This window comes from Barbus barbus (genome assembly GCF_936440315.1).
Source record: "Barbus barbus genome assembly, chromosome: 38".
Taxonomy (NCBI): Eukaryota; Metazoa; Chordata; class Actinopteri; order Cypriniformes; family Cyprinidae; genus Barbus; species Barbus barbus.
Window position 1 is genome coordinate 19,203,484 of NC_136716.1, and position 72,089 is coordinate 19,275,572.

The following is a 72,089-nucleotide window of genomic DNA, read 5'->3' on the forward strand; positions in this document are numbered from 1 at the left end:
AAGCCGCATCATCGCAGCATCATGGATGATCGTATTCACTTTTGCTTTGATCAGGGACTCAATCAAACTGAAATAATAAAAATAAAAATATGGTATAAGTACCATCCCAAATATTGAAGGTGTTGTGTGTGTGACCGACTACATTGATCCATGATAGAATACTTTTCATGCATATTCATACTCGGCCATTTTAGCTCTGTGTCTGTCAGTGATTGACGACTTACACATAAGTGTTCGACACTTGAGAAGGAGGCTGTCGGGTCTGCAACTTTATCGTCGAAGACAATATAGCGACCCTGATTTTCTCACGATAGCTACAATTACGTCGTGAGAAAACATTTTTTATGTTGAGATTAACAACTTTCGTTATGTCCAGATAACCACAAAACAACTTTCGTTATGTCGAGATCACGAGAAAATTAAGTCGTGATAACGACAAAACAACTTTCGTTATGTCGAGATCACGAGAAAATTAAGTCGTGATAACGACAAAACAACTTTCGTTATGTCGAGATCACGAGAAAATTAAGTCGTGATAACGAGAAAACAACTTGTTATGTCCTGATCACGAGAAAATTAAGTCGTGATAATGAGAAAACAACTCGTTATGTCGTGATCACGAGAAAATTAAGTCGTGATAACGACAAAACAACTTTCGTTATGTCGAGATCACGAGAAAATTAAGTCGTGATAACGACAAAACAACTTTCGTTATGTCGAGATCACGAGAAAATTAAGTCGTGATAACGAGAAAACAACTCGTTATGTCGAGATCACGAGAAAATTAAGTCGTGATAATGACAAAACAACTTTCGTTATGTCGAGATCACGAGAAAATTAAGTCGTGATAACGACAAAACAACTTTCGTTATGTCGAGATCACGAGAAAATTAAGTCGTGATAACGACAAAACAACTTTCGTTATGTCCTGATCACGAGAAAATTAAGTCGTGATAACGACAAAACAACTTTCGTTATGTCGAGATCACGAGAAAATTAAGTCGTGATAACGACAAAACAACTTTCGTTATGTCGAGATCACGAGAAAATTAAGTCGTGATAACGAGAAAACAACTCGTTATGTCGAGATCACGAGAAAATTAAGTCGTGATCACGAGAAAACAAGACAGAAAAATTATAATAATGCATGGCCGCTTAGAACTTCCGTATGAAACAGCCCCTACATCACCACATGTTGTTTGGGAGGGTTTCAAGAAAAATTCTCCTAGCTAAGCAGCCATGCATTATTAGAATTTTTCTGTCTTGTTTTCTCGTGATCACGACATAACGAGTTGTTTTGTCGTTATCACGACTTAATTTTCTCGTGATCTCGACATAACGAAAGTTGTTTTATGGTTATCTCGACATAACGAAAGTTGTTGATCTCAACGTAAAAAACGTTTTCTCACGACGTAATTGTAGCTATCGTGAGAAAATCAGGGTCGCTATATTGTCTTCGACTATAAAGTTGCAGACCCGACAGCCTCCTTCTCAAGTGTCGAACACTTATGTGTAAGTCGTCAATCACTGAGAGACACAGAGCTATTTCAGTTTGAGTAAGTCCCTGATCAAAGTAAAAGCGAATCCGATCATCTATGATGCTGCGATGATGCTGCTTCTATAGCATTTTCTCATGCCGAATACACAGAGAAAATTAAGTCGTGATAACGACAAAACAACTATCGTTATGTCGAGATCACGAGAAAATGAAGTCGTGATAACGACAAAACAACTTTCGTTATGTCGAGATCACGAGAAAATTAAGTCGTGATCACGAGAAAACAAGACAGAAAAATTATAATAATGCATGGCCGCTTAGAACTTCCGTACAAAACAATCTCCAGCATATTCAGTTATCAGACACGACCGGAACTTAAAATGGGACTGGCTTCTATGGTCAGATGAAACAAAAAAAATGAGCTTTTTAGCAGCAAACACTCAAGATGGGTTTGGTGAACACAGGGATAAAAAGTATCTCATGTGTACAATGAAATATACTGCTGTATTTTTAATGTTGTGGACCTATATTTCTGCTGGAGGTCCTGGACATCTTGTTTAGACACATAGCATCATGGATTCTATCAAATACCAACAGATAAAAAATCAGTAAGTGACTGACTCTGTTAGAAATCTTATAATGGGCCATGTTTGGATCTTCAAACCGGACAATAAGTGAAGTGACATTCAGCCAAGTATGGTGATCCATACTCGGAATTCGTGCTCTGCATTTAACCCATCCAAAGTGCACACACACAGCAGTGAACACACACACACCGTGAACACACCCGGAGCAGTGGGCAGCCATTTTATGCTGCAGCGCCCGGGGAGCAGTTGGGGATTCGGTGCCTTGCTCAAGGGCACCTCAGTCGTGGTATTGAGGGTGGAGAGAGCGCTGGACATTCACTCCCCCCACCTACAATTCCTGCCGGCCGGAGACTCGAACCCGCAACCTTCGGATTACAAGTCCGACTCTCTAACCATTAGGCCACGACTTCCCACAATAATCCAAACACAAACCTCAAAAACAGCACAAAAATGGGTCACTGAGCACAAAACTAAGCTTCTGCTATGGCCATTCCAGTCCTCTGACCTGAACCCTGTAGAAAATGAGTGAGGTGAACTGAAGAGAAGAAGCACCAATATGGAGCAATGAATCTAAAGGATCTGGAGAGATTCTGGATGAAGGAATGGTCTCTGATCTCTTGTCAGGTGTTCTCTAACCTCATCAGGCATTATAGGAGAAACTTTAGAGCTGTTAAATGGGCAAATGGAGGTTTCAAAAAGTATTGAATAAAAGGGTGCCGTTAATTGTGGCCAATGTGTATTAGAGAAAAACATTTATTTCATAATGATATTTCCCCCCATTTTCAATTCTTATTATCCAATGAAAGGTTAGATTTTTGTGAATGTTTAATAAAAGATCAAAAGGATTAACAATGCAGATTAATTTTCACAGCCTTCTTTGATCATATTTACCAAGGGTGCCAATAATTCTGATCACGACTGTATATATATATATATATAAATTAATATATATCAACAAATTTATCTTTTGTTTTGTTTAAGTTAAGACGTTCCCTGTATAATTTACAGGGAATTTTTTAAAGAAAGCCTTTTTTAATGTAACTGAAATATACCAAAATGAATCAAATTATTACATCAAAATCCAACTGAATTGAGAGCTTGTGAATCAAATTTGACCAGAAAATCTGTATCGTTACCCATTCTCAACTTTGCATACTGTCTCAAAAATGAAATGCTTAAATGAAAGATAAAATGCTTAAAAAACAACACAAGTTATGCTTGGTCTACACCACATGATTTTCAAAGTTGTCGAATCACTGTTCCTTTCACACTGCATGACTATTTTGGGTATCATGATGTTTTCTCTAGGAAGTATCCCAGAATCCCAGCAATTTCCAAAAACATTCACGAGAAGTGATGTAAGACTCCTCCCGTTGAAATTTCCCTTGCTTTTTATCTTGCTCTCTCATTGGGTGTAGGTCACCGCCGATATGATTTCCAGTCAAAACGCATTTCAAACTGCAAGACTCCGAGTAGCAGATACATTAGCATTTCTTTTTTTTTGCATCTTTCATAATCATCACTTGCATAAAAATGAGCACCGATTTGTGTCAAAAAGTAAGTAATCTCCAGAAATTGTCGGCGAGTAAAAAAAGATGAACACCCAGCATTAAAGACACCTGAATGCATCTCTAATGTGTGTGAGAGGGGTCTCTATAGTGTCCTTGCAACATGTTTATACTACAACATACAACTCACCATATACAATTTAATGCATTAGTGACCTTTCTGAAAGCTGACCCTATTTATGCTTCTTACTAAGAGGCAGGACAGAACTGAAGGCCAACTGACCAGTCCAGAGGGAACTTCTGGTTGTTCATGCAGAAACAAAAGCCCCTCATAACTCCTGTCTGACAGGTCCACTAATCCAATGTGTCACTATATAAGAACATATGCATGTGCACATGCCTGTTCTCGACCTTCTATTAGCTGTACGGGTCAGCCATTTGTCTTACAGTGACAGGGTCATTCACCATGTGCCTTGAAGGAAGGCATGTCCTTATCAGAAATATGTTATATGACCAATACATGTGCAGGTCAGACAGTGTCACCATAGATAACATATCCATCTCCCATGATACTTCATCTCATATCATATGACAACATTTTTACAAATGGATAAGAAAAATGGGAGAATATTACACTTTATCTATGTGAAGATGGCCAAAACGTATCTCAAATAGGGAACACTGAATGTAAGTAAACAGAAGGCAAAATTGGAACTGGATAGACGTCTACATTTTTATGAAATAGCTGAATATTGCTGAGGTGCCAACAGCAGGTTGCACACAGGATCCAAAGCGGTTCTTATTTTGTTCTAAACGCATAAATGTGTGAAGTATGCCCTCTGCAGGTTGTTTAATGTTTACGGATTTTACGGGTGCTGTTGAACCTTTTTTATAGAAATAAGAATTTTCTTTTCTTTTTTTTTTTTTCTTTTTTTCACATAAGTTTCTTTTCTGATTTAATAGTAAATGCTCAGTTGCATTCTTTGGAAATTAAGTCATAATCTGAACCACAGATTAAATTTGAAATGCTCTTTCCTAAATACTAAATTAACATAATCTTAAACCAAGTTAATTCTGTACCATTAAAAAATACGTTGCATTGAAGAAAAAAAAAAAAACTGAATTAAAAATGTTTAAAATTATGTACTCACATGACAATAATTTACCTGGAACATTTAAATGTTTATATTTATGAGGTGATTTATTTATTTCTACTAACTTTTAAAATGAATGTAGCCTAATCTTTTTCTATTTTTTAATCTAATGTCAGCAGACTTAACATAAACTAAAATATTAAGTGCACCTTTAAAGTTGTACTTCCAGATCAAACCCAGGGCCCAGTTTGAAAGAAATCAGATTGGATAAAATCTTAAAAATGGGTTGTTCAAAAGAAAAGGTTTCTGAAATCAGATCATATCTGGATCAAACCTTCAGTTCAGTATGTGTATCCAAAAATATAGCTGCATTTATATTTTGTAATTGATTTGTTTAACAGTTACAGTGATATATGTAAAAATAATATATTCAATTTAAATGTAATTTATTAATTGCAATGACACTATCATCAGAGACCAATCAGTCAAAATTAGTTCCTAAACCCTAACAATTGTATATATCTTGCTGCATATTTATTTTTGTTTATTTGTGGGTCAGATGAGAAGTCTGGAAGTTTAAAAGAATTTCAAAACGGCAGCTGCAAGAGTTTACAGTATCTTCATAAACACTGACAAACTTCATCCTGGAAGGGGCTAGGGGAGAGCGGGCACAAAGTAACACTTTCTCAAATTGTGTAAATCCACATGGGGTTCAGAGTATAATTTTTTACCCACAGTAATTTCAGACTTGTCTAGTACAAATATGCCACTTTCTTTCATAATTACAGTGTTTACGTTTTTCTTTATTTACCGTCAAAAATTGGAAGTGAAATGTGACAACATGCCCCATAGGTGAGGTAGGTTGTAACATGACCATATGACAGCTTTAAATGTTATCTGATCTCATGAAAAATATATATATATATATATATATATATGACAAACTAAAATATTTTGTCAATAAAATAATTATTTCAGATAAAATAATGGCGATTTTTAAGAATGAAAAAAAAATATATATATATATATATATATATATAAGACAAACTAAAATATTTTGTCAATAAAATAATTATTTCAGATAAAATAATGGCGATTTTTAAGAATGAAAAATAATCAGATTTTTGAGTTTGACAAGAAACACATTGCAACCATGCTTGGGATGGCCCACATAAACGAGCCAAAATGCTTTACATATCTTGAAATAATAATTTCTGAATATTAAACATTGACTGTCAGTCATTATTCACCTGTTTTCCGTCGTTTCTCAAATTTATTAAAGTAAATAGTGTGAATTACATTGCTAATGTTATAGAATAGCACGGCAACTTACCCCATCTGCACAACTTTAATTTAAAACCGGTTAGTGTCTCCTGCTAATTATTATATAATGTTGATATGGTAACTAGTAAATACTGTAAATTTGATTTTGCTAGCATGTGTGGAAATATTTAAACCACGTGTGTTACAACAACTAACCCCGTTACTTTACTTTACCCAATACTGTACTAAGTTTTCTACAACTCTAAGGTATTAGTACAATACACTACAGTTTACTCAAGTATACTGCAGTATTTAATACAGTTTATCAGTTCACTAGGCCTATACAGTCAATACTTTGCGGTAGAATTCATTAACAAAACATAGGCCTACAGTACAATACACTTTTCTATAGAATGGCTCAAAACCATATAGTAGTTACTAAATTACTAGAGTAAATTTTCATGTGGGAATGTTTTGATAGCCTAGGTAATATTTTAGGAGGAAAAACGTTTTTCAACTACTGACCTAAAACTTTTTTAACATATTAATTAACATGAGATAAGTGTTATAAAATGTTTTGCTAACCTTGTCTGTGGAAAGTTATATCCAATGTAAATATAGTCCCACACTAAAATTAATATTTAGACAACTGTCGCTCAAATACCACACGTTTTTATGGAAGAACTGACATTAAAACACTTAAACAATAAATAAATACTTCTCATTATTACTACGTTAGTAGTTTGAAACATTCTGGTAACCTTGCCCCGTTTTGCTGAAGGACTGGTCAAAATTATTTTGTGTTAATCGACAGTAATGTCACAGACATTATTTATTTAAATTGTAGCCTCAGTAATTCAAGGCTTCCTTTATTTTGGAATAATAATTTATTTTCTGTTTCTTTTCTTCTTTTTTTAAAACCAATCCCTCCTTTCCAAAGACCATCAACACGAACACACGCTCTCTAGTGGACATATTGTTAATAAAAGACAACATTACTGATTTGATCACTGATCTTTATTTAAAACCTGATATGATAGCATGTTAGAAATTTCTCTTTGCTTGCAGTGTAAATCTGAAATATTAGCGTTGTTTTCAATGTGACAAATGAAGCCACATTTTAATCTTCCACGTCTTTGGTGTGTTTCCCATATAAACGTATTGTTCAATAACAATATTGGTCACAGATCAAGTGTATCACAATAATTAAGAATTCTAACAATGTAGTATCAAACAAAACAAATTATATACACAATACAAAGAGCTGCGTGTCTCAACCTTGACTCTCTTAGCCCCTGAAAAGCGTCTGAATAAAAGTATTAAAGGAAATTAAGCTGGTATTACTTATCAGTAAGGTCCACTGTGAAAGTGATAATAAAACAGGAAAGCTGTTTGTTTCTCGTGCTGGCTTGGTCCAAGTTCAGTAGCAAAAAGAGTCCTCCACAGGAAAATGCAGTACCATCAATACATTTACAAGACAGTAGAACTTGTACATATATTTAAACAATGCAGAGCATTATAAAGGCTTGGCAACACTTAGAAACAGATCCTCTCTTGTACATCTGTCCTGCGATCACAATTGGATATGGCCAGGAGAATGTGTTTTAAACAAACCAACACGGTGAACAAGTTTGGTCAAACACTTAATATATCAAAAACCTCACAGGCCACAACTCTCTAACTTGTACTTATTGTAAGACTGGTGGTTTTGAACACTAGCTCCTTGTTTAAATTGCATTGTGAGTGTGTATTGTAAGTACAGCAACTGCATTGATCTATGAAATCTTGCAGCTCGTCCGTGCGCAGTTCTGGGATGGGCTCAGTGGTGGGTAGATGATTTTGGGTTTTTTGGTTCCGTTCCTTTTTTTAGCGCTGCTGGCTATGACCGAGTATGAACGGCCGTGCATCATCCTGGCGTTGAGGCCGTTGGCCATGGAGAAGGACTTCAGATGGCTCTTTAAGGCAACAGGAAGGGGAAGTTTGTCCACAAGATGCACTGGAGTGCAGGAAACAATAGAACGACAGCACAGGTCCTGCAGACTCAACACTGGGCAAAAGAAAAGAACAGGTTCAGGTTAAATGCAACATATTATGGACCATAAAAACATCCTCAGTTCACAGGCATGACATTTTTTTTGTCTTCATAAAATACTGCACAAATGTAGATATGCAAGCTATCTGTCTTTATATGGTTTATACACATTCAGAATTTATCAGCAATGTTTGTCTTTAAAGGATGAAGTCATTCAATGGAAACTGAATCTGATTTATCACATTGCTTGGCCTTTAATAATCTCCAGTCAAAATAAACACATGATGCTTTTATTCAAATGCCTTAATCTAAGCTAAGTAAATGTTTTTATATTGCTTGAACTTGTTCCTACAGGCATTTTTCTAGCATAAACCAAAGCTATGATTATTAAGAGCTGAAATGTGCTGTGTGGGCGGGTGGCAGTTACATTGATATTTGAACACTGGGTGTCTCCACTGTGAGAAGTATAAAGTCTCAAAGCTTTGCATACTTCAGGTTTCTAAAGCGTTCCTTTGGCCTATACATAATTGCAGCATTGGTCTGAGGAAAAAAAACTTGTATTGCTGTTGCTTATGTGGTCATTCTCAGAAAAGGCTCCACTAAAAGGTCTGCTTTATTCTATGACAGCATTCCTTAATGTATCATTTCATGTCAGAAACGTTTATGGTGAAGCTTGTTTAATTCCCGGAGAGAATATTTCCAACCTCAGCTACATAATGAGTCATAGGGAGATGTTGATGGAACTGTAGTGAAAGAAGACAACGATGGTATTGTTGTGAACTACTGACGATTGTAGAGGTTTAGCTGTCTTTTCTCTCTGTAATTGTTTTATATGATTTACGTTCATGTAACTGTGAATATAAGTGATTTTTTACTTTAATGAAATAAAATTCTTGAAATAAAAATATTAAATATAAAATCAAATCAAATATATATATTTACAGAATGATACTGTTTGGCATTAAAAGTATACAATTTTATAATGGAATAAAATATAATATATGTCCTGTATCAGACATCAATTCATTTACAAATTTCTTAACATTATTAATTTTTTTTTAAAATTTGTGTAAGTACATATGCATTTGAATTTGTATTTCACACTTAGTTTCTAATTTATTTTATATTGTTTTTTTTATAATTATAATAGGATATTTTGATAGGGTATGATTTGTTGAAAGTATTTTTATATTCAGATTATAAATTATGCACAAACATGGGCAAAATATGGTGTTCCCAATCTTACACTGAACATAGTGTTTAATTTGTGATATTAACATGTTTTGAGGCAACTTGTAATGTGAAAAAAAAATGTTTTTTATGCTTCTATGTTTATTTTTAAAATATCATACAGCTACAAAAGTGAAGTTCTGAGTCCCAATTAGATAATGTCCATATCGTATATGAAGAGGCTTGTCACCTTTATTGGGTCTCCAAAGTCGCTCCATACCATGCCTCATGAGCACAATTCGTGCCAGCTCAGTGAAGGACTCAGTAATGTTGAAGTTACAGAGAGGGCTGACCTCGAAGAATGTGACCCCCAGTCGCTCTGCAAAAGCCTGGGCGTGCTCGGTGGTCACCTGACGCTTATAGGCCAGGTGAAGCCTGTTTCCCACCAGGATCTTGGGAACACCTGGTGCATGCTGGGTAAAAAATGAATAAATAAATAAACAGTGCTGCGCATCATCAGCCCCCTGCTCTCTACACAAATTAGTTACAGAGCCTCTGTATCATGTATCATTGCAATGATTAGAATCATAACTGCTGTTACTGAGTTGCATAACGAGCACATTTCCTGAAACACAGAGATACACATCTATTTTAGCACTTTCTCAAGATGATTAGCTTATGCTGTATTTAATCTGATTTCAAAGCCACTAGTATGAACTCATGTCTGTTCATACTCATAATCATACTGCACATTTAACATACTGAATACTGTAACTACTGCAGTTTTGATATGATTGACCTGATTTTACCTCATCGATCTCTTTAATCCATCTGTCGATGCCATCAAAAGACCACCGGTTTGTGATGTCATATACAAGGATAACACCCTGTGAGAAACAAAATATCAGTATGCAGTATATTAAACATAAATGCACTTTCAATTCAAAATGAAAGAAAAAAATTAAACCATAAGCTATCATCTGGGGTTTCAAAAACTCAGCGCGGTACTGGAAGTGGTATTATTTAACATCTCATGCAGTATGTGACTAAAATTGTTGGCAGAGATGTTTACGATGTAATGTCAATAAAGACTGTGGCTTTGCTCCAAGAGTTTCTGTTATTAGGATATCTGTGTTTGCCAGAACAAGGAAATGTCATATCAACAATACCAGTCCACTCCGATTTATAGCATACCACACTTTCAACAGGAACTGCTGATCATTGGGTGGGGTGTTTAACAACTGTCTGGGAACACTGGGATTTCAGAGATATTTAAAAGCTCATTTCCTAAAGTCTCTTTGTCCATTATATACAATGAGCTTACACACAACACAAATGGTGTCTGATGAAAATCATACAAAATATAACAATTTAAAAATAATATAAATTATAATTACAAAGAAAATAATACAAAAATATTAGTTTAATTTAAATGAATAATTATAAATAAAATATTTTTTTTACATTTCATTGAAATTATTTACATCTATTACAGGCATTCACAAACTCACAAGTAGTGACTGATAAATCATTTTAAATTTATTATATTTACATTTATGAATAAAATAATTAAAAATAACAACTTTTTATTTAAATTAATTCAAATAATTATAAATATTATTATACAAAATATATGAATTATAATTGTGTTTTTATAATTTATTGCCATTATACCTGTGCTCCTCTGGAATATGAGCGGAATATGGTGCAGAATCTGCCTTGTCCTGAGGTGTCCCTGCAAAAAATAACACAACACAGAGGGTCCGCATGACAAAGGACACAGTCTTCTTACTTCTCTTCTTCAAAACGTCTATAGCTATTGTCTTTCCCTCTGCCTGGTGACATGAGGATCTCTCTGTGGTTGGTGCCAGGGCAGCAGACTTTGAGTAGGAGCAGTGAAATGAATCATTCACCATCCAGGGCTGAGCGCAGCACCAAGATGTGCCAGTCATGTTGCAGCGGGTAGGACTGGAGTATCACAAACACTCTGCTCTAAAATGCTTCGTCTGTCAAGGCCAGATTATCAATAATTTATTCCAGACTCTTGGAAAAAGCTCAGTTCTCTTAAAATGTGCCAGGATTTATAAACAAGTTCTAGCCATGGCTAGTAGGATTGATTTGGCTGAATTTTTCATTGGAAGAGTTTGTTGAGGAGCGCTGTAATTAACATAGCCAGACGTTTGGCATGTTGACTTCATATTTTGGAAACCGACGAGACCTTATTGAGCATACACAGGCATGATGGAATGGAGGGGGTCATCTTTAATCTCTCTTCTTGCTCGGTTTGAGTTCAAGAGATAACAGGAGGAAATCAAGCTGAAACTTTAAAATTCAACATGTATTTCTAGGATATGTCAGGTGCTGCAGTCATGGGTGTCCAGTTTCCACAAGGAGAAGTAACTGTGATTTAAAGCTACTCACCAAAGCTGGAGCTTGACTCTGCGTCCATCAAGCAGTATGGTAGTTGTCTTGTAGTCAATTCCTACAAGTGAAGAAGAAATAACAAAATTACTTAAAAGGTAAAATATCTCATTTTTGCAGCACTAGCGTCACCAAGTGTAACTGCAAAAGTAATGACTGTTTTCAAACAGGCTTCCTGGTTGCCATTGGTCGAAAAACAGATAGCCCCTCTCAAATCTCACATTATTGGTTAACCTAATCAGGCTAAATAAAGCCACTATAGGAGGAAGCAGAACATAAAAAATAAAATAAAATCAAGTTTTGGGTCAGTAAGATTTTTAATTTAACCTGTTAAACTTCGCCCCCCATTTTGGGCCTCACAGGTGAAAATAACCTACCTAAATTAAAAAACGGTAACAGTTCCTGACAAAGTGTGCTACACAAACAAATTAGGTATCTTTGGAAAGAAGACACTCTAGGCTTTACTATCCATCATCCAGAGTTGATAATGCTCAAAAAGATAAAAAGTTATAGACACTGACGTGCCTTGAAAAATATTTTTTTATTTCATATACAAATACATGAAATAAGTCCTGGAGCAATCCAGAAAAGTAATGGATTGAAAGCCACATGTCTCCTGAGTTTATATTTCAAATTTGAAGAAGATACCATGAAAAATGAGATTCCTGCAATATTTTTTCTGAAACTATTTATAGTCCTCCCACCCCCCTGTTTGAGGAAAAATAACCACCAAATGTATTGCAGAATTATACAAACTATTTTAGTCATAATACATATTCCTGCATAGTTTTTCAATTATAAAATAATAGACAGAATTTTAGACATCATATAAGTGATTTATTTGAGCACTAAAAAATACAAAAATAATTATTTGAGTAATAAAAAAGGAAAATAGAAAAAAAATGCTTTGTATATAGTATGTATGTATATATTCTGATTGCCAGACATAAACTGATATTGGCAGACATGGTCATACAGTCAGTAATCGCACGCTGATGTGCGTCCATACAGATGATAATCATACAGATGGGCCATATAATCAATAATAGCTGATCAATGAATCACAATAATAGCCGTCATAGAGTCGGTAATAAACACGCTGATGTGCGTCCATACATATGATAATCATGCAGATACGGCCACATTCCCCACACAATACACACACACACATATAAAAAAAAGTAGAAGGAAAAAAAAAAGTTGAAGGAAAAAAAAAGTAGATCGCCAAGTTACGGCCCCCTCAGATGACAGCTGCGTCACAGCGTGCGTCACTCAGGAGAGAGCGCCAAATTCAAATAAACTATATTCCGCTTTTCTGAGACTTTTTTTTCCGTGGACGATCTCATTCTGTTTGTAAAACTGTATGCTACAGCACCGTGTTGTTTTTTTTTCCACCAAGACGCTGTTTTTGAGCGTAATTTATTCCATAACGGACGCGAACAATAACTCTCTGAAGAAATTAAATGTAAACAAAGGAATATTCATCCTTATTACAACGTTATTGTTTCGCTGGACTAAAAGTGCTCGCTGGGAGGTTGTTCTGTGGACCCTTACCTGTCTAACTAAACTGGGATTTCAGCAGTGGACGCGTTTGTGACTCGTTATTACAATGATGATGGTACGTACCGCTTTTTTATTCTGCATGTTTTGATGTGTACTGTTTACACAAATGTAGCAAATACATTCCTTATAAGCTTTCAATCGAAAAACCGCGATCTGTCGTCGATGCTTGAGGCTTAGACCTTCAGAATGATATATAGTTTGTCAAGATTAACTTTGTCCCGTTTCATTTATTCTATTAGAAAACAATCAGCAAATCAGAATGGTTTCTGAAGGACCATGTGACACTGAAGATTGGAGTAATGATGCTGAGAATTCTGCTTTGCCATCACAGGAATAAATTATATTCTAAAATACATTCAAATAGAAAACAGGTATTTTAAATTATAATAATATTTCACAGTATTACTGTTTTTACTGTATTTTTGGTTACATAAATACAGCCACAGTAAGCATAAGAGACTTTTATCAAAAACATGTGGGATTGTTGCCAGAGTGTTGCTATGCAATTACTAATGTCTTCTAATTGGTTTTTAGCATATTGTCATTTTGTGTTTTAGCTAGAGGGTTCTAAGCAGTTGCTTAGTGGTCCAGGCCAAAAGATCCCACTTCCAACTCTGTATGATATTCTGGCCCTACATATGGTTATGTAATTGTCTTCTAGACAAATTTCAAAGCCCAAAAGTTTAGTAAAATAAAAACACCATTCTTAAACAAGCTGCACAATTTGAGTTTAATAATTATCGTTAGGAGTTTGCTCAAATTCCTAGTATGAGTAATAGTAATAATCTAATAACTGCAAATGGGAAAGGCGAGTGGTGAGAAACGCTTAAGAATTTTTGCAGAGAAAGTTTGCATTTTATGTTCAAATAAAGACTGCATTCCTTTACTCTTAGCCAATATTTTATTTACAAAGTCCCTCTTTTGATCAAGCTTTTGGATGACAGTAATTTATGATTAAGTGGCATCTGCTGGTATGATCATGACACTTGAGGAGGATGCCTAAACTGAGATTGGAAAGCTTTAGTGTCACCTCCGTGGGGGCTCCAGGTTCCACACACATACACTCTGGCATTCTGAACACTCTCTATCCCAGGGAATTTCAGCGCCCATCACACATTCCACTGCGATGAGAATGAAACCCAACACTGTGAAAATATACATGGAACAACTGGAAGATTCCATTTAAGTGACAGACAGAGGATTCGAAAACACCATCGCTATCACTAAAGAATGGAACCAAATGAACCAATCACAATCCCATGTCACCCTGTGAACTGTGAGGTCACTTAGTGAATTACAGCGTATCCAAAGGTATGCACTAATGGTGAGGTTTAATGTTCTGTACATTAAACATCAAGTATCAGGTATCAAGCCCTCCATGAAAAATTATGCATTAGTTCTGTTTGGGTCTCAGAGACTACAATGGTGTGAAAAAGTGTTGGCCCCCTTCCTGATTTTTTTTTTTTTGCATGTTTGTCACACTTTAATGTTTCAGATCATCAAACAAATTTAAATATTAATCAAAGATAACACAAGTAAACACAACATGCAGCTTTTAAATGAAGGTTTTTTTTTATGAAGGGAAAACAAAATCCAAACCCACATGGCCCAGTGTGAAATGTGAGGATCCTGTTTGTGGACTTCAGCTCCGCTTTTAACACCATCACCACGGAAACCCTTCAGAATAAACTAACCCAGCTCTCCGTCCCCACCTCCGTCGGCCAGTGGATCAACAGCTTCCTGACAGACAGACAGCAGTTAGTAAAGCTTGGTACATTCACATCCAGCACTCGAACCATCAGCACTGGAGCTCCTCAGGGCTGCGTACTCTCCCCACTGCTCTTCTCCCTCTACACCAACGACTGTACATCTAAAGACCCCTCTGTCAAGCTCCTGAAGTTTGCAGACGGCACCACACTGATCGGCCTCATCCAGGACGGTGACGAGTCTGCTTACAGACAGGAGGTTAAGGAGCTGGCTGTCTGGTGCAGTCTTAACAACCTGGAGCTTAACACGCTCAAAACTCAAACAAAATCAAACCTCTACAAATGATTCAGAATGTAGCGGCACGACTGATCTTCAACGAGCCCAAAAGAGCGCATGTTACACCTCTCTTCATCTCCTTGCACTGGCTACCAGTGGCAGCTCGCATCCAGTTCAAGACACTGATGCTTGCGTACAGAACTACCACAGGCTCAGCACCCTCCTACTTCCACTCACTATTACGAACCTACATCCCCTCCAGAAGTTTGAGATCTGCTAGTGAGCGACACCTTGTGGTACCATCACAGAGAGGCTCAAAATCACTCTCCAGAACATTCTCGTTCACCATTCCTGGCTGGTGGAATAATCTTCCCACCCCTATCCGGAACGCCAGATCCCTGGCAATCTTCAAGCAACAACTGAAAACTCATCTCTTTCGGCAGTACTTGACTTCATCCTAAACTCAAAAAAAAAAAATAATAAATTCCCTCTATCTTTCTCTCCACTTACTAGCTTGTACATATTTGAACAATGACTGAGACTTGGTGTTACGAGCACTTCCTCTGTCTGATTGCCTCTTCAAGATTAATCGCTTTTTGTATTCCCCAATTGTAAGTCGCTTTGGATAAAAGCGTCTGCCAAATGACTAAATGTAATGTAATGTAATGTAACTGTGGAGATGATAGTGGACTTCAGGAGAAACCCCCCTGCTCTCCCCCCACTCACCATCATGAACAGCACTGTGACTGCAGTGGAGTCATTCAGATTCCTGGGCACCACCATCTCTCAGGACCTGAAGTGGGAGATTCACATAGACTCCATTGTCAGGAAGGCCCAGCAGAGGTTGTACTTTCTTCGCCAGCTGAGGAAGTTCAACCTGCCACAGGAGCTGCTGAAACAGTTCTACTCATTGAATCCTGTCATCATTGAATCCGTCCTCTGCACTTCAATAACTGTCTGGTTCAGCTCAGCTACCAAGTCTGACCTCAGAAGACTACAGAGAGTAGTCAGGACTGCTGAGCGAATCATTGGTACAACCCTCCCCACTCTCCAAGAACTGTGCTTATCCAGAGTGAGCAAAAGGGCTGGTAAAATCACTCTGGACCCCTCACACCCAGCACACTCTCTCTTTGAAGTGTTACCGTCTGGTTGACGGTACAGAGCTCTGTGCACCAGAACGACCAGACACAGGAACAGTTTTGGTTCCCTCAGGCTATCCATCTCATGAACACTCAACAATAAATGTGGAACACACAACTATAATACACTATCCATTCACCACACTCACTAATTTAATCTTTATTTTCTCATTTCTAATTTGCACATACTTGACCTGTACATACATAGTTGTTTATATTATATATTGTGTTTTGCTGCTTTGTATATTGCCTTTTGGTTAATTGTTGTTATTCTTTTATTATCTGTGTCCTGTCCTGTTGCTGTCTTTCTGTTGCACTGTGGAGCTTCTGTCACTACAACAAATTCCTTGCATGTGTAAACATACTTGGCCAATAAAGCTCATTCTGATTCTGATTCTGATATACACACAGTGTACACACACACAGTGTAATAATGTTTGATGTTTCATTGCAGAAAAGAAAAAACTATTATTTAAAAAATGGTTTGGTTGAACAATAAATGCTTAATTAGATGACTCTAACCTCAACTACAGAACAAAAACATATTTTATCAAATAAACATGCCCAGGGCTTACATCATATTTTCCACCACAAAATAAATCTTTTATCAAGCTTTTGATAAAAGGCTTATTGTGAATTATTTAATTCAATGTGATGCATCACTTTTAGACAAATATTGTATAACACCAGCTCTCTAGTGTTTTTTTTCTTTATAAAAATGTCTGCCTGTAGGATGCAGTCTTCCTGTTTGTGTGGGCAAGCTCTGATTCATCCTGACAGATTTTTTCACACTAACCCTTTCTGTCTCCCCGCGCAATTACCCTGCTCTGCACCTCTCCTCACCTCCCTCACAGCAACCAGCAGAGAGCCATAGACCTTTTCTGACGGGATGACACATATGTCGGATCAACGGGAGTAAGTGGATGAGGATGAAGCCTCCGTGGATAATGGTGTTCAAAATCTAGAGCTGAGGGAGAAACAGTTATGCTAACACTTACTGATCCATCCCTGTGCAACTTCAAGTCACACAATTTAAAAAAAACTAAAATACTGCAAGCTGCTTTGTGGCCTGTGGAGACGTTGTGGTTGACCTCAAAAAACATCAAAAAAGATCAGCTAGAATTTAAAGCACCGTAATTAAACTCAAACAGACCTCAGCCAAGGTAGATGCCATAGTTAAAGGTGCACTCACACTAATTTCTCCCTGATTAAAAAAATAAATAAAAAGTACATTTAATTTTACATTTAATTAACATGGGGTAAAAACTGGAGTCATATTAGTATCAAAACTGGCTAATGTTGAAATTCTACACTAATTTTTAGAAAGGGACAGTCCTCCCAAAAATGAAAATTCTGTCATCTGTCATCACCTGTATGCAGTTCTATCTTTTTCTGAACACAAAGGTATATATTTTGAACAGTGTTGATAATCAAACATTTTCGGTTCCCATTGATTTCCATTGTATTTTTTGTCAATACAATGGAAGTCAATGGGAACCAAAACCATTTAGTAACTTGGGTGGACTATCCATTTAAAAGTAAAATACTAAACTAAAATCAGTCACTTTAAATGCTATAGGTGAATTTAGGCATAATAACATGATAAAATACAGTATGAAAAATCAATATTCCTTTTAAGATTTTCTTTTAGATTCTCAAGATTATATTTTACAGTGTGAAATGTACAGTGTTTATAAGCATTAACTTGAGAGTGTGTTAGCTGACAGCAAAGATGATCTAAATGAAAAAAATTAAAATTCATTACAAAAATACTGACTGATACCAAAAAACTCTTAATACTGGCTAATGGCCGATATGGTACCAATAAATAGGACATTCCTAAACATTAAATATTTGATTTTCCATGATGCTGCATCCACACTGCAAGGTGTCAGACAGTATACATCCAATATAAGGTAATGCAACATAAACCAAAAATATTTGATGCATGTTGTTTCATCTTAGATGTGATCTAAGACAATACAACACACAGAACAAACTGTACTCCTACCATTCACAGCCTTGTTTTAATTTGTGCAAACTTTAATATGCCGTCTACCCTGATTAAGCTCCACAGGCATTACATAACATAAAACACATTGAGAAACACATCAGCCTGTACGTTATTTATAAGACAGTGGGATAAATGTTTCAGTGGCACAGAACTGATTTCTCTCTGGGTGAAGAACAGCTGCAAGGCTTCAACTGGCACTGTTCCTTTAAAATCGAGAGTCAACGCACCCTTTTCATCATTCAAACAAACAAGTTGCTTGAGAGGTTCATGCAAGTGTTTAGATCAGAACGTCAGAACGTTCCACTCCTTTATCACCAGCAAAGCCTGGCATTCCCCTCAGCCGCATTTTGCTCAGCAGTCGGAGAGCACAGTTACGTAAGAGTTTTGGCCAGTAGTAATAATCTCTATAAACAGAAATTCCAACAGAGACTTCTGCTGGCAAGGTGGTTAAGCAAGATCTCTCCCTTTCTAATCATAATGGAGCTTATCGACCGTGTACATACAGTATACACTTATAAGTAATTTTGAGAGTTGCTCCCAAGGTTACAATACAAAATAAATACACAAGTTATAAAATATAACAGAACAGGATGTAGAAAATGTTCTGAATCTAGTAAGCAACCTAAACAGCAAAAGGCTCCAGCCATTCCTTCGTCTATTAATTGCTTGCATACCCAATGTCTTAGAATTTGTTTTCTAAGTATTAGCATCCTGGCAGAGCTGTTTACTGGCCCTACGGGGGCAATATTTTTTCTAGAGAGTTTGTAAATGAATGTAGTATGAAGTCACTTTCACAAGACTGCATTGGGATATTACATTTTCATTGCTGTTGCGCTGAAAAGAGCAACTAGTTTAAAGTTAACATGAACTAAATTTCCCCTATTTTTTTATTTACTATTTACTATGCACATCCCTGATCTTACTGTAAATTATTAATCAATGCACCTTTTTTTTCTCCAAAAAGATTGTTTTCATAATAATTATTCAAAATGCTGTAATATTCTCTTACTCTAAAACAAATTTCCTTCTTTGGTAACATCAGGCTATTCATTCTGGTTGGAAACCCCACTTTTCACAATCCACTAAAGTCCCGTCTTGCTCAGAAATTTGTCATATTACTGAAGTGGGTTGTGAATGGCAATTAATGTTGACTTTAAAGGAATAGTTCACCCAAAAATGAAGATTTGCTAAACAATGTTAAACACACACCTCAAGCCATCCAAGATGTAGATGAGACTGTTTCTTCATCACAACAGATTTGGAGAAAATTAGCATTACATTTGCTCACCCCCTTCAATGAATGGGTGCTGTCAGAATGAGAGTTCAGACAGCTAATAAAAACATCACAATAATCCACAAGTAATCCATACATCTCCAGACAATAAATGAACATATTTTGAAGTGAAAAGCTGCATGTTTGTAAAAAAAAGAAAAGAAAGAAAAAAATAAACTTTTTCACTAAAAGGAGAAAAGACTTAACAACACTTTAACATCACATTTTTTGCATCACAAGACACTAATTGAGTTACTGAAGTTGTGGATTATTGTGAAGCTTTTATCAGATGTTTGGAGTTGGACTCTCATTTTGACGGCACCCATTCACTGCAGAGAATCCACTGGTGAGCAAGTGATGTAATGCTAAATTTCTCCAAATCTGTTCCGATAAAGAAAGAAACTCATCTACATCTCGGATGGCCTGAGGCTGAGTAAATTTTAGTTTTATTTATTTTTTGTGAACTAATCCTTTAAGAATATACAGTATTACGCCTGTCCAAGCAAGACAAATACTATTTAAAGGCTTTTGGTCTAAAGAAGATTTTGTTCCTATAACCTGTTGCCCCTCTTCTAAAAGTGGCTTGTACTCCTTCCTCAGCTGCTTGAAGCAACAAGCAAGCAACCCAGATCTCAGTCAGCCTCTGACCCTAAATGAACAGGTTGGCTGTCAATTTACTTGCTAAACCACTTCAGTCTAATCTAAGCTGTTACAATGAGACTCAAAATGTTCATCACCACTTAGAATCTGCCCAAATGCTGTGACAATGAAAAACGGCACTGAAAATGAAAAACGTGTTGTTCTTCCTGTTAAAGCATGCAGAAAGTCAATAAAACAGAAAGCTGGAGAAAATATGTAAACTATTAAGAATTAAGAGACCTATAGTACTGTCACATCGAGAGCTGATTGCTAACGAGTTAATAAGTGATATGCAAGTCAAGAAGTAAAGATGTTGTGATTATGTGATACCAGCCACATGTTTGCATCACATGATGAATGTTGTTGGTCTTGCAGGCAAGACACATGAAAAATATGTTGTTTAGTTGTGAAAGTCCAAAGGGGGGTTCACTACAGTTGATTTTGTCCCCTGGGAAGAGTTCATTTTTCCAAAACATGGAGTAACTAATAACTACAACTACTACTGAGCTGTGAATAAGAGCGGGACAAACTGGGGTTAGAGGAGCGATGCGATCTTAATGTTTTTATATATGTGGTATATTTACTGTTATAATAAATAAAAGATTTAAAATAAACAGAACAGATGCAGATCCCTTGTTTTTGTGTACAACGGGTTTTTGTTTATATTGTCGACTGACAACATTTCTGAAACTGTTCACAATAAATGATGTAGATGTAGATGCTTGCTAGTTGATAATCAAGTGTATGATACAAAGGTTGCATAATCTACAATCCATAATAATAGATTCATCCAGAAATGCACAGACCAACAAACATTAGTCTTATTTGTACACAGAGATCAAAACTTACCCATATTGTATCCATAGGGTGACTCACTGGACCCATCCTGTAGACTGGCCAGTATTTCCCCTTTCCCAACATCACTGTCTCCAACCAGCAGGAATTTCAGGAGGAAATCATAAGCTTTTGCTGGGCTGCTCCTGTGGTTCATCTTCACATCAGCCCGATGACCCATTCTGGTACATCATGTAACTGTCCTTTGATGGACTTGTGTTAAATATCTCAAGACCACCAGTGCAACTGAACAATATAGCTGTTTTAAAAACAAACCTACGTAGTATTCTGTGTTTAAAATCTCATGTCCAGTACAACACTAAAGCTGTCCTATTGTTCAAAGATTCTGGTTGTGGATCCACTGATGCTGTTGCATCACATTAGTAGCTAAATAAAGACCCTCGTATGTTTACAGTACAGTAACATAAACCAAGTAACTTCTTAAAATCGGTTGTTTATACTTATAAAATAAATGTTAATCTTTATAAAACACTCCTAATGTTTTTTCATCTTTACATTTCGAGCAAACCTGGTCCATTGAGCTCTCAGCCACGATCCCTCTCTTCTATCAGCCTCCCTAAACAGAAAAATGTAATGAGTTCATCCTTAGATTTTCCTTGATTGGCTCCTGTGTGGAGTTGCTAAGGCAGCTCTGCTATTTCATTGGACATTAATCCCGTCAATCAAATCCAGAAAACGCCCATTTTGTGTTGGAGAGGGTGTGGCTAATCCGCTGTTTTGATCCCATAAACGCTGGTACCAGATCAGAGCCCGTATGTTCATCCATTTAGGTTTTGTCTCGCGGACGGATGCTTCAAGCGCGTGCTCGGGTTTGTTGTTTTCCGGGGCACGAAGAATGACGTAGTGTTTAAATGACGTAATATGATTATTGTAGTTTCTAAACAGGTTATTGTAGTTTGTTTTGTCTTTTTAAAACCGCTGCAGTACTTTAAAACTATATTTTAGTCTGAGAATAAAAAAAGCTATCAAAATCATTAAAGTGGGTTAATTATTTTATTTTGCAACACTACTGTCCCCTGTATCTTTGATCTGTTGGGCTTTCGACCTTTACAAAGCCAGACTTTAACACTATTATAACTTCTATAAAGAACATTCACTAGCAAAACTACATTATATAATGCTTTACAGATCAATATTTAGAAAAGTAGAAATCAGTTAATTAGAAATAACATGAAAATATGTTTCTTATGCATCACATATCAATTGTGATACATGTTAAAGCTTCTTCTGGTATTAAAGAACATTTAAACATTTTGGTGAATGCAGCAAACTGGTTTGGAATGTTTGATTATTGCATTATTGTTTAGGTCTCTAAGAAACATATTACAAAGATTGTTTTTGAAAATTGTATTAATATTTTATGATCAAACCACAATTATGCAATTATACAACATATGCAGAATCCCTCTACATTAATATGAATAAAACTACATATCTTCAGGATCTCATTCATTGTGATTAATAACTACTCAAATATCATTTTTATATATTTACTGTTGTGCCTTGTCTGTTTGATTAAGCATAATCCAAACTGAAGAAACATGTTTGAGCCTAGTGTTATTGCACAATATTGTTCACTTGAGTACCACTGAGAGCATCTGAGCATGTGTTATTATGAAGCATGTATCTGCTATAGATGTAGGATATCCAAATATGCAAGCACAGACTAACGTTCTAGTATGCAGCAACATTACCGGTCATGCTATATAAATTATTACACAATAATCAACAAGTCGTATGCTTTTTCACGCCAATGCAATTGCTAAGTTTTAAGATCATGTTTTACATCAAAGGACAATAATAAAAATGCACAAATGCTGCCCTCTAGTGTTCTAAAGTAAGCCACACAAGCAGCTCATTTCTGACTATCCTCACAAATGTTGACACATTTTCACAAATTTTGCATACACAGCTCAGTTGTTTGATATCAAAATAATTTTTATCTTATGGTGTATAAAAAACAGTGACTTATTATCTTTAACAAAATTCACAGGCAGATGATCAGTCTTCATTACTGTTCAGTTTTTTTTAATTGTTTGATTGAATCTATACAGATATTTAAGTGAAACACGTCAACTTATACAGCAATCCTTACAAAATGATTACTGAACGCACTCTCCTAAAGATAAATCTGATGAAAATTCTCTGAATATTAAATAATTAGCTATACCCAGGGATGGGTAACTGCTGTCCCTCCTTGGCTTCAAAAAAGGTGTATGAGAGTATAATAGTATCAACTCTTGCCATCCTGGGGTCATCATCAAACTCTGGATCAATGTAGAAGAAAACAGGCATGTCAACTTCCTCATGTGGATTTAACCTCTGTTCCTCAAAACAGAAACACTAATGGGGGGAAAAAGGAGCAATGTATTAGCACAATAATTCAGCATGTCTATTTTGAATTTAGCATGCTTTTTAGTGAGCTAGGTAACAAATGGATAGACAAATAATAGTAATGTCAGCATGGGTTTATTTACATGTATATTTACCTGTATCTTATTAAAATATTGCCCAGCCTCAAAAGGTACAACATTGTAGGTAGAAATGCCTATCACTGGTTTGTCTGTGGGATTCCGTGCCTTATAAAAAGCCAGAGCAGTTTCTCCTGGTACGAGCTGGGAAACATTCAAACATAGAATAATCAATTTGGATAGTGTTCATCTTTACATTAATAAAACTGTGTTACTGTTGACATTAAATGAAAAATATGCTGTGTATGGAATGCCATATGAACATTCATTCTTAAAATCAATGTTTTAAATGACAATTCAGGCTACAATCCTTGGAGAGATTTAGTATTGGCAGAAAATCAGACTTATAATCAATAAATATTATCTTTACAATCCTCTTTTATGATTATTGGAATTTATTTAATATATACACATCAGAGACGTTATCCCTGCTGGTCTGGAGAGCCTTCAGTTTGCCTACAGGAAGAACCGCTCTATGGAGGATTCTGTCTCGTTAGCACTCCACACAGCCATGACACACCTGCAGCATCCCAAAACTTATGTTAGGATGCTATTCGTGGACTTCAGCTCAGCTTTCAATACTGTTCTCCCAGACAAGCTGGCACTGAAGCTCCACAACCTGGGATTATCAGCTTCACTGTGTTCCTGGATCAGGGACTTTCTCATCAACCGACCACAGGCGGTGAGGATAGGGAACTTTACATCTTCCACCCTGATCCTGAACACTGGAACACCGCAGGGCTGTGTGCTCAGCCCGGCCCTCTTCAGCCTTTTCTCTCACGACTGTTCTGCTATCCACTCCACAAATATGCTCGTGAAGTTTGCGGACGACACCACCGTGGTGGGTCACATATCCGACAATGATGAGACTCACTACAGAGAGGAGATCCAGCACCTGATATACTGGTGTTCAACTAACAATCTCATTTTGAACACCAGCAAGACCAAGGAGGTCATAGTGGACTTCAGGAGGTCCAGGAAGACGAAGCACGCTCCTCTTTGCATACATGGGGAGGTGGTGGAGTGTGTGGACAGTACTAAGTTCCTGGGCATCCACATTTCATCTGACCTGTCCTGGTCTGTCAACACCTCACACCTGGTGAAGAGGGCGCAACAACGGCTTTTCTTCCTCAGGAAGTTAAAACGTACTGGACTCTCCTCTCAGCTGCTCAAGAACTTCTAGACCGCTACAATAGAAAGCATACTCTGTCTTAGTGCAACGGTGTGGTACGGCAGCTGCACTGCAAAGGATAGAAAGGACTTGGCCCGGGTGGTGACTGAGAACTGCTCAGGGGATCGTGGGCTGCCGTCTACCAGATCTGGACACAATATATGCTGTCCTGGTCAAGAAAAAGGCCAGCCGCATCGCGGCGGATCCCACCCACCCGGGAAATGGACTGTTTGTACCGCTTCCTTCAGGAAAGCGGTACAGAAACATTAAGACCACCACAACCAGACTCAAAAACAGCTTCTTCCCCAGAGCTGTGAAAGCCATCACCCCCCCCACTCCCCCGCAGTCATACACACATGCAACCTTCCCCCAAAGCCACATACTCACTCACTGACACACACACACACCTCCCTGATTCTCACAAACAGACATCAGTTCTTTGCAAAAGGTCATTGAATCCACACACTCTGACTGTCTTGCACTGCCGCACTTTATTTACACTCTAGTTTATATATTTTTAAGGTGAGAGTCTCATATACAAAATTTTGTTATGTGTGAGCATAAATGACAATAAAGACTCTTGAATCTTGAATATACACACATTCATGTAAATGTTTGGAATAATTAAGATGTTTTAATTACATTAATTTGATAAAAATAGGGTAAAAACTGTAATATTGTGAAATATTAATACAACCTAAAATAAGTGTTTTCTACTTTAATATATTTTAAAATATATTTATTCCTGTGATGAAAGGCTGAATTGTCTGCATCCATTACTCCAGTCTTCAGTCACACACTTCAGGAATCATTTTAATATGCTGATTTGCAGCTCAAGAAACATTTATTATTATTGTTCAAAATAATTGTGGTGCTTAATATCTTAAAACTGAACAAAAAGTTGATCACAAAAATGATAATCTTACATAAATCTCTGACTGCTGCGGACGGAAGTTCCACTGCATGCTGGCGTGCGTGTCTGCATTGAAGGTCACTTTAATAATACGGTCCCTGACCGGCTTCATTGTCTCCACTTGATCTGTGTTATGTCCTGCTACTGCTGTGCCTCCCAGCCCTGTTGCCTGATGAAAGAAAAGGAACATGTTATTGTAATTCTATGAATCCACCAAAAAAAACTTTTATTGAGATTATCAGTGTAATACTGACTTGACAGTACAGTCTGTAGAGCGGAACAGCAGCATATGACAGGCCAATCATTCCCACTCCGGCAGCCGCGATGTATGTGAGGACGGTCTTGTTTCTTTTCTTCCAGTCATCTTCCTGGTTCTGACGTTTCCTTTTGTGAATTTTAGCTCCTCTTGACTGGTTGAGGAATCGTTGCGGGGTCCTCCTGAGGAAGAGCTGGCCACTGGATGTGGCTAGTTGTCTGATGTTGCAACAATTAATGCATGGTCGAGTGCTAAAAATCGCTTGCTGTACGTAGTGCTTTGCAGTGCACCCACGGAGAAGGAATGGCAATAGCATAATCCTAGAGTTATATGTGAAATGCCCCACAAGACAGGTTTGTTTCACCTAAAACCAAAAACAAGGACAGACATGATCACTAAAATAATATAAGTGAGTGATGGATTATATTACACAAACTATGTGATCAGTCCAGACTGAAGAAATGGTTTACTGATGAAAATTATAAGACATAGGCCTAGGCCAGGAGTGGCCACAGCCCGGAAGAGTTTTGCTTCGAACACACCTGGACAAGCTAATCAAGGTCTGAAGGGTTACTAGGAAGCTACTGGCAGGTGAGTTTTAATTAGGGTTGGAACTGAACTCTGCAGGGCTGTGGCTCTCCAGGACTGGAGTTCGCCACCCCTGGCCTAGGCTATCAAATTTAGGCTTTTTATTACATGTCCATTTATCTTTCAAAAGTTTAGGATCAATAACGACTTTATATTCTATGCTATATAAATGCAGTTTTTAAACTTTCTATTTATCAAAGAATCCAGAAAAAATGTATTCCAGTTAAGCATGCTAATTAAGCAGCATTGATAATAATGTTGAGCACCAAATCAGCATATTGCAGTGATTTCTGAAGGATCATTCAGCTTTGCCATCACAGGAAAACATTACTTTTTAAAATATATTCAAATAGAAAACAGTTCTTTTTCTAACCCCCAGTTTCACAGACAAGACTTAAACCTAGTCCCAGACTAAAGTGTTTTAACTGAAAGAAACTTGCACTAAAACTTGCATCTTAAACTATATCAGTGCCTTTTGCACACCAGTAATGTTTTCTTCTAAGGCATGTTAATAAAAATTACTTAAATTTCCTAATTGAACAATGGCCTAATCCTGGTTTAGTCTAAGCCCTGTCTCTGAACATATTCCACAATATTATTTTTACTGTCTCTTTGATCAAATAAATGCGGTCTTGGAACGAAACCGACTTTTGAACGCTAATGTATATGAAAACATCAAACAAACTGTGAAACTAACTTACACAGCCTTACTTTATGTGCTACCACAATAATTGATAAGCATAAAGTTGTATAGTCAATCTAAACAATTAAGTATTTTTCTTAAATGATAAAACAACTGCCAACCAATAACACAGAGATAGAAAGTCCGATTACTGACAACTTACTGTAAATCATGCAAGCTATACACCGGCTATCCAGCTGTTTACATTGTTGTGAACGTATATGTTGATTAAATATTTAATTAATATGACTTTAAACAACCACAAACATTTCATATAGAAGATGCTGAAGCATTAACTTACCTGGCTCAAATGATGCGGGTATGTGCACTTACACCCTTCAACAACATGTTACAAAACATCAACGCGCATCTATTGGTGCAACAGATTCTAGTTCCCCGGGTAACAAACCACTACTGCTACAGTTCCGGCTGTTGCTGCGGAAACTGACCTACCTCGAGGTACAGTGCTTGTTGATGTTATTACCACATAAACGATTTTACACGTTACAATAATTGTGCTTATGTTACCGCTTGAATCAAGTAAAGTGTCGTAAAAGTTAAAAAAGTGACATCTCTTACTAAAAAGTGTCTTGTTCAGGTTTTTCAACAACACGGATATTTAAAAGTTATGTGAAAACGTCACAGGGATCAAATCATATGCATATAAATATATTTTTTTAAATACACGTATGTATATGTAATCATTTGACAGCACTACTTCAAAGTTTGTTTTATTTGTTGTTATTGGTTAATTTGCTAAAATATTGCACACAATCTGTGAATGTGGATTTTAACGTTCTAATTTCATTATATCTGTTTTATTGAGGTTATACATTTAAATGACAAAGGTCAAAACGTTTGGCTTAGTAGTTTATGGAAAAATAAAATAGCAAAAACACATAATGTTAAAATTATCCCTGTTCTAGTTGTAATTATAGTAATCATCATGCTGCCTTCATTACTGTACTTTAATATTCCAGCAGGGCTTCAAAACGCCTCCTCATGGTCACTAGCTGAATTACAGCATTTAACCTTATTTCACCTTTGGTGGCATTCAAGGATTAAGGGTCTTGAAGGGTTAAAAGATTATAATATTTAAAAACTGTGGTTTATTTATAGGCTATATGTCATGGTTGCTGTTTTTTTGTTTTCATGGAGTACACAAACTGACCTTACATTAAAATAGGAATTTGTGAGTGGTAAAACAAGTTTTATTTTCTTCTTCATTCTTGTTTTTAGACACTTTTAATGAATTTCTATTTGATTTCATTTCTATTTTTATATACATAAACTGTAGTTGTTGTTGTTTTTGTTTTTTTATGTGGACAAAGCTAACTTATGTTTCTTCATTGTCTTTTCAGTTCTAAATAGCCTGGACTGTGGATTCAGTTTCCCTGCATCAGAAATCATGCAGTTAGGCTCCCGTCCCCTCGTTCCACATCACTGGCCGGTTTCAAGTTTGGAGGTTCCTGCCTTCGGAGAGGCAGAATCATCATCAGCTGTGACAGCGCAGAGAGAGGTGAGGCGAACCATGTGACTGCGGGGTATCAGGAGAGATTAGTGGATAGGTAGGAGTGTGTCTGTTACTGTCTGGGTAGATTGCTGTCTCTCGGTCATCGAGACTGACCTGATTTGAACCGCCATTTCCCCCAACCTTGTGATAACGTAGACTTTACAATACATCATCAGTTGCTTGTGGACCTGCAATGGCACTGCTTCCACAAATGGAGGCAGAACACTTTGATGGGCTATCACTCCTCTACTGGTAGGAAATGCCGTCATCTTGCTTTAGATTAAGCAAATGCGAATGCTTTTAAAGCTTATTTGATGCCTTATTTCGTTTGTGTCGTATCCTTTGTTTCTGCTTGTTTGAATGTGTTGAATGTTACAATTGTATTGGAATATTTCAGCATATTTCTTCTTAATAATTTGTGATGCTCTAATGTGATGCAGATAAACTAGCTTTCATTCACAACAGAGATATAGTATAATTTAGAGTTCATTATCATTGTCTTGGTGATGAACTGGCAGGAAGTGGAAAGTTAGAGCAAGACAGACAGGATGCACCCTAGGGGATGTCTGCGTAGTCTTACTATATAGTCACTTGAGTGCATATCCTTACATGGCTTGAGCAAGGTAAAACAGATTAGGTAGAATTAAGTGATCAGTTTAATGCTGGATCTTTTGTAACACAATCTCACGCACTACATCTTAGCTCACTTTGTCCTTGTCATCCTGTTTAGTTGTTTTCTTTTCATTTCTTTCTGTATTTGCCATTATCTTCTGTTATAATGGACAGATCCATTATATGCAACTCTCTCAATATGCAATATTTTGGGGAAAATATTGGGAATGATTATGTTCTTTCGTTTAGGATTTAATCACTCATGCCTCTGAGGGTCAACCGCATTATTACCATCCATTCAATAATCTGTATTTTTAAAAACAGTCTGGAATATTTCTCTGAAAATCTTGTTTTTATAATAATATCTCTTGTACTAATATTTAAAGGAATCTCTCCTTTTTTTTCAGGACAATAATGGGGCCCCACGGCATCAACCGTGTTGTGGAGAGACTAGAGTTTACAGACTGTAAAAAAGGACTTGGTGAGAACCAAAGCACAATTTCTTACAGTTTATAATAATATTCCTAGAAAACTGGTTTACTTTACTGCTTTATTTTTCAAGGCATTTGCTGCGCAATTTGATTTACATTGTTTTGTCACCCCCATATAATTAATTAATCCCAAAAATCTTGTTCTCAATTTGACAGGCGTGAAGATTATTGGGGGCTACAGGGAACAGAGCGGTGAAGAGTTCGGTATTTTCATTAAACGAATTTTGCCAGGTGGCGTGGCGGCACAGGACGGTATGTTCTCTTTCCCAAAACCTCCACTGAATGTTTCTACCTAGAATCTGGGAATGATGGATGATATACTTTTTTTCTTTCAGGGCGTCTTAGAGCAGGGGACCTCATTTTAGATGTCAACAACATGAATTTAGAAGGTGTTACAAATGAAAAGTAATGTATTCTGGATTGGTTATGGATCTGTATTAAAACAGAAGATGCCTAAAGTGTAATAAAAGAGCTAATCTAAGAAATCTGTTTGATATTAGGGCAGTGGAAGTTCTTCGCATGGCGTCAGCTACAAATCACATGTCTTTACTGATAGTACGTGACGACGCTTCCAGGTAATATGACTTTTATGAATAGTGTGAAATTTAAAATTTTTAAAGGGAATAGATAATTTTTTTTTTTTTTATTCTATTTATTTGATTTGTTTTGTGTTCAAAGATTTTAATTATATGGGGACAGGAAATATTGCTTGCCAAGTACAGAATGCGTACTGTTGGACATTATATACTTAATCCTATAAATGGATGAGTACAGATGAGCGTCTTGATTTTTTCAATCTAAAAATACACTCTTAATACACTTAAGTACATTAAAGTCTTTGGCACTTTATTGAGAATTTTGGCCTTTTAGTTTGATGCCATTTTTCCAGCACTAATTTCTTGTCTTTTTTGTTGTTGTTATTATTCAGTTATTTTTTAAAATATGAACTCCAAACATGAGTATAGCTGTTTATAAATATTCTTAGGAGACGTGATCTATAGAGTAAGTCCATACTGAAAACATGAAGCCGCTACTCCATGCTAAATCATTTTTGGAGGATGCATGTAGAGTAGAGACTTTTTGTTTTTGTTTTGGCATTGTCTGCTTAGCCAGAGGTCTCGGTTTTGGGCAGTTGTCAAGTTCTTCCTGTCTGTCTTTGTTTAAATCGAACTGGCATTTTGCTGGTCTCAGTGACTTCCTGATGAGCACTTTTGTTCTCCCGACTGAACAGCCGTTGACGTATTTGGGCCGCAAGTCTGTCATATGTGTCCTGAGTTGAACCAGCTAAGGCCAGGTTTTAATCTGTAACATTGTAAAAGGATTACCTTCATAATTAATGGACAATCAGTCACCTCAAACAAACTGATTCAGTACAGTACACAGATTTTGAGAACATAATACAAATTTAAAGATTACTGCCTAGATCGCATTTCTGGCTTTGGCCATTAACTTTGATACCAATTTATCTGTGATGACTTCCGTAATCTAATTAAGTGCGTCTAAGCTTCTTTTAGGACTAATGAGTAAGTTGCATTTAATGGGAGATGTCAAATTTAATAACTTTAGACTGCCTTTTAAAATGTAGTTTGGGGGTTTAATTGGTGTGTGTGTATGTGTGTGTTTATTTTTTGTGTGTATTTTAAAAACTAAGAATGATAATATTCTCCAGCACTTCCTTAGAACACGTTTGTTCATACTTATGTAATGCTGGATTGAACAGAATGGAAAACCCACATAATGTTTATGCTTTGAACACAACACAGACAGAAACTGCTAAGAAAGTATTAGTCTGTACTAAAGCCATCTTATTATGAAGCACTGGAAAATTATGTCTCTAGAAATGGTGAATTTATATATGACTGATTTTGCATGTGTCTTTATATGTTTATAATTAGGAGGGAATTTGTTGAGTTAATGGAAAAATATGGCTCTAGCAGTAGTACCAGTTCTGGATCAGACACCTCTGTTTCCACAGGTATTTTCCACTACGTCTATCATTTTACTGAATTTCAGGAGTGAATGACTAATGTCTGATTTTGAGAACTTGCAGCAGCTGACAAAAATAGCCTACAATGTTTCAGCTTAGAAAAAGATTTGGTTTGGGTCCTCCATAACATCATTGTTTTCTACACGAAGAGCCATTTCTAAATCAAGCATGCATCAGAACAGACTTGAAACAATGTATGTGTGTACACTACCTTTTAAAATGTTAGGGGACAGTAAATTTTGTTAAAAGAAAGTATTACTTTTATTCAGCAGTAATGCATTAAATTCACAAGTGACAGTAAAAACATTTATGATGTTGCAAAAGATTTCTATTTCACTTAAATGCTGTTTTTTGAACTTTCTAATCATCAAAGAATAAAATCATCACAAATAAATGTTAATACAACACATAAATATTAATCAGCACAACCATTTCAAATGTGTTAATAAGAAATGTTACTTTGGCACCAAATCAGACTGGAGTAATGGCTGCTGAAATTTCAGTTTTGACATTATAGGAATAAATTACATCCATATCAAAAATAGAAAACACTTATATTAAATTGTGATAAAATTTTGTAATATAAATGTTTTATTTTTTTATTTTTTTTATCAAAAAATGCATCTTTGGTAAGCATAACACCATTCAAATCCTAAATACCCCAAACCTTTGAACAGTAGTGTTTACACAACAAAATATTCTAAGTGTATTCTTATTCTAAGTGAAAAAGTTGCAGTGATTGAAAGTATTAAACAGCAAATCTCTTGTCTTTAGGAAAGATCACCGATACTGCCTCCTCCTCTTCATCTTCCAGATCAACTAGTCCTCTGCTTCTGAGCCCTAAAGACCCAAACCCAGTATACACCACTGCCTTCATTACCTCCCCACCTCCACAAGTCTGCACGTGAGAACAAAATGATTGTAGATCTAATTCAGATTTTATATTTTGCTTTTGTGTGATCCTTTTGTATATACTTCAAATAATTCTACTACCAAAACAAATTACAGAACCTTGCAGCTTTCTCACACTGTTGCTGCTAATAGTTTCCTGATTGGAGAGTCTGAGCCTGAAAACATCTGACCTAGCCTGAGTAAAAGAGAGATCCCACAAAAGATTAATTTATTGTTATTGGAAAAAAGCTAATCACCTCAGGAGCCATTGTTTCTGATGTTGATCCAAGCCATTATGTTTACCTCTCTTTCCCCAGAGACTGTATGATTCAGTTGATATGTGTTGCCAAAGGGACAGGTTTAGGCTTGGTCATCAGGGGCGGAGCTAACCGTGCAGAGGGGCCAATGGTGTACGTTCAGGAAATAATACAAGGAGGTGATTGCCAAAAGGTATTTTTATTATCTAATTTTGTAAAATTGTTGAATAGAATTTAGAATCTTGTTTCTGAGTTTAGAAAGAAAAACAGGTTATTAACAAAAAAAAAGAAAGACAATATTTGTACATACACATTTTGTGTTGATTCTTCGTTAGCGAAACCCTAGTAGTTTGTGAATTAAGTTAGTGAGTCAAAGTAAAGTAGATTATGTTGAGGTGAAGTGAGTTAAATGAGGTGAAATTAAGGGATGTAAACTAAAGTGAGGCGAAGTACAGTAAATTACACTAACATATACAAGTTTAAGGTCAGTACATTTTTATTTATTATTTTAAAGAAATTAATTCAGCAAGGATGCATTAACTTCATCAAAAGTGACAGTAAAGACATTGGTGATATTACAAAAGATTTCGGTTTTAAATAAATGCTGTTCTTTTGAACTTTACGTTCTTCTGTGAATCTTGAAAAAAATCATGGTTTCCATAAAAATATTAAGCTGTTCAACTTTTTTTAACACTGATAATAATAATAAGTATTTCTTGACTACCATGCCAGCATATTAGAATGATTTCTGATGTTACGCTGAGAGCGGGAGTAATGGCTGCTGCAAATTTAAATTTGCCATCTTAGCAATAAATTCCATTTTAAATATATCAAAATAGGAAATAGTTATTTTAAATTGTAATATTATTTCACAATATTACTGTATTTTTAAACATTTTGTTGAAGTAAATTAAAGTGAAATTACATGAAGTCCATTAAGGTGAAGTGATGTGTTTTTCTTTTGACTCTAGGATGGGAGACTAAAGGCTGGGGACCTGCTCATATCCATCAATAAGGAGTCACTCATTGGAGTAACACATGAAGAAGCCAAAACCATACTCACTCGAACAAAACTCAGGTTAGTTCTCAAATATACAGTATCTCACAGAAGTGAGTACACCCCTCACATTTTTGTAAATATGTTATTATATCTTTTCATGTGACAACACTGAAGAAATGACACTTTGCTACAATGTAAAGTAGTGAGTGTACAGCTTGTATAACAGTGTAAATTTGCTGTCCCCTCAAAATAACTCAACACACAGCCATTAATGTCTAAACCGCTGGCCACAAAAGTGAGTACACCCCTATGTGAAAAAGTCCAAATTGGGCACAAAGTTTTAATATTTTGTGTTTTATATACAAAATAATTTCAGTATTTTCCAGCACTGCCTTAACCCTCTTGGGCATGGAGTTCACCAGAGCTTCACAGGTTGCCACTGGAGTCCTCTTCCACTCCTCCATGATGACATCACGGAGCTGGTGGATGTTAGAGACCTTGCGCTCCTCCACCTTTCATTTGAGGATGCCCCACAGATGCTCAATAGGGTTTAAGTCCGGAGACATGCTTGGCCAGTCCATCACCTTTACCCTCAGCTTCTTTAGCAAGGCAGTGGTCGTCTTGGAGGTGTGTTTGGGATCGTTATCATGTTATCATACTGCCCTGGGGCCCAGTCTCTTCTTCAGTATGTCACAGTACATGTTGGCATTCATGGTTCCCTCAATGAACTGTAGCTCCCCAGTGCCGGCAGCACTCATGCAGCCCCAGACCATGACACTCCCACCACCATGCTTGACTGTAGAAAAGACACACTTGTCTTTGTACTCCTCACCTGGTTGCCGCCACACACGCTTGACACCATCTGAACCAAATAAGTTTATCTTGGTCTCATCAGACCACAGGACATGGTTCCAGTAATCCATGTCCTTAGTCTGCTTGTCTTCAGCAAACTGTTTGCAGGCTTTCTTGTGCATCATCTTTAGAAGAGGCTTCCTTCTTGGAAGACAACCGTGCAGACCAATTTGATGCAGTGTGCGGCGTATGGTCTGAGCACTGACAGGCTGACCCCCCACCCCTTCAACCTCTGCAGCAATGCTGGCAGCACTCATACGACTATTTCCCAAACACAACCTCTGGATATGACACTTAGCACGTGCACTCAACTTCGTTGGTTGACCATGGCGAGGCCTGTTCTGAGTGGAACCTGTCCTGTTAAACCGCTGTATGGTCTTGGCCACCGTGCTGCAGCTCAGTTTCAGGGTCTTGGCAATCTTCTTATAGCCTACGTCATCTTTATGTAGAGCAACAAGCTTTATGTAGAGCTTTTTTTCAGATCCTCAGAGAGTTCTTTGCCATGAGGTGCCATGTTGAACTTCCAGTGACCAGTATGAGAGAGTGAGAGCGATAACACCAAATTTAACACATCTGCTCCCCATTCACACCTGAGACCTTGTAACACTAACGAGTCACATGACACTGGGGAGAGAAAATGGCTAATTGGGGCCAATTTGGACATTTTCACTTAGGGGTGTACTCACTTTTGTGGCCAGCGGTTTAGACATTAATGGCTGTGTGTTGAGTTATTTTGAGGGGACAGCAAATTTACACTGTTATACAAGCTGTACACTCACTACTTTACATTGTAGCAAAGTGTAATTTCTTCAATGTTGTCACATGAAAAGATATAATAAAATATTTACAACAATGTGAGGGGTGTACTCTCTTCTGTGAGATATTGTATATATCTATATGAACAAACAGTCAAGACAACCTTTCCAGAATGATAACATAATGTAAATATGCTTAGTGTTTTATGAGACTTTGATTCCATCCAAGACAAATGCAGATGGATGGAACAGAGTGTAAAATCAGATATTTACAAACGTCTCTGTTTTGCCCTACAGACCAGACCCTACAGTAGAAATAGCATTTATCAGACGAAGGTCTTCATCAGGCTCCAGCAGTGGACCCCACAGCCCCATCTCCCTTCAGCCTCCCTGCAGTACAGCCCCGCAACTTAGGCCCGCAGGACTGGGGGGAGCAACTCTGCCTGGAGGTCTCGTTCCAAAAATAGCCAACAGCCCCAACTCTGGAAGTGAGACGTTGCCTTCTGTAGAACTTACTAAGGTGAGACATAAGACTGTGGCCAGAGACTCATCAATGCAGTAACTCTTCTCGTGTGTCTTCTAGAGTGTGGTTTAAGTTTTCTTAAAGGCTTCAATTTGTGTCTTTTCGACAGGTACGACCAGCAACAGCAAAGCCTTATCTCACCCCCGTGTCCTCACCTGAGAGTGCCTGCATCACAGTGGCCAACTCTGGTACTGCAAGACTGTATTCCCTTTATAGGAATCCCATAGGAGTTCAACTATTCAGAGCGTATGTTGATTAGCACAGAAAATTATCCAAAGGAACAAAAATAATAGTTACAGTAAAGGATTTGAAATACATGAGGGGAAATTAAAACATTAAAATACATTGGTTTTGAAAAAAGGTATGCATTTATTTAATATTATAGCTATATACACATCTCATTGCTGCATAAATTGGCTTTGGTGAGAAGGCTTCATTTGTTGCATTCAATACATGTGCAGCTGTTTTATATGCATTACAGTTGGACTCACAAATACAAGTCACATTTCACTCCAAAATCAAAAGAAAAAACAAATGGTATACCATACTACAATGATGTTTAAATACTTCACACTTAAAATACTTATATTTTTCATATTCCAATAACATTAGTCGTAATTATACAAAAAAGTCATCATGCAAACAATCTTAATGGCCTTAAAAATGGGCTAAAAAGATTTTTTTCAAGCAAAATGTAAATTTATTTATTTTTGATTTTGGGGTCAACTAATCATATTCTTTGTGAGAATTACTTGCTAAATTGTAGTAGTGGAAACACTACTACAAAAAAAGTTTCAAAAAGAGATGTGAACAACACCATTTTTAATATTTATCCAACTGTAAAAACAATATTTATATTACTGTATATTTTACATAATGCATGTAATATAACTTTTTACTTAGTTCTATGGAACTGTAATCCCAACATTAAAATGACTATAAAGAAAACTTTATACCTCAATTTCTTTTTTTTCTTTTTTTTACTATTTTTTGGAAATAATACTTTACCACAAATACAAGATTGCATGTCCCTGTTCATCCAATGTAAGTGCTTTACTGTAACTGATTTTTGCTTCTAAAAAGTCCAAATTAATTTTACATTTTCAAGATGATTTGAAAAAAAATTCTATCTTAGTTTATATTGAACCAAGAATATTCCTTTAAACCAACCATTTTATACATGCTCCTATTTTTATTCACTGATTGAATAGCACAGTCTATGCAGCTTTTAACATTCTAATGCATTGCGCATTACATTTTGCCTTTGAACAATCTGAAACTCATAGATAAGAACCATTTTAGCATAACCTGGATTAAGCTACCTGTTCGGCAGATGTGTGCTGATGATGAGATGCTGTGTTTGTAACTCAAGATAATCCTGCTGGCATGGTTTTGAAAATGGATATTACCATCAACATGACACATAGCTCCAGGTGAAATCGAGGATACTGAACCCTGTTCAGGACAGGGTTTCATTTAATTGACGAGCACCTTTAATAAAGCTCTTCTGAGCTGCGATTTACAACAGATTTAAACACCAGCTGTACTGAACGAGGACCATGAAATATGAAATGAAGAAAAATAATTTATTACTTAAGTGTAATTTCTGGGGCCACTTTGCATTAACAATTTAAAATATCATTCAAATATTGCACCATTATATTTGATCTCGTATAATGGCTTGGGTAAATGCTATGTGTAAAAGCAATAATTAATATTGTTTGCACAGGCTGTTTTATATTTTCTATAAACCCCACCCAGACCAGATCTGCTTTGTTCAAAATAGTGCCAACTCTGTATACAATATTGTATTGGAAATACCCTATGAGGGAACCACTTTTAAGAACAGCATGTACATTTTCACCAGAGCCCAGGTAATGAGAATGAATCATTTCATAAAAGCCCTCATTGAGACCCTTGTAATACCCTGTTATGTTGTGAGGGGGACGGTCTGATATTACTCTAAAATGGCTTTGAATTTCCAAGAAATTACTGTCGGGAAATAAATCCCCACAAAAAGATAAACAAATATGCAGATAACGAATGAGTGAACAATAAATGATGAGATGGTGAGCTCATGATCAGAGCACATACCTGTAAGCTCAGTTACACTCACAGTTATTCATCGGATTTGTCAGGGTTGGCACTATTTTGAGCAAAGCATTGCATTCTCTCCTGTTTACAGATCTGGTCGGGTGGGGTTTATGGAGAAAAAAACAGCCTATGCAAACAATATTAATTCCTGCTTGTACACAAAGCATTTATCCAAGCCATCATGAGGGATCAAATATAATGGTGTAATATTTGAATGAGAGTTAAAATTGTTGACCTGAAGTGGCCCCAAAAATTATTTGGACGTTTTTGGACACTTAATAACACTTACGCTATAAATGTTGGTAAGATTTAATGTTTTTGAAAGAAGTCTCTAACGCTCACCAAGGCTGCATTTATTTGATACATTAATATTGTGAAATATTATTGCAATTTAAAATTTTAATACATTTTAAAATTTACATTTATTTCCATGATGGCAAAGCTGAATTTTCAGCAGCCATTACTCTAGCCTTTAGTGTCACGTGATCCTTCAAAAATCATTTTAATATGGTTGTTTGCTGCTGAAGAAACATTTCAAATTATTAGGAATGTTGAAAACAATCGTGCTGCTTAATAGTTTTGAGGAAACGGAAATGCTTGTCTTTCAAAGTTCAAAGAAAAATCATTTATTTGAAATAGAAACTGTTTAAAACATTGAATGACATGAATGCCATTTTGATCAATTTAATGCATACTTGCTGAAAAAAAAATCTTTTACTTTTCCAAACTTTTGGACAGAGTATATAATTGTTTTTGCATTAGATACAAAATATGAAAGCAAGTGCCATCTGCAAACAATTTTTTTATTATGAACATGTTGCATTAATGTCTGAAACATTTTGCTTGAAAAGTGTCGTATATTTCTGTCAAATAAATGCTACTTTGTTCGATATCTTGTTATATAACACAGATACACTCTAGAATTTGTAAGTGTGGCTTAAATGCCCAAATACTTCTTTGAACCACTTCTGTGAGGCATCTACTTAAATAAATTATACTCTCTTAGAGTTATGTAAGAGTCTTACAAAAAATGTGATGTGCACTACCATAATCACAAACAGCTGTTTTGCAAAAGAGATTTTTTTTTTTCATTTGGTCTCTCTCTCTCTCTTTGCCCAGATGCAACCTCTGCCTGTAATCCCAGCAATACCTGCAGACCCTCGAAGCCTCTATCCTTGACTCCCAGCTTCGAACTCAAGCCCGAGAAAATAGAGCAGGTCTCCATAATCATATCCTTTCAATTAGAGACTATTTCTGTCACAATACAAAATAATAGCAACATCTCATGTTTACAGCAAGGTCAAACACTGGGTGTCCCCCCCAGCGGGCTTTAACGATTAGTTACCCATCAGTCTCAGTACTGTATTGATCTTTTACGGTTTTACTATCATGTGTGGAGGGAGTTAATCCCACTGTTGAACAATATGTGCAGTTAGCGTGCTATCCCGTATCCACACCTCCTGTGGTATTATGGGAAAATCAATAGCTTCATTGTGTTTAATCACACTGGACTACAGCACAGTCTGTAGATCTGTTGTTATGGAAAAGAGTGTAGAGGATGAACAATTTTTAGAAATATTTTAACTCCAGAAGCTCATTTTACAGTAGTATTTATTTATATTAAATATTTATATAATTTTGAGAAAATACATATTTATAATTTTATTTGTAATGTTTTTTTAGTGGATACATTTATTTAAATTAAATTCAAAATACATTTAAATGACACTAAGTGCATTAAATATATTATTATTAATTGTGTTATATTTTATACATAGACATTCAATCGTGTGTGTGTGTGTGTGTGAGAGAGAGAGAGCAAAGCAGTGACCATGTTATATTGGTAACGTAATGTTCTAAAAGGGCGGTTATTTTGTCCACAGGCACTGGAGGTGCTGGGATTGAAGCCTACTGAGTCTCAGGTCCTGACTCTGAGAGAAAGGCTGCGTTTGAACCCAGGTGGGACAGTGGCTTATGGAGGTGAGAAAAAATTGTCAATCTTCATTATGTCATAGTTGTTTATGTACTAATGGCTTTTTATCTCTCATAACTTATGCAGTACATTATTCTCAGTGTATACCTTAAATAACAAGCTCCTAAAAAGGCATTGTTACGCATTTTATACATATGAACATATGAACGTATTTTAATAAGAATTCATTTTCTGTAAGATTTTGAGAGAGTGGCAAAGGAACTCTTCAAAGTACCAGCCAAATCTGACTCAGAACAGGAAGTAGCAAGATTGACATCAGATGATCTCATCGAGTCTCCATCAAACCCTACGGTAAGTGCAAATGATTTTTAGTTTTTGTTTTTCAGCAGATATATATATATATTATTTGTCAGTGTTTTAAATATAATACTTATATATTTACTATTATTTTCTAAGCCATCTTTATCAGACTCTGATGATCTGGATGAGATGGAGCGACTAAGAAAAGACCACATTGAGGCCTTGAGAGAGCTCAAGAGAATGCAGGTACCACCATGACAACGATTTCAAACATTGTCACATGCTGGAATGTGTGACATTCATTCATGTGTTATTGAGTGAGGCTTTTATTAATCCTATTTGTCAAAATGAGTGCACTAACTCTGATGCTGACTCATACGAAGATCTCTCTTCTAACAGGATAAGATAGCCGAATCCGAGAGCCTTAATCATAAGATGCTGCAGGAACTGACAAAAGTTAAACAGGTACGCAACTCATTCCAACACCTGCTTCACACTGTAAGCTGAACACGTTCATTTTGGTGCCCATTTTAGCAGGTTACAGCATTCAGACTGCACATGTGCAAAGCTTACTGCAACCTTTTTGTCAACACAATCATTTTGCATTTTAGAATCAACATAAATTAATTGAAATTACTCATCTTTTTTTACATCTCTGTATGAAGCTTTAATCAATTTCTACATGCAGTGAAGTTTATAAATAATTACTAGATTTCACCTTTTGGTTCTTGAAGTTTTTCAGAATTAGGAGATCTAACATATGATATGAATATATTGACTGCCTGGCTAAATCCAGACAATTGCTACAATTTTGTGTTTGACTTCCACGGTGTACGCTCAGAATTAGCCTGCTGTTGCAGTTAAACTGCTAAAAGCGGTGTGAAAATGGCCTTTAACTTTAAGACATCTTTTGTTTTATTTTTACATTGTTCTATTGTACCATTGTCACTGTACCGTGTTAGATATGCCACAGGGGGGAGCTCTGGGGAAATGTGCTCTTAAAGGTGAGATGCAGGTGCTCTGTAGAGTTAAATGCTGAAACTGCATTATTTTCTCAGCAACACTATACAGAACTCAAATGAAAAAAAATGAAAAATGCTATGAGCAATATCCAAAAATCTATTTTCAACGTGTTACGCTCACTACAGGAAGCTTGAAACACCCACATTAAGAACATCATGTGGGAGATGAAGTATGTAGGACATTGAGGGATGGCGGTCGGTGTTTGGAAATAGTTCTTTTCTATGAGTTATAAAGAAATGGGCACCCACAAGCCCTTTGGGCTCTATCTCAGAGCCTCAGAAGTGCTTGTTACATAAACCCAAATCCAAAGAGCCTCAGCATTCTATGCGAGATTAATTGGACTCAGTGGTTTTATTAGACTGTTACTAAGGCAGCAGAGCAGTACATTCTGATCATCCTGCTGCATATCATTTAAACTAAATTGGCAGTACAGTCTATGCTAATGGCATCTTCAAGATTACTTATACTTATGGTTTATAATTTGAACAAACCACCAACATTAGGTATTGCTTGTGTGTGTTATGTACATGAATGATACCTCAAATCGTGCAGCTTGTTGAGAAGAGGTGTGTTATTACCTTTCTAAGAAATCAGAATTGATTGAAATCAGAACTGATCAAACTGATTTAATTTGATCAAAAGTGACATTAAGAACATTCAGTTATGAAATTCTGTTCTTTTTAACTTTTTATTCATCAAATAATCTTGGAAAAAATATCATGGATTCCACAAGAATGTTAAGCAGCACAAATGTTTTCAACATTGATATTAATAATAAAAAAATGTTTCTTGAGCACCAAATCAGCATATTAGAATGATTTCTGAAGGATTATGTGGCACTAAGGACTGCTAGAATTTAACTTTGCCATCACAGGAATACATTACATTTAAAAATGTATTAAAATAAAAAACCGTTATTGCCTGTAAATTTTAAATTGTCGTGATATTTCAAAAATATTACCGTTTTTACTGTATTTATCAAATAAATGCAGAGATTTGTTTCAAAAATATTAAAAGAATCTTTTTGACCCCAAACTTTGTATGACAACGTGGGCACAGAATATCACAGAGACTTGTTTGTAGGCTCGTTTTGATATATATATTTTTGTCCACATATCAGCATGCTAAAAGAACACCTTAGCAATCGGTTAGTGACACCTTCACATCATGGCAGTAAGTTTTGGCCAGAAAAAGCACAGTTCGTTTATATGTATGGTATGGTGTGTGGTGAAGTATTAGTGCCCTCGTATCGACTCGGCTGCTGGCGATATCATTCCTCTCGCAAAAGCATGCAATTTCAATTCACTTGCAGCAATGAATTGAAGCAACAGCAATTTCACTTGTGGTTGACCTTAAGAGATCTAAATAAGAAGGAAAATGCAGTTATACTCTTTATCAAAGCATCACGTTGAATGTTTGGTCAGCTGTATGAGGCCCTGTGGCGTTTCGATTGGCGTCAGGGTCAATGCAACTTCTGTCTTCCCTTCCCAGAGTGCTTTGCTCGAGTCTGTGGAGTCGCAGCTGCTCCCTCCTGGAGCACTACAGAGGGCTCAGTTCATATCCAGTTCATCACATTGAAGCGCTAATAGATGTACTACACTCCCTTTGGTTTGAAACAAGGCTTTTTAAAGCCCTGTATGTTTCTTTAAAGCTTCATTGTGTATTGCTGATTCCTTTCTGCTCTCTTCACCCCCACCCACACTTTACCTTCTATATCTGCCATTAGAGCAACAGGTAGGCTGATGGGCTTTTTAGCATCAAAGCAGTGGGCTTTTAAGCCTCCTCTCTTGTGAGAAATGTGCAGGCTACATCTCCGTCCATGCAGTGTTCACCCAGCTACATTACAGCAAAACGTGTATAGGGGCAGCCTTGATTGGTGTGAGGTGTGACTTGTCCATGTGGCTCTAGGGATAAGATCTCTCCATTTAAATGTTATCTGTGTATTGTGATCTAGGGCTATGGATATGATAGAAAGCTTGTTTTGAGCTTTGACAAGCCCTACGCTGTAAAAAAAAATAAAAAATAATAATAATGCATATTTTGTGTTTTTTCCAATAAGAATATCTAAACATTCTTAAAACAACACAAATTGACTTTAAAGTCAAAATTTCTTTCAATATTAACAGTTCTGTTTGGAGAATATATTGTAAATGTAAGCAAACATTGAATAAAATTTTGTGATATTTATGGTTTAAACAAAACAACTAAGAAATACACACACACACACACACACACATATATATATATATATATATACAGGTCCTTTTCAAAAAATTAGGATATTGTGATAAAGTTCATTATTTTCTGTAATGTACTGATTAACATTAGACTTTCATATATTTTAGATTCATTACAACACAACTGAAGTAGTTCAAGCCTTTTATTGTTTTAATATTGATGATTTTGGCATACAGCTCATGAAAACCCAAAATTCCTATCTCAAAAAATTAGCATATCATGAAAAGGTTCTCTAAACGAGCTATTAACCTAATCATCTGAATCAACTAATTAACTCTAAACACCTGCAAAAGATTCCTGAGGCTTTTAAAAACTCCCAGCCTGGTTCATTACTCAAAACCGCAATCATGGGTAAGACTGCCGACCTGACTGCTGTCCAGAAGGCCATCACTGACACCCTCAAGCAAGAGGGTAAGACACAGAAAGAAATTTCTGAACGAATAGGCTGTTCCCAGAGTGCTGTATCAAGGCACCTCAGTGGGAAGTCTGTGGGAAAGAAAAAGTGTGGCAGAAAACGCAGCACAACGAGAAGAGGTGACCGGACCCTGAGGAAGATTGTGGAGAAGGACCGATTCCAGACCTTGGGGGACCTGCGGAAGCAGTGGACTGAGTCTGGAGTAGAAACATCCAGAGCCACCGTGTACAGGCGTGTGCAGGAAATGGGCTACAGGTGCCACATTCCCCAGGTCAAGCCACTTTTGAACCAGAAACAGCGGCAGAAGCGCCTGACCTGGGCTACAGAGAAGCAGCACTGGACTGTTGCTCAATGGTCCAAAGTACTTTTTTCGGATGAAAGCAAATTTTGCATGTCATTCGGAAATCAAGGTGCCAGAGTCTGGAGGAAGACTGGGGAGAGGGAAATGCCAAAATGCCTGAAGTCCAGTGTCAAGTACCCACAGTCAGTGATGCTGGTGTTGGTCCACTGTGTTTTATCAAGGGCAGGGTCAATGCAGCTAGCTATCAGGAGATTTTGGAGCACTTCATGCTTCCATCTGCTGAAAAGCTTTATGGAGATGAAGATTTCATTTTTCAGCACGACCTGGCACCTGCTCACAGTGCCAAAACCACTGGTAAATGGTTTACTGACCATGGTATTACTGTGCTCAATTGGCCTGCCAACTCTCCTGACCTGAACCCCATAGAGAATCTGTGGGATATTGTGAAGAGAAAGTTGAGAGGCGCAAGACCCAACACTCTGGATGAGTTTAAGACCGCTATCGAAGCATCCTGGGCCTCCATAACACCTCAGCAGTGCCACAGGCTGATTGCTTCCATGCCACGCCGCATTGAAGCAGTCATTTCTGCAAAAGGATTCCCGACCAAGTATTGAGTGCATAACTGAACATAATTATTTGAAGGTTGACTTTTTTTGTATTAAAAACACTTTTCTTTTATTGGTCGGATGAAATATGCTAATTTTTTGAGATAGGAATTTTGGGTTTTCATGAGCTGTATGCCAAAATCATCAATATTAAAACAATAAAAGGCTTGAACTACTTCAGTTGTGTTGTAATGAATCTAAAATATATGAAAGTCTAATGTTTATCAGTACGTTACAGAAAATAATGAACTTTATCACAATATGCTAATTTTTTGAAAAGGACCTGTATATATATATATATATATATATATATATATACACACACCTGTAAATATTCTAATATTTTGAGATACTGGATTTTTGACTTTCATGAACTGTAAGCCCTATGCATCAAAATGAAAACAAAAAAACTTGAAGTGATAGTAAAACTTGAAATGTTTTACTTTACAATCTAGAATATATTATATATTTTTTAAATAAGTTAAAAAAAAATATAACTTTCTCACGATATTCTATTTTTGAGATGCACCTGTATATATATATGTGCACACACAATTTAGCACAGGCCAATTACATATATATCATTTTATATATCAGTAATTAAAAAAACAGCAAGGAGTGACAGTAAATAAATTTACTGTATAAATATTTAAAATAAATGCTGTTTTTTTTTTTTTTATTCAGATTAATTATGAAAAAAAGTATGACTGTTTCAACAAAAAATATTAAGCAGCACAACTGTTTTTAACATTGATAATAAAAAAAGAGAGCACTAAATCACCATATTAGAATGATTTCTGAAGGATCATGTCACACCGAAGACTGGGTGTAATGGCTATTTTACAAGTATTACTACAAGTCATTTTAAATTGTATTAATATTTCACAATATTACTCAACTGTAGTGTGTATATATAAGCTACTATATGTACTGTATATGAATAGAATTGTTCTGCTCTAATGCATCCACTATCTCTTTAGACTGCAAGTCTTAATACTAGCTTCCGTAGTTCATTAAATTCTTGTTATTTTTCCCCTGCCACCTCCTCTGTTTCTCAGGATTTTTGGGACAGATTTATAAAGTATGTGCTTTTGAAATCCACATTCTTTGAAAATTACATTAATCATAATCAATGCACGATCCTTATAATACACTTCACATATTCTCCATTATACATGGACATTAAGTGGACATAAGTGGCAATTTATATGCCTCTCTGATAAAAAATGTAAGATCCATCATGTCTATTTAATAAGTAAAGTTCTTCATTCAGTGGGCAATTATCTGTACCCTTTTCATAAATTGGTTATTCCTGGTAGTCTGAAATAAGTGACAGTTAATAGTACTCCTGTGTAAAATGTGTTTGCGAATCTTACTCTAATAGGTCTGCAGTAAGAAAGTCACAGAGTCACTTTAGTCTGAAATTTTTAATTGTAAACTACCACACGTTCATTTATAGATCCTCACAGTGTGGTTTTCACCTGTTTGTGTCACCTGTCCATTAAGAGTGCTATCATACCCCACAGCTTCATAATTACAATGACCCGGTTACCTTTCCTTTGTCTGACGTCTATTGAGCGATGCCGTGCTGACAAGTATCCAATGCTGTTGTGGTTTTTGTCAATGCCAAAACATCTTTCGATACCTGTATTATGTAACAGCTTGTTTTACTGGTTCTCGTCTGCCAAAACCTGCCCTGTCTATTCTCTGTAAAGCAGAGATAGACATAAAGAAACTTGTTTACACATGACTTGTTCTTTCAGCCTCTTTAAACTTCTAGGTTAAAAGAAGCAGAGCTGTGCTTTGTCATGCTGCGAGTCTGGAGGGAAGTGATGGAGGAAGGAGGGGGGATGAGACTGTGCAGGCATTTCTTTTCAAGTGCACGGAGTTTGCAATGTTAAGGGGGAAGAGCCCCTGAGCATTGTAGCTTCCTACTGTACATGCTCTCAGCACTGTCGCTCTAAGTGGAACTTCGCTGTTGCAGGAAGCAAAATCTGCAATGGAGGAGAGTCGATCCCTGCGGACCCGAATCCATCTGGCAGAGGCCGCTCAGAAACAGGCCCGGGGAATGGAGATTGACTACGAGGAGGTTATCCATCTCCTGGAGGCTGAGATAGCTGAAATGAAGTCTCAGAAAACTGAGCAACCCGGCCATGGAAAGGTATTCCACTTTGAGAGTTTTACACTTGCCATTCCCAATCCACATCCCCTGCACGGCCCCACTCCAGGTTTTACCTCTCTCGTGTACTATAGAAAGTAGGTCACTCTTTGCTTTGTATTATTCAGTAACTGGGCTGATGTGCTGCGAAGGCTTTAACATGATCTTGCAGGGTGACGTGGGCTGATGAGGTTATTTTTGAAAACTCTGGCTAGCAACCTCGCGTGTCTCCAGGATAAACTTTATTTTCACAGCAATGTATGATTACGTAGGATAACGTTTTTTCTTGATTATTGTTACGATTGCTTGTGGAAAAATGATCACACTATGTAATAATTGCATTTTAGCACAATCCCCTTCAAAATTGAAAATCCATATAAGACACGTTTTGAATCAATACCATTTTAATGCATAAAGAAAAGTCAATTTTACTTTACTAAAATCTTTACTACTTTACTAATGTTCACACAGGATGATCTGCAAGATCTGAAAAAAAGGATTTCTGTACTCGAATGCCAGCTACGGAAGAGTGAAACTGCAAAGAAGGGTTTTGAAGTCTCCACGGGCAAACTTCTACAGTTTGTGGAGGTGATGAATCTTTACTTTTAATTAAGTTTAACCAACTGCACATTAAATCATCACATCCTCATATCTTAAAATAAGGTTCCACCATGAAAATTGCTCATGCAAAGTGACTCGGGATATTAAATTGTACTGTATTGGAATATGGAACACTTGGAACATATTGGAACACTTCATATGTTGATTTGACAAAGACCATTCTCATTCTTGCCCGAATTTAGTCTTCTCACTAAACCAGAAAAGCTGAGCCTTTACTTCTGTCTGTTGCATAAGAATATAATAATATACATTCCAGAAGAACATGATGCATTGCCACTCCAGTTCTTGCTGAATATGGTTTGTATACAGCATTGCATTCTGAATGGTTAATTTCGTGGACACCATGCATCAGATACTTGTTTTTTAATAATTTTATTCTTATGTGAATACACTTATGTACCTATATACTGTATGTAACCTGTAAAGCAATGGTGTTAATAATAATAATAATTATTATTATTATAGATTTAAAATATTTAACTGTACAAGCAGTAGTAGTAGCAGCGGTATTAATAATAATAATAATAATAATAAATGTAAAAAATTATGATGATGATGATGATTATACTTATTGCAAGTAGTAGTAATAATAGTAATATTAATCATATAAAATCAATGTGTTATTGTTATTAAAGATAAAATAGCAGAACGTTAATCTTTATGCAGCATTAAATCTTGCAACTATGGACTAATCTGAGAACCTGCATTTTAAAACCCCCACAGGCTGTCCAAGGCTTTTTGTCTGAAAACCAAAGCGGTTCAAGAGGCTATAGGTAAGATAATTATTCCCGTACCCACGTCAGTCTTTTGTTAAGGCAGATCTAATGATTTGGCTGAATTCTAATCTAATTTGAAGTATGCCAGACAGTAATACCACACTTCGCTAGCAACAGGTGTGTGGAATAGAATGATTTAATAACAAAGACTCTTTTCCTTTTGGGACCTTTACACAGTCATTAAAGTTCGCCTTTGATATTCTAGGAGGCGGTGTATTCAGGGTGTGTAAATGATAACTTTTTTCCAGAGTGAGTCTTCTGCCTTTATTTCTATTATAAGAGAGACTTTGCCGGCAAAAGACAGGGATAGTTAATGACTAGAGGTCAGTACAACACCTTTCTGTGACAGTGATGTTGATTAGGCCCAATGAACATGGCCTCCTGCAGCCTGTCGCCCCTTGCCCAGCTAGCAGAGCACGTCTGGAGAGCCCTTTTTTCCCCTAATGATCATCCCCACTGACTGAAGAGGCCACGTGTCTTTTTCTATTAGAGCGAGAAAATATTACGCATGTCCTCATAAGTCGAAATGAGGGCTATCAGCAATTTGCAGCAAAATACAATTTCACAACTTGCATGAAAGCTTGTAAGTCACTCTTCTTTGAATGCATCCAATGAATGAAAGATATTTACATGCTATGAGTTCATTTCTTATAACTTTTCTCATACTTTTTTATTTATTTATTTTTACTTTAGACTATCAGCCCGAAAGATACCATTGAAATTAATACTTTTATTCAACAAGGATACACTATGTTGATTAAAAATGACAGTAAAGACATTTATATTATTACAAAACATTAAAAAAATGCAGGTTTTGTTTACTTTCTATACATCATTGGAAAAATCAGGGTTTCTACAAAAGCACAATTTTAAACAGTATTATTGACATTTGACAATATGAAATATTTATTGAGCAGCAAATCAGAGAATGTTGAGGAATCAAGCAACTGGAGCAACGGCTGCTTAATATTGAGTTTTGCATCATGAATAAATTACATTTTAATTATATTAACCAAGAAAACAGTTGTTTTACATTAATAATATTTCACAATATTACTGTTTTTAATTTGTTTTTGATCAAATAAATGCATCCTTGCAGAGCATAAGAGACTTCTTTCAAAACCATAAACAAACTTTTGAGTCGGGGTGTAAATAAAATAATTGTGTCATTTGTAGATCAGGATACATTAGAATATTTAAAAGCAAAATAAACCATATTATTCTATAATGGCATAATACATTAATTACACATTAATATACCTTCAAAACCATCTGCTTCTTGTAACATTCTCATTCACTTGCAGTTTTCAAAGTATTTTTTTTTTTTTTTATCAGACTGTAACAAATCTTAAGTATGTTTAAAACGCATACACTGATTCAATCAGTCTGGACCAATTCATTTCAGTGTTCTGACCCGAAAGTGTGGTAGTTTCATAATATGTTTTCATAACACTGGTCCATCCATGTCAGTGGGTCTGAATCCCCTTCCCCAAAAACCCTTTATAACGAGTCATGCTGGGCTCTTCTTTTACGCCAATCTGCCCAGCATGCTTTGTTCATTTCAGGTCGAAGGGAGTGCACTTTTGTAGGGCTTTTATAACAAGTCTTTTCAAAATAATACAAGACTGACACAGTTTTCCGTTTTAGAGGATTAAGAAAACAATGCAAAATAAAATGAAAATATCTTTATTAAAAAAAGTTTAGCCGCAGTTAGGTTAAGGTTAGGTTTTTACTGAAACAGCTTACAGTGTTTTAAATAAAGGATTGTGTGTTTTGTTTTTCAGTTCTCCCAGCGATCCAAAGTTGGCCAATCTGTCTCAAACCTTGCCATCTCGAAGCGGGAAGAAACCACCCTGGACAGCATCTGGTCTTGCTGTGGAAGCTAAAGAACTAACTAATACTGTCAGAGGCATTCTAGAGCTGGACTGTAAGTACACAAGAATGTTGTCTGATTTGTCATGAAAAACGAACATCAAAAATGTACTTGCAACTGTCCCTCATGTCAATTTGTCTGTCCCTCATGTTGTTGGCTTGACACTTTTTGTGTCATACAAAAATGAATCTTGTGGCACCAGCAATTTTAACTGAACTGGATGAGATATTATTGTTCAAGGGAGATGCATATTATAATATGTGTAATATTTTGTATATATCTATAAAATAGTTCTTACACACACATGTACACACACGTCTTTGGTTTACTCTAAGAACCACATTCAGTCTGCTCATTTAGCCATTGCTTTAACTCCTGACCCCATTCAGCTTTGCAATTCTCAGGAGAATATGTAGCTTACCTTCCAGCAACGTTTGACCTTACATAAATGCATCTAATGAACTGTAGAGGTCAAAACATTGGCAGTCTCTCCGTGATCCCATCTTATTACGAGCCTCTTAAACTAGACACATTTAAACATTATAGTATCATTACGACCAAGATACTGATTAATGTTCAAATTTATAGAACCTATTCAGATTTGCAATGGGATAAAAAAAATTTCAGGAGACAATCTGTGATCTACATTTAAGTTGATTTAATAATGTGCTTGCTTGTTGAGTTGTTCATATCCTGTCTGCTCAATTTCTTATGATGCAAGTGTTTTACATCTTATATATTGCAGAAAATGAAGCAAACCGCCTTAATCGTGAAATCTGATCCATTTAGATGTGTATAGTGAATAAAATGAGGTCAATCTCATAAGGAAACACAATACAAGGTGTATTTGCTGTTAATGCAAGCCTTTTACATCTGATTCACCTCACTGCTGTTATCGTTGCCTGGATACGAAGCTGCTAGAAAGCAATTGTCCACATCTTTATCGCAACTCTATATCATGTCACAGGCTACGCAAAGGTATATACCTTTAGAAATGGGTCCTTAATGGGAAAACATGTAAAAGAGCCTTTTTAAATAAATAAAAACAATGATCGTTCATGACATCTTGTTTTGACTGACAGTGTTTGCTAAATGAAAGAATACTGTCTTTTTGTCCTAGTTAAATTGATCCGCTTTGTCAAAACATTACTGATAGCAGTACGTCCAAAACGCAGCTCTGGAAACATGCGATAACACCAAGAGGCTTCCTTTTCTTTTTCTGTATTTTAACACAGAATGTCCAAAACACCCTCATAAAACTCAAAATGAGTCATGGAATCTATGTCAAGTATTAAAAAAGACCTGATAGGTAGATTGAATAATAATATAGTCAGATAGTAATATTAGCTGAAGAAGCGGTTTCTTTTTCTTTTTATCTCAAGAAAGCAAGTGGGTCGTGGTTACAGACTGGCATCATTTTTCTTGCATGTTAAGGGATACGGACAGTTCAGGGACACACTGGAACCCAGACAAAAGAGCGTCTCTGGCCTCCTCTTATTCTTTGAATGAACACTGAGGTTAATCAATGATGGACTTGTTTTTCAACCATTTTTTCTTTGTCAAAGCACTTTTGAATGAACATTATGTGCAGTGAATATTTTTGTGAATTTGAATAGTGAATCTGATTAAATGGCATAATATATCAGAGAGTTCCTAAAACTTCAAAGCACATTTTCAGGATTGAGAGTTTTAATGTAATAATTTAACAAAAAACATTGAAAAACCCAAATTGGTCGACCATCAATCTGAAGGACTGTCTTAGTTTTTTTCTGTGGAACAAAAAAGAAAATATATTTAACTTTTTTTTTTTTTTTCCACTGGGGTCCAAAACAACACTGCGTATTTTGAAATCAAAATATTATTTGCAAATAGTTCAAATTAATTATCATGGTACCACTTCATATTAATTGGCCTTAACTACTATGGACTCGCATCAAAAAAATAAGTATGTACTCATTGTGTTCATATTGTATTGCAAAACACTTTTGCTGCTATTGAGGTGGGATATGGGTAAGTTTAGGGACAGGTTTGGTGGTATGGGTAGGAGGGCAGGTAAGAGTGGGTGAAGGTATTAAGGATGGGTCAACAATGTAATTATAAATGTAATTACAGAAATTAATTACAGATGTAATTACATGCAGGTATTTTTAAAATATAAGTACAATGTAAAAACATGTATGTACACAATTGTATCAAATTATTAATTTAAATGTAAGTACATAGTAGTAGTTATTGGCACTTAATATAATGTGGGACCAAATGGGGTATATATTAAATTAAATATTTATAATATTTTTTTGTGAACAATTATTTTTATTGAGACAAAACATAGCAGTGTAGAACAGAACAATGTGCAACACCCAATCAAATATTTATAATATTTAATTATTTTAAATAAAAAGACCATTACAATAAATAGGATTATTTAACAACTCTTTATAAAATTAAAAAAATAATAATTAAGTTGTACCAAGTGATACAGAAACAGGAGAAAGATGGCCAGACGGCTGGATTAGAGAAAGATAGAAGGCTCTTGGGGTCAATGGATCAGTGAAGCTGAGGGAAGGAAGAAAGAGCTAAAGTGATTGCTTAGGGAACAGGGAAACGTGTCCCACACACCTGGCAGCATGTGACCTCTCAGTGAGTGATGCTCACGTTTTGGCTGAATGCTTCTCTGCGGGGGAGGACGAGGCAGGCTTTGAGTTGCACATGGAGGGCCACCCTCATCACACTGATTGAAACCATAGAGCAACTCCAGCTCAGCTCAGAGACAGGCAGTGCTCTCCACGTGATGGATGTTCTCCCAGACATGTGACAGGCTGCGTACCACTCTGTGTCTCATCAATAAGACAGAAGGGGAGACATGCTTTGGAATAAGCATTTATTATATAATAATCGGCCTTATTTCATCATTTAAATGAAAATTCTGTCATCATTTACTCAACTTCATGTTGTTCTATACAACATGACAAATGAAAGCATTTTGAGGAATTGTATCTTCTTTTGTGTTCTACAGAAAAAAGAAAGCCATATGGGATTGGAACGACATGAACAGGAAATCAATTTTGGGAGAGTGTCTGCAGCTTATCCCAATTATATCTGATTTGCTGAGGCGTAATTTGAGCCTGCTGAAATAGTCTTTCCAGTATCATAGTGTTGATCTAGTGAAATCATTCGCTCTTGGTTACTAGAGCAAGGCCTTTAGAAAACAAAGAGCTGATTGAATTAAAGAGGCATGTGATGAGCTACTTTGAGTGTTACTGTGTCCCAAGGCTTAGGCAGTAACGGTTTGTGTTGACCGTGGATGCGTCAGAACACTGAATACAAAAAACTGAATCCCAAAATGATCTCTAAGCTGTAGAATTTAAAGACTCGAATTGATGGCCACTAAAAATAGAGATGGATGCAAGAAAACAACACTGGTTGTATTCTAAGAAACTGTTATGAAATGAGCATTGAAATAGTTTTTTTTCTCATGGCTTCTTTAAAGGAAACAGGCAAAACTTAGAACCCGAATTCCGGAAATGTTGGGGTTTTTTTTTTTTTATTTGAATAAAATGAAGACCACAGGCATCCAAAAAAGGTCTTTGGCCTTGTCCCTTACGCACAGAAATTTCTCCAGTTTCTCTGAATCTTTTGATGATGTAATGCACTGTAGATGATGAGATTTGCAATTTGACGTTGAGGAACGTTGTTTTTAAAGTATTCCACAATCTTTTTACGCACTCTTTCACAGATTGGATAGCCTTTGCCCATCTTTACTTCTGAGAGACTCTGACTCTCTAAGACATCCCTTTTATAGCTAATCATGTTACAGACCTGATGTCAATTAACTTAATTAGTTGCTAGATGTTCTCCCAGCTGAATCTTTTCAAAATTTATTTTCTTTCCTTTGTTACCCCGTGCCAACTTTTTTGAGACCTGTAGCATGCATCAAATTTGAAATGAGCTCATTTAGTGGATACAATTTCTCTGTTTAAACATTTGTTATGTTCTCTATGTTCTATTGTGAATAAAATATTGGCTCATGTGATTTGGAAGTCTTTTTGTTTTCATTTAAGTCCAATTTAAAAACGTCCCAACATTTCCGGAATTCGGGTTTTTGGTATGAAGGTGGAAAAATCCTCCCCAGTAATTAAAAAAAAGGACAAATCATCCACCCAGTATTTGATATTTCTATGTTTGGTGTTAGGATGAAACAACCAACAGTTATATCGCATGATGCAAAATACTTAACCTTTTTTGTCAAATTTTGCCCTTTTGAATTCAGAATTTAGGCTAAATCATTTACATGATATTTAATAATTGAATGTGATGAGACAAAACATTTTACTGTTTTAGTTTTCGACATATTAGGTATAGGAGTGAAGGTCACTGCACACGGAGTCCAAAATTTGTGCACGTTAAAAAATAAATATGACCTCATGTTGTGTCAATCACGTTTACACACTGTATCCAAAACTTTTGTCCGTCAAAAAAAAAAAAATTGGATCAGGTTCGATTTTCTGTGTTTTTGCATTCGTAGCATGCATTTTGATATAAAAGGATGGGGAATATGAAAAAACGCATGCAAAAATTTTGAAGTGTGCAATGACCTTAAAAGCAAATGTGTGCATATTTTAAAATAAAATATTATTTTCATTAGGTCCAATTGATTTATTATTATTAATTAATGAATTTGTTATAATAATAATTATTATTATATAATTTTAGTTATTTTACTGTTATTCTTTATTTTTGTTTATTTCTAATCTAAATCTATAATAACTATTTAAATATTAAATGTTTAAGATATTGTCAGTGCCAATGATAAATGGTAAAAAAAAAAAACTCCAAAATTTCTTCCATACATTTTCCACTTGTTCAAATGTAGATACACAAAATTTACTGTGAATTCCCATAGCTTCTAAATTATAGCCAGGGACATTTGTTTGTAGAAATCTGAGCCAGCATGAATTATTCTTTGGCCTTTCCTGTCAAAATGTTGATTGTGTGTGAAATCTAGACAGTGGGACCCTCTGTGTATTCTTTCAATAAGATCATATTTCTGACGAGAAACCCATTATAAAGTCATGGCTGGACATTGTGTATGCCAGCAGACTTACTGTCAATTGTATTTCCTGCACGTACAGAGGGAGTGTCAAGATCAAATTCTGTCAGGGATTCGTTACCTAGTATGGTGGCACGTATTAATGAGATTCCTGCCTGTGCCATTTAGAGCTTTAGTAGTGTCTACTTAAGTTTTTTTGGCTGATGTCCATTAATTACAACCTGCCACACGTCAGTTCTCAATCCAAAGCTATGCATCAAAGATAAAAAGCGCATTTGGGGAAAAGTGTATGTGTTCTTAAACCAAAATCCAAATCTAAATCCAAATCAGATTTGCCCCTATTTGATGCTTGTTACTCTTTCACTGTACATTACTTTTTTTTTTTAAATGAAAATAGCTTTTCAGATGCTGGGACACTTAGCATATTCTTTTATGACCCCATTTCATCCAGTTTCCAGGAAATTCTCACGGTCACTGGCCTCTCAGGATCAAGAGGATCAGCAAGAATTGTTGCAATGCTGTTTTTTTTTATTTATTTTGGCTTCAGACTTCTCCAGTATCTTGTTTGTCGTCCTCATGTAGAATAAATGTATCTTATTTCTCTGTCCGTTTTTTTTTTTTTCTTTTTTCACAGGTTTACCTTTTGGCTGGGATGAGGCGTACACTGCAGATGGAGTGAAGTATTATGTAAAGTAAGTTATGAGACACTTCAAATACATTCGCAAAAACCAGTTCCTTTGTTTCTGGTTTGTTTCACAAAAGTAAATAACAGTTCTCATGTTTTGAAGGGCACTTCATAAGTTGTTTGTACAGCATGAGATAAATGGTTTTAGCTACAGTAAACATTCTCAATAAATACATAAAAAAAACTGCACTTCTACAACCAAATATTTTGAACAAAATAGCACAAAATTGCAAATATTGCTGTTGTGCGTTGAAACCAGCAGAATCTTCATATTGTTATTGACAAAATGTATGTAACCTCTTGATCCCTAGAGAAAGAAACCAATCTCCCCTTCCCATGAGCGTGTTTATTTGCATATCTTTCAAAACAACCCAGTTTAATATTGCAGACATCCATCACTCTTTTGAGAGTTTTGAAGTCTCACGCAACACCACACCCACGAGTCCAGCGTTCTCCATTACACCCACACCAGCACCACAGCATTCACCTGCATGCTTAAAATATTCCATGCACATTTCAGATGTTTGGGGTCAGTAGTAACTCATACTTTTATTCAGCAAAGTCAAAAGTGACTAAACTTTTCTATTGTTACAAGAAAATCAAATTAATGCTGTTTTTGAACTTTCTATTAATTAAAGAATCCTGATACAAATGTATCATGGTTTCCATGAAAGTATTAAGCAGCACAACTGTTTTCAACATTGAAAATAATAATAAAAATTTTTTTTGCAAATAAGCATATTAAAGTAATTTCTGAAGGATCATGTAACACTGAGCACTACAGAAAATTCAGCTTTGCCATCTCAGGAAAATTACATTTTAAAATATATAAAAATGGAAAATAATTATTTTAAATTGTAATAGTATTTCACAATATTAGTCTTTTTACTGTAGGTTTGAACAAATAATGCAGCCTTGATGAGTATAAGAGACTTCTTTCAAGAAAATGAAACAAAAAATCTCACCAACCCCAAACTTTCAAATATTAGTGATATTAGTGATACTTTTTTTCAACTCAAAATATTTCACGTTTGGTGATGTTGTTTAATTTCATTTAATATTTCTTTTTCCTCTAGTCATGTAACTCAGACAACATCATGGTCTCATCCTGTAATGAGATCTTTGGGTCTGTCAGAACCAGAAGCAAGTGACCAAACCCTGAACTCTCCAGAATCCACAACCTAGACTGATTCCGAAGACTGTGCGCACTCTTTTGCCACTTTCTGGAAAAAGAAAAGCAACACAGTAGCATATAAACATCAAGTGATTTGTGCATTATAAAAAAGACAATCAGAAAATAATCTAATTCATTAAATGAAAATCTATACACTCAGAAAAAGGTATACCAAACAGTCACTGGGGCAATAACCTTTCAAAAGTACTAATATGTACTAATATGTACCATTAAGGTACTAATATGCACTTTTAAAGTACTACTTATGTACCTTTAGTGGTAAATGGAAAAAAAAGAAAAAAAAAAGGTAAATAGGGGTACAATCATGTACTTTTTAGCTTTTGTACTTTAGGGTACCGCCCCGGTGACAACTTTGTACCCTTTGTTCTGAGAGTGTACATCTGATATTGAAATATGCAGCAGATATATCCCAAATACTCCAGATCTTTGATGGGTTAAGAGCTCACATTTGAGTCTTTCCCCATTTTTGTGTCTGTTCACTTTTTTCCTGACATTTTAGGCATTTCCCCTCATGTTATACACTAATCTCTTGTTATTTTGTACCTTGAGAAAAACAATGGACAGGCCCAGTCTGTTTTCCGACTTTCAGAAAAAGTCAGACATAATTGCACTTGTTTGAAGTCAAAGGACGTGGCCTCTTTGGTGAAGCAGGAACTTTGGAAGAGTAAATCAGGATGGTCTGCTTCTGTGATGTTCATTCAGTTTGGCGTGTGTTTGCTGCCACTTTGATCCATTTTCTGAAACTTCTGTTCACAGATTTGTTGAAACTGGAATTTGTTTACTTTTTCGAACTTCCTCGAAGCAGCTCTATGCTGTGAGAGTGAAACACTTCTTCGGTTCACTATAATGTAATTGTTCTCCATATAAAGACATATTTTTAATTCTGCTGTTATCCTTAGTGGGCGTTCTAGCCATACTGCACAACTGTGAAAGTGTCTTCTCTTGCATGTGCAGTTAGTTCTGCGCTTCCAGTAGAAATGTGAGTTTAACATACCCTAAGCCTTATGTGTATAATTTCTTGGAAAATGACATAACATGGCACATTTGCTTTGTTGTGAATTCTCTCTGCCTAACATCATAAAGTTAGCCTGAGAGACCTAGATCATGAAGATAAATGTTTTTCCTGTAATGTGTGAATACTTTTGTGGTTCTATTAAAGATCAACTAATAAAAATCCATCCACATGTTTGCTTTTTGAAAGAATATTAGCTGGGTCTGTCTATTTCAGGCTGGCTGTGCACTTCACACACACTTCACACCCTAGGTAAGAAATATAGATTTTTTTCTCCATAGCAGGTACTGTTATATATATATATATATATATATATATATATATATATATATATCACATAAATGTTTATATGCTTGCCAGCCTTGCATCTAATACAAAATTAGTCCCTTCAAGAAAAAAACATATTTAATTAACTATTAATTATGAACTATTTCACTAGTCTAAATACTGAACACTGAACTAATTAATATGCTATTCAGTTGAAGTTTATTTAATGAAAACCACAGAGCAAAATATATTGGGAAAAATTAAAACTTTCAAAGGATTTATATTGGCAAACGTATTATATTAAATTGCACCCATATTACATAAAAAGTAGAATAAACTATAAATAGCCAATACATTGGCTATGGAAGCTTGTTTCCATCATGGGATAAAAAAGAAAAAGTTAATTGCATCAATTTATCTTACAATTTGGACTTGTTTCCTTCCAGTTCTGAGTTTATATCTTACAATTGCAAGATACAAAGTCAAAATTGAGATATAGACTCGTGATTGTGAGAAAAGTCAGAATTGTAAGAGAAAAAGTCACAATCACCTTTTTATTTTGTATTCTAAGCTGGGGGAAAAAACGGAATTGCGAGATGTAAACTCAGAATTCTAAGAAAAAAGTCAGATTTCCAAGACCCGATTTTCCTAGAATTGCGAGATCTAAATTCAGAATTTTGAAAAAAAAAATCAGAATTGCACAATTTAAATTCAGAATTGTGAGAAAAAAAGTTTATATTTCACAATTGCTTTTTTTCCTTAGAATGGCAGATTTGTGTCTCACAAAAAACTAATAACTATTATTATAATTATTATTATAGAAAAGAAGTAATTGTGAGATAGACTCATGGTTGCAAGAACAATCAGAATTGTAAGATTAAAAGTTGCAATGACCTTTTCTATTTTTCTGATGTGATGTATACTCAGAATTTTAATAAAAAAAGTCAGATTTCCAAGATGTAATCTCAGAATTTTGAGAAAAAGTCAGAATGGCAAGACGTAAATTCAGAATTTACTTAGAAGAAAATTCTGTATTTTTTTCTTTCGAATTATGAGTTTGTCTCAATTCTGAGAAACGAAGAAAACTAATAAAAAAGAAAATAATAACAATTATTATTATTCCACTGATTTTAATTCTACTGAATTAGATAGTAACACACTGATAATAACAGGTATGATCATATTACTTTCATTTACAAGTGAAAATCTTGTCATTGTGTTAAGGATTTAGTAATCTGATTATGTCAGTCCAAGAGTACTATGATGCATAAGAGCATAATTCAGGAATTAATAGCCCAGACATCATTAGCAAGTTTTGGTACAACCCGTCCAAAAGATGACAGTATTATAATGAATTAATCATTCTAGACAGTAGTTACAGTCTCTGTTTAGGTCTGCTTGCCCTCTAACTAGTAGCAATCTGTTTCCAGTTAGTCAGACACATGTTACAACATGTGGTTTAGTTGTTCCAAATTAGAGGAGGAGTGGCCAGTCCTGGCCTACTTTTCTGCAAAGCAACGTCACATCTGATTGCTTTAGCAACCGGTTGCCAAGGTAACAAAAAGAAGAAAGACAAGTTCTATAGGATCCTGATAGAAAAATCCATTTGCCTTTTCACGCTCAGGTTGGTGTATTTTTATACATTTACTGTCCATTTATGCACATTAGTCTTTTCTGACCATTTATCTTCATGTATTTGGATCCCCTTTAAACTGTAAAGTCTGTCACATACACATGAAGGTACTTTGAATAGAAAACATAGTACATAAGTCATTTGTTCTCTCTGCAATTTGCAAGGGATGACAGGGAGGCGGCTCCCAAACAAGTGTACTAGCAACAGCAATTACGGGAACAGTTGACTGCCTACCATAAGTTTAAATCACTAGTGGGTTACAATTTCAAAAGTGTTAACTGGGTGTTTATGCTTTGTTTATGTGATCATCCTTGGAAACACACGCCCATCTGTTCAGTTGATGCATCATTCTTACCACCTATATAATGAGAACACCAATGTTTCAGAAGTTTATACCATAACATGCTTATCCGATAACTCTTATATTTCCTATATGAGTTTATGTATATGCTTTTTTTTTAAGATTAACAGTTTTTTTTTTCTAAGGCATTGTTAGATTCCAGTGTTTCCCGTCATAGCTATGCAAAGATTTGATTTCAAAAACAGTATCGTAGCTATTCAACTATATCTTATGATTTAAAATATGTATTTAACCTCAGAATGATTTTAAAGTAAGTCTGATTTTGTGGTGGCTGTGCTTCAAAGGGGACATCGGATGCCCATTTTCCACAAGTTGGTATGATTGAGAATGGCCATATATTAATATATGGCCATATATATATGGCCTTATATATTAATATAGAGAATGGCCTTATAATAATAATATCCAACTTTCGAAAAAAAAAACAAAAAAAACAGACTACATAGAATATTTATAAAACATTTGAAAACACTTTTTTAAGCCTCCCTCCCTTACATATTGATTTTTGCCCTCCAAATGCTGACTGACTCACTGCCTACCGTTCCAAAAATCATGATATACAATCATCCTCTCCAGTTTCACCTAAATGAATGATGGTTGTAGCGTCAATGGTGATGCATGGATACTTAATATTATTTTGAACAAGTAACTACAATAAACACACACACACACAAATTCAAGAACAAAATAGTGGAGTAGGTCATAACAACAGAACTCTTTTTGACACGAAATTAGACAATTGTTAAATGTCTGAACTACTTACTTTTCGAAGCAGGCAAATATTAGACTATAGCCTATCAAGGTTTGAGACACTGAAAATGTGTTACTCTTTCAGGTGTCCTCGTTTTCATTTTTATGAGTATTATGCTCTCTAATACATGAGCTATTTGAACCATGACAGAATGTTTGATAACTTTATGCTCAAAGTTTGTCATTGTAAATGCTCAGATGAGCTAAAGAGGTGCTTGTGCACGATGTGTTCAGGCTAAGCCACGCCCCTTTATTTGACTCTGAGCGTTTGATTTTTCCACCGCGTGTACGTGCATGTGATGGGAACTTCACTTCTTCCAGTGTCAGTTTCAAGCCTTCAGACTTCATAGTTCTTCATTCTGGTAAAATTGATCTAATATTCTATAAATATTTAGCTGAAATACATATTTCTCTGAGTTGATTTGCATGTAGATTCCACTAGCAGAGGGCAAAACGTCCACTCTATGCTGTGTTGCCAGATCTCTCTAGAAACATAAGCAACTTAGTTATGAAGTAAGAACTTCCACTTGTTCAAAAATATTACACAAAACATTAAGTAAGCATATTGGAGCAATTATTTAAATAATCTCATCACGCATCATGGGCGTTTGTAGCTTTTATGAGTAGCCTATTGTAAGCACCCTGTGAAAAAAAGTAGGCCTATATGCTGATACTCTTTTTTGATAATGTTATGGAAATATGTATATACAGTATGTTACAGTATATGGATATACAGATAATGTTATGAAAATATGGATATACGCTGAGCACGTGTTTACCTGTGTTATCGTTCAGAAGCTGAACACGCGTCCTCTTCATTGATGGCAATCTATAAAAGACATCTGGTAGTTTTGTTTCCTACAGTGGATTGTGGGTAAATATCCACCTCGTCCAGCTATCCACCTATATACAGTGGGGCAAATAAGTATTTGATACACTGCCGATTTTTCAAGTTTTCCCACATACAAAGAATGGAGATATCTGTAATTTTCATTGTAGGTACACCTCAACTGTGAGAGACAGAATATTAAAAAAAATCCAGAAAATCACATTGTATGATTTTTTAATAATTCATTTCCATTTTATTGCATGAAATACATATTTGATACAATAGAAAAATTGTACAGAAACCTTTGTTTACAATTACAGAGGTCAGACGTTTTCTTTAGTTCTTGACCAGGTTTGCACACACACTGCAGCAGGGATTTTGGCCCACTCCTCCATACAGGTCTTCTCCAGATCTTTCAGATTTTGGGGCTATCACTGGGCAACATGGAGTTTCAGCTCCTTCCATAGATTTTCTATTGGGTTCAGGTCTGGAGACTGGCTAGGCCACTCCAGGACTTTGAGATGCTTCTTACGGAGCCACTCCTTAGTTGCCCTTGCTGTGTGTTTGGGGTCATTGTCATGCTGGAAGACCCAGCCACGACCCATCTTGAATGCTCTTACTGAGGGAAGGAGGTTGTTGCCCAAAATCTCGCGATACATGGCCCCATCCATCCTCCCCTCAATACGGTGCAGTCGTCCTGCCCCCTTTGCAGAAAAGCACCCCCAAAGCATGATGTTTCCACCCCCATGCTTCACGGTTGGGATGGTGTTCTTGGGATTGTACTCATCCTTCTTCTTCCTCCAAACACGGCGAGTGGAGTTTATACCAAAAAGTTCTATTTTGGTCTCATCTGACCACATGACCTTCTCCCATGCCTCCTCTGGATCATCCAGATGGTCTTTGGCAAACTTCAGACGGGCCTGGACATGCGCTGGCTTGAGCAGGGGGACCTTGCGTGCGCTGCAGGATTTTAATCCATGACGGTGTAGTGTGTTACTAATGGTAACCGTTGAGACTGTGGTCCCAGCTCTCTTCAGGTCATTGACCAGGTTCTCCCGTGTAGTTCTAGGCTGATCCCTCACCTTTCTCAGGATCATTGATACTCCACGAGGCGAGATCTTGCATGGAGCCCCAGTCCGAGAGAGATTGACAGTCATCTTGAATGTCTTCCATTTTCTAATAATTGCGCTACAGTTGTTGCCTTCTCACCAAGCTGTCTGCCTATTGTCCTGTAGCCCATCCCAGCCTTGTGCAGGTCTACAATTTTGTCCCTAGTGTCCTTAGACAGCTCTTTGGTCTTGCCCATTGTGGAGAGGTTGGAGTCTGATTGATTGAGTATGTGAACAGGTGTGTTTTATACAGGTAACGAGTTCAAACAGGTGCAATTAATACAGGTAATGAGTGGAGGATAGGAGGGCTTCTTAAAGACAAACTAACAGGTCTGTGAGAGCCAGAATTTTTGCTGGTTGGTAGGTGATCAAATACTTATTTCATGCAATAAAATGGAAGTTAATTATTAAAAATCATACAATGTGATTTTCTGGACTTTCTCTCACAGTTAAGGTGTACTTACGATGAAAATGACAGATCTCTCCATTCTTTGTAAGTGGGAAAACTTGAAAAATCGGCAGTGTATCAAATACTTATTTGCCCCACTGTATATATATATATATATAAACAAAGCCTAAAATTAACACTCACCAAGCGCCAAATGCGAGTAAAAATATGTCAGTCGCCAGTTGGCGGGTAAAACTTTTACGAAATATAACAATGCAATGTAGTGGGAACAACTGCCAGGTTTAAAGAGATTCGCTGTTCCTGACGAAAGCGAATAAAATAATATTTTCCAAAGACAAGATCATCGTGATGCTGTTCCACCATAAGCGACAAGAGCGAATCAAATAATAGGATACATACGGGCTGATGAGGCCAGAGCAGTGTGATGGCCAGCTTGTCCCTAGACACTGTTCTAATAACTTTTACCTGAGAAGATATTGCGGCTTCATTTCAGAAGATTAACTTTTTCCTTCTTTATTCTTCAGAACCCGAGAATGTGGTGACACATAGGCCTACCTGCGGTTAAGCCGCCTAAACGGTGCAGTGAAGTATAGTTTGAAAGGTTGCTTGTTCGGCTGTACACATACGCTGAGCCGCTTGAGACAGCGCACCAGTAGCGCTTCAACTGATGAAAACACACACAATTGTCCAAATGTGCGGTTTTGGCAAGTGACCTTGTAAACTTAGTCTTAAATGAGTTATAAAGTCTTAAATGACCGTAAAGAGTTTGGAGAAAATAGATTATGTGTCAGATCCGAGTCATGTGCATCAGGTTTTAAAGAAACAGCGCTGCTTTTAAAGTAAAACCTGCTGAAGTCTGTCATTGATGTAAATCAAAGAACAAAAGAAAATAACCGTGAAAGAAGTCTTAACTTAGCACGGGGCTAGCTGCGCTCATGATCCCTGCGGTAAAGTGTCAGTGTTGCCAGATCTTCATAGAATTTTTTTTTTAAATGTGGCCAGAAAGCAGTCTGGAGCAAAATAATTTGCTCAAGCCAGACATAAACAAATTTAGTGAAAGTGAAGTGACGTGTGGCCAAGTATGGTGACCCATACTTGGAATTTGTGCTCTGCATTTAACCCATCCAAGTACACACACACTGTGAACACATACCCTGAGCAGTGGGCAGCCATATTGCTGTGGCAACTGGGGAGCAGTTGGGGGTTCGGTTCTTGCTCAAGGGTCTCACCGCAGTCATGGTTTTGAAGGTGGAAGGGAGCGCTGGTTATTCACTCCAAAATCAAAATGGCTTGATAATTGAGACTGTTTAGGTTTTCGGGGATTAAAAAAAAAAAGGGCTTTTTATCATTTTAAATTTTTTATCATTGTAGGGTGGTTGTGTCCACCCACTGCCAAGGCACATTTATATGCAAATGAAGATATTTGGCATCCAATGTCTCCTTTAAAATTAAAATATTATAATCTTAATTCAAGTGATGAATGATTTTGAAAGTCTGGCAGTAATCAGTGTTGAGTACTACTGCAAGGTTAACCCTGTCTGCTTTACATGTTTGAAAATGATTAACAGTTGAAAACATTAGAAATTTAGAAAAGTAACCAAATGTAATCGGTTACATTACTTTAATAAAGTAATTGAAAAGTTACACTATTACACATTACATTTTAAGTAGGGTAACTTGTAATCTGTAACCTATTACATTTACAAACCCAACACATACATACATATATATATATATATATATATATATATATATATACACACACACACATATACACACACTCACTGGCCGCTTTATTAGGTACACCTTGCTAGTACCGGGTTGGACCCCCTTTTGCGTTCAGAACTGCCTTAATTCTTCGTGGCATAGATTCAACAAGGTGTTGGAAACATTCCTCAGAGATTTTGGTCCATATTGACATGATAGCATCACGCAGTTGCTGCAGATTTGTCGGCTGCTCATCCATGATGCAAATCTCCCATTCCACCACATCCCAAAGGTGCTCTACTGGATTGAGATCTGGTGACTGTGGAGGTAAAGTGAACTCATTGTCATGTTCAAGAAACCAGACTGAGATGATTTGAGCTTTGTGACATGGTGCATTATCCTGCTGGAAGTAGCCATCAGAAGATGGGTACACTGTAGTCATAAAGGGATGGACATGGTCAGCAACAATACTCAGGTAGGCTGTGGCATTTAAACGATGCTCAATTGGTACTAAGGGGCCCAAAGTGTGCCAAGAAAATATACCCTACACCATTACACCACCACCACCAGCCTGAACCGTTGAGACGGCAGGATGGATCCATGCTTTCATGTTCTTTACGCCAAATTCTGACCCTACCGTCTGAATGTCGCAGCAAATTTTGGTGAGCCTGTGCGAATTGTAGCCTCCGTTTCCTGTTCTTAACTGACAGGAGCGGCACCCGGTGTGGTCTTCTGCTGCTGTAGCCCATCTGCTTCAGGGTTCGACGTGTTGTGCGTTCAGAGATGGTATTCTGCATACCTTGGTTGTAACGAGTGGTTATTTGAGTTACTGTTGCCTTTCTATCATCTCTAACAGTCTGTCTATTCTCCTCTGACATCAACAAGGCATTTTCGTCCACACAACTGCCGCTCACTGGATATTTTCTCTTTTTCGGACCATTCTCTGTAAACCCTAGAGATGGTTGTGCGTGAAAATCCCAGTAGATCAGCAGTTTTTGAAATACTCAGACAAGCCCATCTGGCACCAACAACCATTCCACATTCAAAGTCACTTAAATCCCCTTTCTTCCCCATTCTGATGCTCGGTTTGAACTTCAGCAAGTCGTCTTCACCACATCTAGATGCCTAAATGCATTGAGAGTTGTTGCCATGTGATTGGCTGATTAGCAATTTGTTACCAAGCAATTGAACAGGTGTACCTAATAAAGTGGCCAGTGAGTGTATGTATATATATATATATGTATGGGCACATTAGTCTTTCACTGATGTCCCCACCCCTGTTCTGCATTCACTTGCTAAAATGCTAAAAAAAAAAAAAAAGCTGCGCGCATTTACAAGCACCTTAAAAAAATACATTTATTATTAATTTAGCAGACCTTTTTTTTTTAATCCAAACCAATATCAAACAGAGAAAATATAATTATGACAAGAGGATATGGCAACACAGTTTAAACTGCTAGCAAGTGGAGCGAAAGTGTTCATAACCCCGCCTTTGACTGTTTGACGTCACATGCCTCAGTCTTGACACATGGTGATGATCATCACATTTCTTACACACACACACTCGTGCACTTCAAGCCGGTGCTGTAGAGCAGGATCTATCCTCACTTGTCGTTATTAGACGAATGATCGCTGTTCTGTATATCCTTTCATTTCAGTTCAATTTTTAGTTTTTAAAAAGAATTTTTGCACGGAATAAGAGAGATTATGTCCAGACAGCTCACAATGAACCCAGCTTTCCTTCCTCCGCAAACTAACGGCGTTTTGAAGGCGCTCCTGGAAAAACCTCTGAAACTACCTTTGCACCAAGATGAAGGTGATCAAAGCTTTCACTTTGTTACATTGCTGCGTATGGAGAATAAACATTATTGTAATAATAATACTTTTTACTGTAAAGAACTGCAATCTGATTCCTGCTGTGATCTCCAGAATAAATAGCTATTTGTTTTTGTTTTGAAGATTCAATTAACTCTTTAGTGTGTGTTGTGTTGTGTTTTAGTAATGAACAAACTTGACTTAGAGAGACATAACAGAACTGAGATTACAGCTGTTTTGAATAATAATTTGAAATACCAAATCTTTGAATGCCATTAAAGACAGTGCCTTAAAAATTAGTGAAACATACAATTTTGATTGAATAAATATTTAAGTTTTAATTTAAAAGCACTACAAAAATAAATGAATACAATATAACTTAAACCAATATACTAAAGTTTAATTGTAATTTGTTTTGAATATTAACAATGAAGACATTTGTGCTGAAACTAAAAACTTTTAAAAAGTAAGTAAATAGGCAAAAATAATTGCAACAAGTTAAATGTGTGGAAAATGGATTTCTTTATTGTGCACATATGAGATTGCAGAGAAGAATAGTCATAAAAAAAAAAACCTCTTTAAAAATCATGGAAATTTAAAAAAACATAGAGTTTTAAAGGAGCCAAAAATTGACGTGTTAACTAATGATAATATTCTTTCAGGCTACGTGAAGGAGAGGGAGAAGGCGAAAAAGCTGGAGGAAGATGGAAACACTCCTCAATCAGCTTTCTTAGGGCCAACGCTTTGGGATAAAACACTGTCTTATGATGGAGACAGCTTACAGTTGGAGTATATGGACCTTGAGGAGTTTCTCTCTGAAAATGGCATCCCCTCTAGTCCCGCACAACATGACCAAAGCCTCCATCACCAGCAGCAGCAGCCGCAACAGCAGGCTTCAATGCCTCAGGGCCCCATCTCAGTCATGGACCTCAGCAGCCGCACCATCACCTCCATCCACACAGGCATGGTTCCTCAGAACTGCCTCCACAGCCCAGGCAGACCAGGTACTACGGCTTCTGTGTCCCACAGTGACAATATGACAGTGTGTGGGTGTTAAATGGGGAACAGAGTATGTATTTTAGTTTATTGAGAGTGTGTTGGAGTTTGCTCTGTTCCTATTCTTTGTCATATTAATATAAAAAAACAGTTACTTATAAGCCAGCCAAGTAATACAGATAATATGATTATAATAATAAAAATATCCACTGTTAAATTCTCTAAGTGCTTGCGTGATGACAAGCAAGACTATATTAAATTTAAAAAAAAATTAAATTAGTTGAAAAGAAAAAAATAGCATTGTTGAGCAGCTATGTTTTTTTTTTCTGATTCATAAAAAATTAAGTAGTCAATTGTAAAAACTGCTTAATTTTCCCACCCAAGCCTTAAAGTTGAATGGAAATGTCAGTATTTTCCTCTGACTAAAATTAGCAAACCAACCATTCTTTTCCTAGTCTGAGCATTTGGCAACATTTAATCATAGTTTTATGGAAAACTATATTGAATGTTGGAATTGTGGATAAAATGGTTGATCTCTTGTTCAGTTAGGTCTTTAAATACATTTTAAAATCAGTTTTATTGATTTCTTATACTGAATATGTAATCTCAACATGGAATATCTATGGTGAATGAGAATTTAAATTCTAGTAAAATAAAAAAATAAAAAACTTTTATTGATAACGCAATGTGTTTAATTTTTGACCAATAAACATGAAATATATTCACAAGAAAATAATATACACGAAAAGAAAAGACGTTTAACCGACAGTTCTAGTACTTTTGATTTGCACTGTTTATTATTAAAGTCTTGTGCACCACCTAGTGGAATGACACGCTCATGACAGCCCTTTCACTATCTGTTAGTGAAGTGAAGTGAAGTGACATACGGCCAAATATGGTGACCCATACTCGGAATTTGTGCTCTGCCATTAACCCATCCAAAGTGCACACACCCAGCAGTGAACACACACACACACACCGTGGACACACACCCGGAGCAGTGGGCAGCCATTTTTGCCCCACGGATTAAAAAAATGCCCTTCAGAAAAGATGTTGTTACAATGCATTACCACTTACACCATGGAGTCAGCAATGAATAGATTGTTTTTCCTCCCACAGTTTTGCCTCCATCACGTAACACACCAAGTCCAGTAGACCCAGAGGACATTCAGATACCAGTGAGCTATGAGCCTGATCCGGCAGACCTCGCTCTGTCCAGCGTGCCAGGCCAGGAGGTTTTCGACCCACGCAAACACAAGTTCTCAGAAGAGGAGCTGAAACCTCAGCCTATGATCAAGAAAGCACGCAAAGTCTTCATTTCTGATGATATGAAGGTAACTTGGCTCTAGTTACTCAGCCCCCCAACAGAGTATGTTTGGTCACCCGTTTCACCCTTTGCCATTGACCAGCTGGGCAACAGGCTCTTGCTAAGAAGCTTATGTCCGTTCATTCATCCTCCGGCGGCCTGACCCACGTGATCTTCCTTTTTCCTGGTATCGCTCCATTTCTGCTGGGTTTAGGATTAAAGGATTTGCCATTTTTAATTTGTTCAAATAAAAGTGGATCCCTACCCAGCTTTGCAGAGTAGTAAATTGCTCAAAGCTGATTGCATGGCAGCGAATGCGTGAGAAAACTTGTCATCACAATGACGCTCTGTTTTCTCTCGTGCTTGTCCTGTCAATCAAAAATAAGTATGGTATAATTAGTCATAATCATCTGTTCTTGTACAAATAAATTAGTTGTGTAGAAACTATTTACCCTGTAAGGCCTGACATAATAGTCCAAAAAAAGCGTTGTATTTGATAAGTCAGGCTTTTATGGTTCAAACAGTATATGATATAAAAAGCTTCAGTTTTAGTCACAGGCCCAAACTGAGTAAAAATATGTAATTTTATGAACAAAGAGTAGTTTTGTAGTTTTCATTCTAGGGGGCAAAACTTGTAATGCAATGTAATACAATTATGATTAAGAGATACAAATAAGCATTCCTCAAAAGCCTGATGTATCATATTTGATATTCACATTTAACATGATTTCTTTTAAAAAAAGAAGGAAAGACTATATATATATATATATATATATATATAAATGGAAAAGAGAAAAAGTAACACATTGAAAAAAAATTGGCGTAGAAACACTAATTACACAGAAACTGCAAGTAACACATTAAATCTGAATTAAAAAGACTGAAAAAGTATTTGCTTGTAAAAAGTACTCCAATAATCAAAAATAAAAAAACACAATTTTACAAATACTATAAAACTAAAATGATGCTAAAAAGAATAAACTATCATTCAGACAACAGGTTTTTCAGATATATGTTTTCTTAGCAAAATTTTGATCATGTTGACAATTTAGAGGTTTTTTGTGCATCAAATATGATACAGTAGGCTTTATAGGGTTAACATAACCATTGAAAACACTAAAAACTAAGTAATCTTGGCATAATGTAACTAGGCGCTCCTATCTCTTCCCCACCCTTTTTTATTCTGCATATTTTGAGCAGGATGAAAAATACTGGGCACGGCGCAGAAAGAACAACGTGGCTGCCAAGAGGTCACGGGATGCTCGGCGCCTAAAGGAGAATCAGATTGCCATCCGGGCTGGTTTCCTGGAGAAAGAGAACGCGGCTCTCCGACAGGAAGTTTCTGAACTACGGAGAGAGATGGGGCGGTGTAAAAACGTCTTAACCAAGTATGAAGCTCAACATGGCCCTCTGTGAGACCACCCGGGTGCTCCTCAAATTCCCTCACCCCTGCCCTTCTAATTCAAAGGACAATATTGTTGGGTTAAAATCTGCTGGCCCTGTTTTCCAGCCAGCCCTCACCTCAGTCTGTTCTTGGCGCCTTAGAAGGCAGAAACGTTTCGTTGTGTGGTTATTTCAGACATCTTTTAGAGATCTACCCACTCTTTTTCTCTATTTGTTATCACAAACAAAGCCACCATTGTTTGCAGATCATGTTACTTATGATTTTACTGTGCTGTAGCATTGCCCACAAACATTTGTCATGATTTGTCATAATTTAGCAGTCAAATCTGAGCTAGTGGATCTTCTGCGGTTCCTCTACAGACACCCATAGCATTGTGTATGAGAGGAATACATGTGCATAGCTGCTTCAGGCACGTAAAGGTTTTGTGTCTCCGTAAAGACATTATTCTCACAGACAGAACAGAATGTAGCAAGATTTGAGAGTTTGAATTCATAAAATAACTCTATATGATACTAAATATCTGTATATCCCTATTAGAAAACAGACAATCAATTTGCTTATGAAATGAGTGCCACATGGAGCTTGATGGAAATTGGCTGTTACTTTATTATTAATAGGTTAATTACCTTCATTATAGTGTATATGAAAGATAAACTGTATGTTTATGCTGATTTTAAAGTTCAGTTAAAAAATCACACTCAATCCTTTTAAATCCTGGGAATTTAGTTTAGGTGGAACTGCCTGCTGCAATAATTCCATCAGTTTCAGCACAGAGTGTCTGCATTAACATGCTTTTGAGTTCAAAATGTGATCAAGGAAAGCATATTGAACAAGGTCCCAATGCCCTTATTGCTAACACAAAGAGGCAACCTGAGTCTACTGAAACAGATATGCTGCCTTTTGTTGGTCAGTTATGTAATGAATGTAGAGTGGTGTATTTTATGTCTGTCACTCTTTACTACAGACCAAATGATATGAAATACAATAAGGTAATATTGCAATTAAATGTTTTTACAAAGTTATTCTTGTTTTTGTACAGTATTTTCATATGGATTTCTGAATATATCTATGTAATTTGATGTATACTGTATATTTATAGGCAACAAACGTTATGGAAAAGTTCTAAATTATATAGTTAACTGTATATGGGCATTAATACAATACATTTAGTACTATGATCGTAGTTGATTTACCTAATCTTATACAGGCACTTGCACCAATA

The 72,089-nt window shown here is 36.3% G+C and overlaps 4 protein-coding genes across 5 annotated transcripts in view; 2 read left to right on the top strand and 2 right to left on the bottom strand.

Annotated features, from left to right (window-relative positions):
* Positions 1 to 6,947: 6,947 nt before the first annotated feature.
* On the bottom strand, positions 6,948 to 21,869 carry LOC306857367 (ras-related protein Rab-40B-like). Its single transcript, XM_079397280.1, has 6 exons — positions 21,034 to 21,869; positions 11,574 to 11,634; positions 10,827 to 10,887; positions 9,962 to 10,039; positions 9,403 to 9,625; positions 6,948 to 7,997 (listed from the first exon to the last, which is right to left on the bottom strand). The coding sequence occupies exons 1-6, from the start codon at positions 21,197 to 21,199 to the stop codon at positions 7,726 to 7,728; spliced, it is 861 nt and encodes a 286-aa protein (XP_079253406.1). The 5' UTR covers positions 21,200 to 21,869; the 3' UTR covers positions 6,948 to 7,725.
* Positions 21,870 to 22,392: 523 nt separating this feature from the next.
* Positions 22,393 to 27,510, bottom strand: cox11 (cytochrome c oxidase assembly homolog 11 (yeast)). Its single transcript, XM_079398373.1, has 5 exons — positions 27,422 to 27,510; positions 25,849 to 26,214; positions 25,608 to 25,763; positions 23,529 to 23,654; positions 22,393 to 23,382 (listed from the first exon to the last, which is right to left on the bottom strand). The coding sequence occupies exons 2-5, from the start codon at positions 26,164 to 26,166 to the stop codon at positions 23,200 to 23,202; spliced, it is 783 nt and encodes a 260-aa protein (XP_079254499.1). The 5' UTR covers positions 26,167 to 26,214; positions 27,422 to 27,510; the 3' UTR covers positions 22,393 to 23,199.
* Positions 27,511 to 28,696: 1,186 nt separating this feature from the next.
* Positions 28,697 to 58,440, top strand: LOC306857423 (syntaxin-binding protein 4-like). The gene is made up of 22 exons (XM_079397362.1): positions 28,697 to 28,885; positions 29,653 to 29,726; positions 29,893 to 29,988; positions 30,072 to 30,141; positions 30,237 to 30,311; positions 31,632 to 31,711; positions 32,498 to 32,627; positions 32,932 to 33,064; positions 33,843 to 33,949; positions 35,776 to 35,998; positions 36,111 to 36,189; positions 39,215 to 39,312; positions 39,979 to 40,075; positions 40,267 to 40,379; positions 40,485 to 40,574; positions 40,728 to 40,793; positions 46,895 to 47,071; positions 47,540 to 47,656; positions 48,413 to 48,462; positions 50,250 to 50,392; positions 56,023 to 56,080; positions 57,150 to 58,440. The coding sequence occupies exons 1-22, from the start codon at positions 28,827 to 28,829 to the stop codon at positions 57,256 to 57,258; spliced, it is 2,244 nt and encodes a 747-aa protein (XP_079253488.1). The 5' UTR covers positions 28,697 to 28,826; the 3' UTR covers positions 57,259 to 58,440.
* Positions 58,441 to 66,897: 8,457 nt separating this feature from the next.
* LOC306857432 (hepatic leukemia factor-like) overlaps positions 66,898 to 72,089 on the top strand; it is a 5,541-nt gene continuing 349 nt past the window's right edge. The window contains exons 1-4 of one of the 2 annotated variants that reach the window (XM_079397374.1): positions 66,898 to 67,161; positions 67,823 to 68,164; positions 69,276 to 69,490; positions 70,660 to 72,089. The exon at positions 70,660 to 72,089 is cut by the window's right edge and continues 349 nt beyond it. In XM_079397374.1, coding sequence (XP_079253500.1) covers positions 67,053 to 67,161; positions 67,823 to 68,164; positions 69,276 to 69,490; positions 70,660 to 70,878 — 885 coding nt within the window. In that variant the 5' untranslated portion in view covers positions 66,898 to 67,052 and the 3' untranslated portion in view covers positions 70,879 to 72,089. The remainder of the gene's footprint in view (positions 67,162 to 67,822; positions 68,165 to 69,275; positions 69,491 to 70,659) is intronic. The other variant, XM_079397375.1, reaches the window with a different exon arrangement.

Coding starts and splice junctions, on each gene's coding strand:
- cox11 (XM_079398373.1), bottom strand. CDS start 26,166: ATGCTATTGCCATTCCTTCTCCGTGGGTGCACTGCAAAGCACTACGTA. Junction 23,655..25,607: donor CGCAGCAGTCAGAGATTTAT/GTAAGATTATCA, acceptor AATGTTTCCCAG/CTCGTACCAGGAGAAACTGC. Junction 23,383..23,528: donor AATATTTTAATAAGATACAG/GTAAATATACAT, acceptor TCCCCCCATTAG/TGTTTCTGTTTTGAGGAACA.
- LOC306857367 (XM_079397280.1), bottom strand. CDS start 21,199: ATGGGTCATCGGGCTGATGTGAAGATGAACCACAGGAGCAGCCCAGCA. Junction 11,635..21,033: donor ACCCTATGGATACAATATGG/GTAAGTTTTGAT, acceptor CTTCACTTGTAG/GAATTGACTACAAGACAACT. Junction 9,626..9,961: donor GGATTAAAGAGATCGATGAG/GTAAAATCAGGT, acceptor TTTTTTACCCAG/CATGCACCAGGTGTTCCCAA.
- LOC306857423 (XM_079397362.1), top strand. CDS start 28,827: ATGGCACTGCTTCCACAAATGGAGGCAGAACACTTTGATGGGCTATCA. Junction 33,065..33,842: donor AAGGAGGTGATTGCCAAAAG/GTATTTTTATTA, acceptor TTTTGACTCTAG/GATGGGAGACTAAAGGCTGG. Junction 40,575..40,727: donor GAGAGCTCAAGAGAATGCAG/GTACCACCATGA, acceptor CTCTTCTAACAG/GATAAGATAGCCGAATCCGA.